Below are 72,089 nucleotides of genomic sequence, written 5' to 3'. Positions count from 1 at the left end.
AATGTCATTCAATGATCTATGCTAAGCTAAGCTAAAATGCTCCTGCCAGACCCAGAGAGATCAGCTGGATTTAAAAATAGTAAAACTCCACTGTTTAACTCTAGGTTACTTGCAAACTAAGCCTGTTTACAAAAAAGTTCCTTATAGCATTGTTTGTTTTGATTTCCTGTCCGCTTGGTCAGGCCCAATTCAGATTTTCACTACATCAGCCATTGTTAATATTTCTTCCAAGAAACCTTTTGTGTTGCCGGTCTTTGGTATCTGAACTTAATGGAAAACATCACTTTTTTGGTAAATGGGATCATGTTGGCAAGCCTTTAAGAGTTAAAATGGTTAAATAGCAGTTTTAGCTTAGCATAAGTCATTGAATTGGATTAGACCATTAGCATCTTGCTCAAATCTCATCTTTGCTGACTCTTTTGAAGTTGCATCATGTACCAATCTGATGGAAAATTAAAAACCTATGTTTTCCAGGCCAACATTTTGAAAGCTTTATTTTTAAAAATTGAGCAAGATGCTAATGGTCTGATCTCATTCAATGATCTATGCTAAGCTAAGCTAAAAGTGGTCCTGCAGACCCAGAGAGATCAGCTGAAGTGGATTTAAAAATAGTCAAACTCCGCTGTTTGACTTTGGCTACTCGCAAAATGAGCCTGCTTACACAATCTAGAGCTCCTTGTAATATTGTTGTTTTTATTTCATGTCAGCTTGGTCAGGCTCAAATTCAGATGTCCACTGCCTACACACCTAATATAAAATATCAGATGATTTTATTCAAGTGATTCTACATTTTCCAGCAAACGAACACAATGTTGAACACAATTTACATGCATTGTCTTATTTGAACATGAAATGATATACTTTTATATAACGGTATGTGTGTAATGTCTTCATATATTTAGTATCTGTCTATTTTAGTTTAAAATTGTCTAACGTTTATTTAAATGTGTAAAGACTGTGCCGATGGCCCTGGTCATACAAAAAAAATCACTAATTTTAATCACCACTGGTTATTTTAAATGGTTTTGCAGTGTGACAAATTAACCGTATAAGTACAAATAGACTATTCCATGTAGACTCTTAATTAATATTAGCTTATTAAAGCTCCATGAATAATTCTAAAAGGTTTAGTGCATGAAAAAAGACTTTAGATGGTGTATATCTTGTGAATATAGCATGTTATGTTACTTCCCAGAAATGTTTTCTTGGTGGCAAACAATCGCTTAAGTTGTTTTCGGCTAATTCGAACACAATCCCGTCATGTTGACATATTCGACAAACCCTATGGCAGTCTCCGATCATTCTGCCGGCATTGTTAAAGTCTTTTTGTGTGCTTTATTCTGAACAGAACATTCTCAGGTTTGAAATGTTTAACATTTATAAACTACAACGTTTCTAAACCCCAGAATCAATATCACAACTAAGACAGAAATAATTCTGCACAGTGAATGAGAGTCTGTAAGCTCTTTGGCCTATTTTCCATCGCAGAAAGGCTGATTTCAGTATAGTGGTCCTCCCCTGTTGCCTTCCATGTATAGTCTTTTTTGTACAGTGGGTTAGTTATCTTGTGTAGATTTAGCCTCTTTCAGGATTGGAATTGCTGCTCTTTAAGCACACAGCTAAAGGAATAGGATCATGCGGGTTTGTAATCTTAAAAAAAAAAAGAGTCTCTGAATGTGATTTATTTTTAGTTTTCGCTCACATTCGGCTTCTTGGAGTTTTTGTAATATCTCAGTGCGTTTGATTTATGTGGCTTATATTTCAGGAAATGTTTTCCTCAACAACAACAGCAGCAGAAAAAAAAAGAAAGAGCAGTGAGCTCCTCGACTGATGCAGTCTTCTCGAGTATCACAGATATATAGGAAAGATCTCTTGGCACGGTGTTATCAGCGATTTGCCTTGTTTCGTGTCCGTGTCCGCAGGGTACAGTTAGAGTCTTCCTGGTTTCATAACAAACAGAAGATATCCTTGGGAGCTTGTGTTATTGTCTAACCCAAAGCCACGTGTTTATCAGCATCTACATTAAATACACCGTTGGGTTGTGTTGGTGTCTACCGCGAGGTGTTTATTGACACAGATCATTGATCTTCGACAGACTCAGCAGCCGCGTCTGTGTTAAACAAGTCAGCGGTTACGTCTTTCAGGCCATCTGTTGCCCCCGTTTTGGGTTGAGGGCAGTACCTTCTGTTTTCGCCACACTGTGTCCTTTCACTGTTTGGAAAACACAGGCTTTGATTGGTTCTTGCCATCAAAGTTGCAGCAAGTTAAAACGGGTTCTTAGCATGGCACCGTACTGCTGTTTGGTCTGAATAAACATTGATCTTTGAAGAGGTCGCGTTTGGTGTGCAACTTACCGCAATTATTCCAAAATCAAGAAGCAGCTTTCTGTTGTCCCTACTGAAAAAAAATCCAGCTTAAAAACCAGCCTAGGCTGATTGACTGGTTTTAGCAGGTCAACCAGGCTGGTTTGAAAAATGACCAGCTAAAACCATCTAAATCCAGCTTGATCAGCCTGGTTTAAGCTGGACATTGCTGGTTTTTGCTGGTCTTCCCAGCCTGACCAGCTAAGACCAGGCTGGAAATGTCTGGAAACCAGCCTGGAAATGGCCAAAACCCCTCTAAAACCAGGCCTGGTCGGACCAGCTTAAACCAGCCACCAGCCTAGGCTGTTTAAGCTGGATTTTTGAGCAGGGGTGTGCTTAAAGGAACACTCCAATTACTTTTAGAAGTATTCTAGAGTTTCTAGAGTCCTAACGCTCCTCTTATCTTAATATCGACTAATATTAGAAGTATTCTAGAGTTGAACTGTTGTTTTTACCATATTTTTAAAATCGATTCAGCAGATATCTGGGTCTAGCGGGAACACTTTTAGCTTAGCTTAGCATTTATCATTGAATTAGATTAGACGGTTAGCATCTTGCTCAAAAAAAAAAAATTTTTTAAATACTGGAACTTCGATGCGATACCTTGAAAATATCGATATCCGATACCATTTTTGATACTGTAGGGAACAAGTTCAAGTATGCAAATTAAGTAAAAAGGGAAATAATTACGAACCAATAAATTACAAAATAATAATAATTAGGGCCTTCTTATTTTAATTTCTCATTAAAACACTTGTTAAATTATTATTATATATTTATATTATTATTATTATTTATTATATTATTTTTTTTTATTATTATTTTATTATTATTATTTTATTTATTATTATTTTATTTATTTATTATTATTATTATTATTGTTATTATTATTATTATCTCCCTGCTGGTGAGAGAGAGTGTGAGAGGGCAAAAACAGTATCGGCACTAACCAAAAGCAAGACTGTATCATTTTAAGTAGTTAGTGTCAGTATTTATTGAACACTATTAGTCACATGATAACTCATAAACACATCTTTTTTTGTGATATGCTAATGGTCTAATTTGATTTAATGATTGATGCTAAGCTAAGATCGGCTGAACAGATCCGGGCTGACTCTTAAGAGGCTGAATAAACTCAAAAATGGTAAAAATCAACAGCTTAAAAGTAGGTCAGTAGTAAAACAAGCCAATCTCCCCTGCAAAAAGTGGACTGTTTCTTTAAAATCAGCTAACCTTTGTGTGTTTTGGTTCAAATGAAACGGTTGAGGATCTCCATCAAAGTAAATATGTCCTGAATCTTCTCTCACAATTGTCTTCATTGTTGCTAGGACACATTCCCTCTGCAAGCAGATGATTGCGTTGGTTATTTTGATTATGTTAGCCAATTATCAGGTGTTGGCTAATATCATTACACCTGCTGCAGTTATGCGAGTATAGTTCCTACTAGCCTTATTGGCCTAGAAAATAGCAACTTTTAATTTTTCATCCATTTTAGTACATGGTGTGACTACAGAAAAGACAAAACCCCCCAAGCAAGATGCTAATGGTCTAATCTGATTCAATGGTTGATGCTAAGCTAAGCTAAAAGTGCTCCTGCCAGACCCGGATATCATCTGAATGCATTCAGAAATGGTACAACTCAGCGGTTTAACTCTGGGGGAGTTGTAAAATGGGTCCATTTCCAAAACAAAAGTGGTTTTTGCTTGAAGAAGGCCCCCTGTGCAGCGTGTTTACGGGCTCAATAGAGAACAGAAATGCTCATTGTTGTGGCACCGAATGCTATCGTTAGTCCCTTGTGAGTTGTCCTTCATTTTCGCACATTAGCAAACTCCCGCACCCCTCCTCCCTCTATATCCCTCACGTCTGCCATCCTGCCCTCCCCGGCCGGCCGTATCAGTCTGCTGAATGTGACAGTCCCAGCATCGCACTGCTCCAGCCCAGCACCTCCAGACCTTGCAGCTCATTCACAGATATTGCAGATTCACTCCTTCCCTTTGCTGCCAAGCGGCGTTACGGCCGGTGTGTGTGTGTGTGTGTGTGTGTGAGGGAGGGCAATCTGGCCATCCTACTGCTTACGGCCATGATATTCTAATATCTGAATGAGATTTCACTGCTGATAAAGTCATATGGATATGTGTGTTGTTGGGGTTTCCTCCATTCCTAAATGAGAGGTGAATCATTCACAGGCTCTTATGTCCCTGACCAGGGTTTTACTGCTGTATCTAATTGAATCTTTCCCCTTTTTTTGGTCAGTTTAGCATATTCCCTTTCATTAGGCCAGGTCATTAGCTCTCCTATAGCTTGTGGTTCATCATCCACTGAGCACTTTTATCTATTTATGTTGTCAGGCTGATAAGGCTTTTTCCCGGTGCTCTTTTGATATGACCTTGTGGAAAGTACTCCTCTATCTGCATTTGTTACCATGCAACTTTCTCTGTGATGAAAAGATTTAAGCAATAATACCTGTTTGGGTGGCCGTAGACTGTGGTGCCATGTGCATTTGGCAGACGTTTCTATTCAAAGCATCTCACGTTTATCAGTTCTTGCTTTCTCTGGGGATCAACCCATGTCCTTGAGGTTGCTTGTGGCCATGCTCTAGTGTTAGATCTACTGTTTATTCACTATATCGGCTATCAGCATTCAAGCAATCTCCCAGAATGCAGCACATCTCTAGTAGGGATCAAGCAGCAGTCAATACCAGTGATACCAGTACAGTTTTCTAAAGTCCTAATACAAGTTATTAGCGGTGCAAATTACACATTGACGATCAGGGTGTTAGCTGTTTTGGTAATGTTATTTTGTGTAATACATGGTTCAGTGAATGAAATGTATGGACTTATTTAAATAACGTCTAGTTATTAATGAAACTTCAGTGTATTTAGAGTATTCTGATCAACAGTAATCTATTTTAGAGATTATGGATCAGACTTTGTACAGTGCTCAGCATATATGAGTACACCCCCCCCCCCACATATCTCTCATTTAAATTAATATTTTCTATAGGATGCTTTACTATATTATATTTGTGCATATGCATTAGTTAGTCAGTACTAAAGCCAAATCTGGAGCTAATCTAACACAATAACTAATGATAATGGTTCAAACAATAGTAGCCCAAATTTATATATTAAAATATTAAATACATTTTTCAAAATAGTAAAAATAAAGAGAAACTAAAAATAAATACAGTTTTGTTTAATGTTGTAGTTTGTAATTTGTTTTTGCAATATTTAGCATTATTTAAATATATTATCTTTAGATTTCTAAAGATGTTCAGTGACTAAAATATTATTTTAATAAATATATCTGTTTAATAAATCTGTCTTGTTCAAATGCATCACAATATATTATTGGATAAATGGAGAGAAATATTTAATTTCATAAAATTCACTTGTGCTGGTAGCCGGATTGAAACACGCCTTTACCTATGTACAGCACATATATGGTCAACTACATGCGACAAACAAAAAAAGTATGTGATTTTAACTGTATTTTTATTTATTATGACACTGTTTTACACCTTTTCTTTTTTTCAATGGGTTGAAGTTATTAAAAAGGCTGTTGAAGAACTGATCTGGAATGAAATACGATATCGAAGCTGATATCAGGGGTCTGGTTTATAACATTTGCATAGAAACCTTACTAACGTGAACGCACACACTAGATCAAATTCAATTATTGTATTATGACGACTCTCATGATGATTTTTTCATGTTTAAGTCAATATGTAAGTTACATTTGTTTATTTGTAGTTGCGTACTTTTTTATTTTAGTTTTTTTAAGATCACAACTGCTGCTTCCAAAATCGAATACTTCTATATTATATAGTGCGCGAACAACAGTATGTGAGCCGAGTAGTATATTCGAATTGGAAGTAGCCGGATAACCTACTACTACCGGTAAGATTCTGAAGTGTGCATCTGATGGCCGATACGCTATCCCATGATGCTTCGCAAGAGAATTCATGAAAGGGAGTGAAGCGACGCAACTGATGCTGGTAGGTCATGTGATCATGACAAAATGGCGGATGCATTATGTCATAGTTCCATTCACACTGCTCACATTCATACTATATGGAACGTACTTACATCCTAGTAGTAAATTCAAATGTAGTACCTACTGAGTAAGTGATTTCCATACTTTGTGTGAGAAGTGTTGCTCTGCACATTTCCGCCCCCCTATTTCTGCGTACACCGTGTTTCAAAATGAGACCCCTGATCCTTCTTGTCAGCTTGCGGGCGATTTGTTAGTTTGTGTTTACCGCTTTAATTTCACAATACACATTCTTGGTCTTGATGTAACCTAATGGTTGAATAGTCCACTTTGTTTGAATGCGAAATAAATGCCTATGTTATCATTTCTGCCCCCAAAATGTTTTTTCTTTGCGTAAGATGTCCATAAAGCTGCTTAAGTTCCAACCAGCAGGTCTTGGCAGTCCTTCAGGAAGGTATTATTCTTCCAGAATTCCTGTAAAAACCTAGTATGTGACATTCTTTTGGTAATCCAATCAAACACTGATGAAGCAAAATCATCGTTCATGCTTTTATCTATTCCTTTCTTATCAACTTGTCTTAGTTATGTCAATGAATATGTAACTACATCGTGGGGGGTCATGAAATCAATTCCTACAGCCACAAACTGTGCCAGCTATTGGAAGGGCTGTCCTTCGAGCAGTTGGGTGCATCTCTGGAGTGTTTTTGGGTCAGGATGGCGTCCTGGTACATGTTAAGAGCCTGGGGGTTCCCAGCTGTCCACTGGTATTCTCTACCAACTGGCCTCAATTGTCTGTCTGCTCAAGTTTTATTTTGAATGTTGGTGGGGGTAACAAGAAGCTGATCTTCCACTAAAACACACCCAATGGAGAAGCAACCCTAGTTTTGGGAATTTACAGAGTGGTTACTTTCTCAAGGCTCATGTTTAAGTGCTCAGCATAGAACCACCTTTGTAGTTAGACATGATTACAAAGGGCTCCTATGAGACACTGATGTTTTTTCTTCTAAAGAAGCAAATTTGGTGGGGGTCTTTAACAAGAATATGACCTTCCGCTTAAACAAGGGGTGCCCAAACTTGGTCCGGTGTCCTGCATAGTTTAGCTCCAACTTCCTTCAACACACCTACCTGGAAGTGTTTGTATATCTAAAAAGAGCTTGATTAGTTAATTCTGACATGTTTAATTGGGGTCGGAAATAAAATATGGCAGGACACTGGCCCTCCAGGATGGAGTTTGGGCACCCCTGGCTTAAACACACCCCAATGGAGAAACAATCCTAGTTGATCCCAGACACTCTCCATAGTTTAATGCTGCTTTTGGGAATTCTACAGAGTGGTATTATTTTCTCAAAAGGCCCATGTTTAAGTGCTCAACATTGAGCCGCCTTTGTAGTAGACATGATTTCACAAGGCTCCTATAGAGACCCTTATTTTTTACTTTTTTAAAATTCAAACAAGCCATTTAGAGGGCGTCTTTAACAAGAATATGACCTTCCGCTTAAACCAGGGGTGCTCAAACTCTGTCCTTGAGGGCTGGTGTCCTGCACAGTTTACCTCCAACTTCCTTCAACACACCTCCCTGTAAGTTTTGTATACCTAGAAAGAGCTTGATTAGTTAATTCTGACTTGTTTAATTGGGGTAAAATTCAATAAAATGAACAGGACTTTGGCCCTCCAGTACGGAGTTTGGGCACCCCTGGCTTAAACATACTCAATGGAGAAACAACCCTAGTTGATCCCAGAACACTCTTCATAGTTTACACTTCTTTTCGGGAATCGTACAGACTGGCTATTTTCTCAAGGCTTGTGTTTTAAGTGCTCAACATAGAAACATCTCTGTAGTTAGACATGATTACAAAGGGCAAGAATGTGTTATTTCTCCTCATGCTCTTGTTTGAAATGCTTAAGGTAGAAACACCTTTGTAGTTTGACATGATTACAAAGGGCTCCTATAGAGACCCTGCTTTTTTTTTCTTTCAAAGAAGCAAGTTTCGCTTACTTCCCAATTTCAAAAGCACACATAAGATTAGCATTCTCGTGCCAGCCGCACTAAATGTCCTAACCAGAGTTTATTAAGAAGATTTAAGCGTAGTGTGTAAAGTTCTGCCTTGAAATGACTGCGTGACTCGCCCAAGGCCGCTCATTAATAGAACCAATCTAATGACTGACTATTAAACTTAAAGAATGCACTCTGTAGTCTGGATGTAGGCTGTCACATTGTCTGAGGAATTGCATCTTGAAGTACAGTGGGTGTTTTTTATTATTTATAGTGTTTTACACTAGGCAGTAGGCAATGTGCTTTAGTCTTCAAACCAAGTGCTTTCTTCTGAAAAGACATTATCCTGCTACCTACACATCCTGAAGATTTAACGAGTACGACCTTTTTTTTTGTAATCTCGTAATTGTTTTGTTGCTGTCACATAATTACATGCATCCAAGGAAGCTCTAAAACCGAGCACAGCCTGACTCTTCACAAAGCGTACTGCCATCTGAGAGAAATAGCTGACGCCTGACTTACCGAGTTTTAATCAAAGTGAACATGCGTTCCTTCTCGTTTGGGAAAGCGGCGCAATTCCCTAAATTGTTTCTCACGATTCATTTTAGCTCGTCATCAAATTAAAAACGCATTAGAGAGGTGTACAGCACCGCTATTCTCACTCCTTGTTTTCATATCTTAAAGCACAGAGGCAGCCAATGCTGCTTTCCATGCAGGATACGAGCAGAAAAATCAAGTTACGTCATTCTGCATGCCTCTATTATCCGATAGCTTTGTTTACGCTGCTTCTAATGCATTCATCGTTTATTAATGCGATAAGGGAAAGCGGGGGTGTACATAATTGCGACGTAATCCGTTTAAGAGCTTGGTTTTTAAAAAACATATTTTGCAGTGGCCTACAGGTGGGCGTTGAAACTCGAGATAGAGTCACGGTAATAAGCCGGAGGGACTAAAGTCCCCCATTGTTGTAGGCATGCATGTGGGGTCAATATGCCTTCCACACCCTTTTCTCGAGTATCGGGATGCTGACGGGTTGCCTGGTTCATGTTTGCTCTACGTTCATGTTTGGACCTGTGTGTTTGCAAGGGCATTCTCCTTTTGAAAGGACTCTGGTGTGAGGGTCCACCCCCGGCTGCAGTAGGCCTGCTGATGGCTTTATTTATGTTTTGTTTAATATGGATTTCCCACATATGTTCTGTCCTGTTGTGCATCTCAAAGGCTCACTCATGCATCTAATAAATTGAATTGTTAAGGGACACAATATGGCTGCTGGTCCTTGTGTGCACACACACTACAGTTTACTTTGCATCAGAAATAAATTGATTTCCTTTTCAGGGGGGTTGAGTTACAAGGACATAGAGGAAAAACACACTACGGCATCATGCAACTTCTGAATTTTACTAGGGATTAGGTGATGCAAAATTCATTCATTCATTTTCTTTCGGCTTTAGTCGCTTTATTCATCTGTGGTCACCACTGGAATGAGGCACCAGCGTATCCAGCATAGGTTCTACACAGCTGCTGCCCTTCCAGCTGCAACCAAGTACTGGGAAACATCCATATACACTCATTCACACACATACACAAAGTAGTTACACCTATTAAGATTACACCTATAGTACATGTGCTTGAACTGTGGGGGAAATTGCAGCACTCGGAGGAAAACCCACGCCAACACGGGCCACAGTGCCAACCACTGAGCCACTGTGTCACCCCAGCGTCCCAAAATTGTCAGCCGAAAAAAATAAATAAGCTGAAGAAATGGTTATGCTAAAACCTATTCATTCGTTGCACCATGCTAATGGCGGATTGTTGCTGCGTTGACTAAAATATGCATGCAGTATGGTCAAAGTTTAAATAGCTCAATATTCCGCTCTGTGGATAGTCTGTTCATGAATCCATAACCTTATCTATGCATGAAATACACATGCTCATCATATAAAAACCACTCAAATAATGGGTTTCATTTCTGCTTGCGGCAATGTAGCGTAACTTTGCTGTCATGACAACACTGGCAAACAGTGCATCTCGCCTTGTCTACTGTCAAAACAATGTCCCGACTTTGTTAGCTTATTTTATTTGGCTTTTTTGTCAGTAAGTTATAGAGTTATACATTTTTAATAGTTTGAATTAATAATTGTTACAAGCAGTTTGGTTGTCAGACAAGTGTATCCAGATTTTCAGTTCTGTTTTCTGCCCAGTGTTCATTTAGTTCCATCCCTAAATTGATTCCTGCGTCTATTTAGTGCAGTGTTCACCAAACTTGTTCCTGGAGGGCCGGTGTCCTGCAGATCTTAGCTCCAACCCTAATCAAACACACCTGAAACAAGCTAATCAAGGTCTTCTAGGTGTATTTGAAACATCCAGGCAGGTGTGTTGAGGCAAGTTGGAGCTAAACCCTGCAGGGACACCGGCCCTCCCAGGACTGAGATCCTTCAGTCGCGGACTCTTTTCATTTAGTTGCATCCAACTGAATTTCTATTTAGTTGCACACTGTAGTTCGCCTTTTCCTATTTGATTTTATACCCCTTTCTTTAGCCTTAATTAACATATTAAACATTAGTTTTAATCCCCCTAATATTGTATTATATTTTTAGAAACTAGCAATTTTATAATAAAGGTCTTTCTAGAGGTATGGCCTAGTGGTTAGCACACATCAAATGCTTCATTTTCAGATATCTCTAGTGTCCAGGAATCAAACTTACGTGGGGTTTTTCAGGCCACTTAACATCTTCGTTATCTGTTAATAACTAAATGTGCAGGATTCCTGAGCATTGTTTTTAAAATGGGTAAACATTTCATCAGTCTTTACAGTAACAGTAATGTAAGGCCATACATTATTTCTTTTTCTATCATTAGCTCAGTAAACTGGTCAGATTCTGGCTGCATTGGCGACTTCCATCCTATTACCAGGGCCAGTTTGCTTTTCTAGTTGTGAATGACTTATTTAGCTAGCGTCTATCTTCTTTTTCCTCATGCCCTGCAGTTGCCATTAATAGAAGGCTCAGCTATGTCAGTGCAGGGTGGGGAAGGAGTATAGTGCGAAGTGGGAGAGGTCAGCTTTGAGCCGACCGGGGCTTAGGCAAAAGCAAGCGTTCTGATTGGCTCCTGGAGGTATTCCAGGGGCTGCGGACATCCAGGCTGACTGCTCACGCATACAGCATGCTATTGATGGCACCGTATCGGAGTCATTAATCACTGCAGTCAGTCTCTTCGGGGAGAGGCCCACTCTCGGTTACTCACTCGCCAAATGAGGAGTGTGGTTATAACCTCTGACCCTGCTGAGGGTGCATACCTCACTATTATGGGAATGACTTCAGGGTACTGCTCAGGGACTCTCTGAACTAATGCTATGACAGCAAGAGCCTTGCAGGTTTTTACTGTTTTGGCAGTACTTTCGGTTGGTAGCTATTTAAAGGCATGGCGTCAAGTGGCTTGCCAACACCAGTGAGGAGAATACAGACATGCAGTATGAATTGACCTAAGTGAGCTGTTGCTGATGGCTTCTAATGTAATTTCTCATCTCCTTTCTCACTCTCTCCCCCTCTCTAATATTTAATGCCTACCTCCTTCCCAGGCGAAGAATTAATAACTTAAATGAACCGAACAAGAAGGTGCTTGGTACCCATTTCTTTGCAGATTCTGTTCCAGTCCTTTTTAAAATTCGGAGAAGCCAACAGTTTAAAGAACGGAGCAAAACAAACAAGCTGGCAACATTGCTTTAAAGGCAGTTTACTCCAAGGCAGTTTACGCTCGCTGCTTGTTTAAGGAAGTCAGGTTTGTTTTGCTTGAATAAAATTCCCTGTCTGAGATCACCTTGCCTGTGGTCATATTCTCAGTTCTCAGCTTGCAGCATATTAATTGTAGTATATTGATAGAGTTTTCGGGATTTGCCAGGTTTAAACTTAGCCACGACTATGTTTTCAATTCCTGATGTTTATTTATATCGTATACTTCAATCTCTCAAGCAGTGCATTTATATTTCAGAGCTTGAGCTTTGGTAAATGTTGTTTTGCGGCATAAACAGTGAATCCTGTATTCAGGGTTGGGAATGAAGGTATACAGGTCTAGTCCATCCAGGTGCAAATGAATGAATCATAAATAATCGTTGTCTTTCTCCTGACATTTTAAAGAAATGCATTATCTATCTGGTAAGGTTTATAAAAGAAGATGGTACAAAAAGAGCTTATCCAGCAAGGCACCTGAGATCATTTTTTTCCAAGTTGAAGGCTGAGTAAACAGGGATGACTTGCTCCAACTGGAATGCGTGACTCGATGCCTTTTATAAGCTTGTCCAATAGCGTGGGCCCCTGGGGGGTGATGGACAAGAGGTGTCACCATGGTACCAGGGCAAAGGGCGCTCTTCCCGCTTTGCCAACTGCACTGTTGTCTGCAAACCTATTACTGCCTGGCCTCTCCCCCAACCTACATACATCCCTGTCAAATCCTAATCTCCCAGAGTGTCCAGTGAACTGTTTCAGGCCTCCAACACAATGGGCTTCTGTAGTAGTCCTGGCATGCAGGGACTAGTCTTCGGGATCCTTATTTTTTTGTTCCCACGCATGAAATGATTTCCATTTTGTCTTTAGAGCAGAATGGTCCATTTCAAAGACTTCACGTTTGACTGCTGAAAGAGTCCGTGTCGACTGCCGGTGAGCCTGGCGGCAGGGTTCCTGCGACCAACACAGCTTCTTGTGCCGTGCTGATCAAGGGAGGAATGCTGTGATAGGCCCCTTTTTTTCCACCTTTTTGAGAGCGGCCCGCCATTCCTGCGAGCTGAAAGGGCGTCTTTATCCGTAACCGGAGATGAGGTTTAAGTTCTTTCATGTACCTGCCAATTCCATCAGGCTCTTTGTGAATGCTCAATGGTGGGACTGTAGTGGAAAAGTGCGGAAAGCTGAAGAGGGTCATGCTACTGACTGTACCTCCAGCCATACCTGTCAGCGTCAGTGATGTGCGATAAGACTTCAGGCATTCTGCAGATGTCTAATCCAAGCCTTGAAAAAAAACTCCTTGTCAAAAGGTAAAAAGGTTTTCAGCTGGAGCTGGAGTTTTAGTTTTTAGTCAACAGTGTAAGATTGACTTAACAAGTCTGAATGGAATCGTAGGCACATGTTTGGAAGGTATTGTACACCAGCTTGGTACATTGCAGTCTGAAGTGTGCAATGTTTAAAGAGTGAGGTTTTTTTGTGTGATTGAGCTTGCTGGAGGAAGTTGTGGGTGCAGGTGTCACAATGGTAACATATTCACGAACAGCAGCACTTTAATCTTCTAATGTCAATATGAGAACGTGTTCTCATCCCAATTGTATTTGTGTAATATGACTTCTATCTAACAAGACCAAAAAGAAACTGGGCTGACGATTGATTGTATGAATAGGAGCGGTTGCACAACATGTCTTGCTGGAAAGTAAAGTGAGTTCAGACAAGCTGTGCTACTGTTTTTTTTTTTCCTTCTAGCAAAATCTGAGTAACAGTTTGGCAGATTTATTTGTAGGTCTGTGTAGGGATACATATCACCAGTTGCAATGAATTCCCTGCTTGCGTAATAAAAGTTACTATCAAGTCGACTACTGTTAGAAGGGTTTCCGTGACTCCTTCCAAATGGTTTTAAACCATCTGGATCAAGCACAGGCACTAAATTCAGTCTGCGGTGGCTTGAAATGAATAGCTTATTGAACTGACCCAATCTGATTTGAGTTTATTTTTATTTGAAAATCTATAGAGGAAGCGTCCCAGCAGATTGTTAGCCATTTGATGATCCACGCTGTTTGCAATAATCCACTGTTTTGTTAAACAGTCTCTGAAATTCCTGCTCATAACCTGCAAACACACCTTATGTTCCATCTCCACATCACCGTGTTATTGCTCTCCGTAGCATTCCTGTTTTTCTGTCAAGCCATATGTCTTTGATTTTTCATTTGGCGTCCTTCTAAACATTCAGAGACTGTGTTTTGTCGGCGTCTGGTTGAGCGAGCAAAACACACCTGACTTTGAAAACGACGGTTGATTTATTTGGACTTGGTTATAGGAGTAAAGTTTCCTGCTGGCTTTCAGAATGAACCTCCAAGGGATAGCTGGGTGAATTGGACCCACGGTGTTGTTGTTCGGGAGTCTTCTTCTGAAGAAGCTCCTCTTGAACCCCTGCTGAACATGGGGAGCGTGAGAGACCGCCCCACCCCTCTTGTATCCGCTTTCCTCGTTCATAGGTTGGCCGCAAGGACTCGAGAGCAGATCTCTGGGGAAATCAGCTGCATTGTATGGAGCTGCTCCCTCTTCAAATGCATAAAATCTGCAGCCCACCCTGCACTAAACCCATCCCTCTTTTCACCGCAGGCTTTTTCGTCTTCTCCCTCAATGAAAGACCTGCATGAATAACAAACCTCTAGAGTGTAGAGCTCCCCCCCCATGGGACAATTCAGACGGTGTGCATTCCTCTGAAGTGTTTGAAGCAGTCGGTCGCTATGGACTGACCCCCTGTCTGTGTCCATTTCTTTCGACACTCACGGAGCGAGTTACTCTTCCAGTGCAGGATGTTTTTTTCCAGGGACATGTTCGGTGACGAATGAGGCAGAGAGCGAATGAAAGGCACAGTGTGAGAGGAGAAAAGGGAGAGAAAGCTGTGAATGGTAATCAGATTAGTCTTGATCCACCTGTGTATGTGTGCGTGGGTAAGCGAACGGTGCAAAACATCAGTGCTGGCATAGACTAAAGATCTGGCTTATACCATTAACCTAAAGTGATTTACGGCGGCGTCGTGATACGTCACTTATTATATGCCTTGGTTGGGTTTTGAAATGTGTCGCAATCTAGTTGGCAGGTCATTTAACAATTAACTAGTGAATTGGTAAGGTCAACAAGTTTATCTTTGGGATATGGTTTTTAAACTGTTGTTAGCTATGAAAATGTCTGTTTTTCATTGAATTTGTCTACAAAGAAGGGGTCAGGTAAGCCGTACTGGCATCATGAACAAATAATGTTATTGTTTTATAGTCTTCGTGAATTGACAAGACTTCAATTTCAATATGTTGATGTATTTAAAAACTAAAATTTTAACATTGAGTACTGGGTGGGGCTTTCTTGTTGCGCTTTATTTCGGTAAGGGTGTATTCTTAAGAATATTGTGACTAAATCCATCAAACTGACGTCAACATGAAAGCAAGTGGTAGGACATTGGAAATTACCAAAACTAGGCATGCGCAATATGTTGTTTCGACATCGATATCGCAATATGCATCAACAATAGTCATCTCAGGATCTGCAATGTTAAATTGCTATTATATTTGACCAGGAGCCAGTCGAAAACACTCATTTATGGAGTCATTGAAAAGTTTATCCATAAAGTTAGCAAAAAGTTGATTATTTATGAGTTTTTAGGGCAGGTAAGGATTTAAAGTAGGGCTGGGCGATATGGCAAAAATGCAATCTCGACAATTATTTTCCATATTGAACGATAATGGTATATATTTCGATATAAGTTTCAGATTTAAAGGTGGACCCAAACCATGACTGATGCCACATAAATTAGAGGGTTTTTTTAAATGGCATAACATTTTCGTCCGATACGTTTCTGTTGGCTGAAAATTCGGTGCATCTGACACACTTTTAGATTCCCATTGTTGCACATTTCTGCCGTGTGATTGGTTCTTAGAGCAATATAGAGTAAAAAAGTTCAGAGCTTATCATTGTTACGCCCAATTCACACAGCTTCAACGCTTGACAGTGGGCGTGTCTGAGATTGGGGCTGACTCGATCATCATAGCAGCGTCAGCCAATGAAATTAATCTGTATTGACTACTGTCTGAGCTGGTTCATTTGCATAAAGCGATCTGATTGGCTGACGCATCTGTTGGCGCTTAAACTTGAAGTTCCCAACTTCTACAACGCCACTAAAGCGGCGCCAAAGGATCCACAATGCAATTCGGCAACACCTAAAGTCACCCATTCAAAGTGAATGGGAAGTGTTGGCGCGCCGTGTGAATGGGGCGTTAAAGACATAAATGTCTTCGCGATTAGATAGAATATCGTTTATCGGCCCAGCTCTAATTTCAAGTCGGTTAAAAAAATTAAGACATTAAATTATGTTTGTAACTTGAAGGATTTAAACGTATTTATGTAAATGATAAAGACAGAGTGTTAATTTAAATGAGATTTGTATGTTTGTGTATCTGCTGGACTCTAAGAAAACCATTAAGCACTGTGTATTTTATTTGTATCTTCGCTCTTCTGTGTCGATGCTTATGATTGGTTTATTATATTCCATGCAGTTTCACTCTTTTACAAAACCATCTCAATGCTTCATAATAAAATTCATAATTTACCCATTCCCCTGATCTGTTCGTTATGCTCAGTATCGCAATATATATTGCAGAAAAACAATACATCGCAATGTCGTTTTTTTTTTTTCCCAATATCGAGCAGCCCTAGCCAAAACAAACTTTTTCCCCAGTGGATTAACTAGCACACATTAATTTCACCTAAATAATAACAATAACATACACTGCTTTCATTTGCACTTGATGTTCTTATTTCACAACATTTCCATCAACATTTATTTAGATAAAGTGCGTCGGTCAGACAAGTCACATCGGCCTTCCCTTTTGAAATGCTTGTTAATAAATTCCCCTATTTCTCTTTCTCAATGCAGGTCTTCGAGGCAGCCCCCTTAACTATGGGATTTCAGAGCTACTGAGGGCACTTTCACAAAAGGAGGGAAAAGGGGCCGGCACGGAGAACAAAAGGAGAGGATTGAGCTTTTGAAAAGAGGATCAGTTCTTTCGGCCCCAGCGGGGTGCATGCTGCCCCCTCAACTGGACGTCCTCTTTTGTACGAGCGAGGGAAAATAAAAGCAGGCATGCGCAATAAACTCAGAGAGTTCCGGGATGGGGGACGCCCCATGCTGGGACTGAGGGACAGGACTCTTGTGGTGCTGCTGATGGCTTTGGCGCTGACAGTAACGGACGTCCGGGCTTCCTGGGATCAGATGGAGGTTCTGGGAGATGTAAAGTTGGAGGCGTCTATGCACTCTGCCGTGCTTTCGGACATCCGGGAGGCGGAAGCAGTGGTTGCGACAGTGTCGCAGCCTAGCGGATTCCCAGACTCCTCTGCGGTGGTGGGCAGGGTGTTTCGATTGAGGGTGCCCATCAAAGCGAAGGACTCCGGGAGCATAGTAAAGGTGAGAGAGGCAGTTCCTTCAAAGCCTAAAATGCATTGCAAATGTATGCAAACAAATTTGTCCCTCCGGTGCTCAGCGGATCGTCCCCGCTATATCAGATAGCAGCACATCAACACTCCCCAGCCAGTGACTCAGTCAGTGCAAAAAAAAAAAGACGTGACTTTGCCCCAAGCACTGCTCAAATCTTATTCTACGCTTTCCTTATGACTGATGGAGCATAAAATATGTTGGTCCCTGTAATAACGTAATACTACTTGCAAACACGTGGTCTGCATCCCTGATGGCACGGACGTCTCGGAGATCTGCGAACAGACATGCGGGGGTGCTTTACATTTAGATCAACGGCATAAACAAATCTGTTTGTTTACCAAAATTCAGTGTTTGTATTCAGCTTTGGAGTAGTTGATGCTACAATTGGTTATTTGTATTCGCTGTTAAAAATGCCTTTCTTACGTTGAGTCTTTGTCCAAATATCTAAAATAGGCATAGACGAGTACAAGATACAGAAAAACAAGTCAATTTTAAGCAGTTTTTTCCTTAAAGCAAGCCTAATAATCTGCCAGTGGGGTAAACAAAGCAACTTTGTTTTTTAACTTCTCTGGCAGATTATTTAGCTTGTTTCTAAAGAGAAATCGATTTAATTTTGATGTGCAGGATTGCAACGGGTCGTCTAATCTTTGACTATCATGGAATATTAAAAGGTCTCTTCCAGACATCGAAAGTCAGGGAATTTGACATTTTCGTTTTTATCCAGGTCATGGAATGACAAGGGTTTATGTTATTAATTAATAATAACATCTTATTTTCATTCATTCATTTTCTCCCGCTTATTCGGGCCTGGATCGCGGGTTAATAAATAATAATAATATATATATACAACTGTGAATATACAGGACAACTGTGACGAAAGGTTTTGATCCACTTCAAAATAAGTTCTCCACTGTATACAGTGGTGTTTTACACATCACGTTCTTAAATGTCTGTTTATTTTATTTATTTCATTTTATTAAACTATTAGAAATGGCATATTTTATCCGTAACCTGCAGAAGTATTTAATAGTTACATAAAAAATTACAAATAAAAAGCCTTATTGTTTGTTTTATTTATTTATTTGTTTGTTTATTTATTTATTTGTTTATTAATTTTATTTATTTATCTATTCAGTTATTTATTTATTCAGTTTAGTTATTTATTTATTATGTCATTTATTTATTCATTCAGTTATTTGTTTGTATTTATTTTTTCAGTTTATTCAGTTGTTTATTTTATTTATTATTTATTTATTTATTCAGTTTAGTCATTTATTTATTCATTCAGTTATTTGTTTATGTATTTTTTTCAGTTTATTCAGTTGTTTATTTTATTATTTATTTATTTATTTATTTATTTATTCAGATTAGTTTATTTCATTCAGTTATTTATTTATTTATTAATTTATTTATTCAGTTTATTTATCTATTCAGTTATTTATTTATTCGGTTTAGTTATTTATTTATTATGTCATTTATTCATTCAGTTATTTGTTTTTTTATTTATTTTTTCAGTTTATTTATTTATTTATTTATTTATTTATTCAGTTTAGTTATTTATTTATTATGTAATTATTCATTCAGTTATTTATTTATTTGGTTTATTTATTTGGTTTATTATTGATTGATTGAGATTGATTGATTGATTGATTGTTTTGTGACCCCCTGGTGTGATTGTTATATTAAAGACACAGCAATAGGTTCAGATGCAGCACATTATACATCACCAGGTTAAACTTTGACACCTTTACGACACTCGCATACATTAAAAATAAATACAGGCCTGAACTGAACATGGTGGATGATCTCCGAGTGGCGTTCTTCAAAATTAACCGATGAATACACTCGTGTTCATCGTTGTGTGCAAGGTTTATAGATTTATAATCACCTCAGGGAAATTGGGGGTCGCGAGTCACTGTTATTTTGGGGGCTGAATAGTTTGTGAACCCCTGTCCTAAACAAGTGTGACGTGACTATTAAAGATATATTATTCTTTATATCTGCTCAGTGCTCATAGACCATGAAAAAATCTGCTTTTTAGCAAGGGAAAGTTGGTGTATTGGACATTTTGCTTGAAGTAGCTGTCTAGAAAATGCGTCCTGATTTAAGAATAACTAGATATTTGGATTAGAAGCAAGACTTAAACTCGTAAGCAAGAAAATAGTTTATTTTTCCATGTACAAAACCCAACAAGGTATGCGCAGCTTTCATCTGTCAGCTTGCATTTCTTGGAAACCAAGTGGTACAAACACAATGAAGCATCTCCTTTTGTTGTTGTTGTTGACCACCCAGCAGTTGATGAGACCTTTTTAAACCATCCAGTCCATGTCAACTGTTGTTAAAAGCATGACCCCGTCCATATCTGCTCATTGTGTTTCTCTGTCCCGTCTGAATGTTGGGCGGCTCTCCCAGGCCTTCAGTGTAATCCTACATTCACTGGATCATTTCTGCCCTGTCAAGCGCATTTTTTAAGTTGAAACCACAAGCCCCTTTGTGCACTTTGGGAAAATCTGTCTTGACAGCTGTGCCGGAGAATCTAACGCCCAACAGTTAAAGCTGCCTACAGCTGTTTCCCTACATAACCATTCAGACCTGTCCAGACCAACAGACACACAGTCGACTTCCTCTTTCATTCCCTTACACCATTAGATTCGGCAAACTATTATTATTATTATTATTATTATTATTGTTATATAAAGTAGAGGGTGAATTACATCTACAGTGGTACATGCACAGACTGAACAACAATAATAACGATAATGCATTCTAGGGCTGCACAGTATATTGCTTTAGCATCGATATTGCAATGTGTGCACCTGCAATAGTCATAACACAGGATCTAATTGGGATTATATAGTTTAGGGTTATATATATATATATATGTGTAGGGATTATATAGTCACACAGTTCAAATGACATGAGATTGGTTGAGTTACTGCAGAATTTAACCGGTAAAAAAGCAAAATGTTATCATTTTGCACATTTGTAAGCACTAAGAGATTAATTCAGACACTTGCAGTAACTTTTATAGAGACATTTTTTAAGTATAAAGTCTTTGTAGTGGTGTTTATGTCAGATTTTTCAATTCTTGTACCTGAATAAGATTTGTTTGCTGAAAACCATAAAGATTATTACATTTCATGCATGATTTATTCCCTACAGAATCATGCCAATCAATAGAATATTAATACAGGGTGTCCGCTGGGTCTTAAAGTCTTAAATTCACTGACATATAGTGTTGTAGGTCTTAAATCATGTTAAACTTGATATGGGACGATAATCGTTTTTAAGGTATACCACAGTATGGAAAACTTTTCTTGTTGTTTTTTAGGACAACAGTATCTACAGCAGAAAAGATCTCCAAAGATTTAGTTTTAAATTGTAAAGAAATCTGTGTTTCTGAAACTAATAAAGACAGCAAGATTGATGTTCAATGATTTATTGAATATTTAGCTGACCAGCAGGCACAAACATCATAAAGACGTTATATTAGGTTAGGTGTGGGTCGTGACTTCAGGTGACCATTTATTGGTATAGGGGAACCAGATAACAAGCGAATAATAATGTGAAATCAATAAAAAAGCTAATTTATTTAATACAAAATCAAGTTTGTGTTGGGATGACTCTGTGCTCGGCTGGTCGCGTCTAGGCTGTTCGATCGATGTGGACGATTCTGGGCTCGGCTGCTCAGGTCTTGAGGCTGGACAGTGAAAGTGTGTATCTATGTGTGTGTGTGTGTGGATTGATTCGTGTAGATGGAGAGAGAAGAGCTGTAGAAGGGCGAGATTTCTTCTCCTCCTTGCGCTCGGATGCGTCTATAAGCTTGACATCCAGATATTATAATAGCTGCGATGTGACGCGCGATCTATTTCCACCGAGGTAAGTCATCGCGCGGAGGGCGTTTGTGGCAGATGGACTGAATTATAGCTGGTATTTTTAGGCTTGGCTGTGTTTGTGCTGCAGAGACTGACGCTCCTAATGCAAACCAAATGCAAACAGGTGTAAGACCCTCGTCTATTACGGCGAGCGAGCGCAGACGCGACGCGATAAACCAGAACGGTTCATTTTTAGTCGAATATGCATCGTGCGACGTTTAGTTTGTCGCGTCGCGTCGATCGCGTCACGTCGTGAGATGGGCTTTAACGTTCCAAAAGGTGTAGCGAATTAAAAGATTCAAATTTTCAAATACGATTCGAGTTAACGGTTTTAACGAACATTATGTTCGAGGTTGATGTAGTTGCGTGTCTATCGGGGTTTTGGAGATGTAAATGAAGGGTTTGATTAACACGTCAAGTTGGTTTATCGTTTAATATCGATGGCCTGAGTTGTGAAATGTGTGTGATGTGGAAAAACGCGATGAAGGTAACTCGTTTCCGGTGTAACATCATTCGTATCACTCGTTATTATCATCATCCGCCGGTTTGTTCGGGTAATTGCCGTTTAAAGGACATTATTGGGTCGTTTTAGATGTTATTGATTGCTGAAAGATGATCAATAATGTCAGTCTAAGCAGAAAAAAGGTTTACATTTGTTATTGTGCGTGTTGAGGTAAATATGCTGCTGGGAATTTAATTTCCCGCGTTCCGCTTTTGGTTTCATACTTTTGTTTTTAGTCTTTGTATCCTTTGAATGGTTTTATTGTTTTAATACACTGAAGATTGCATTGTTCGTGTTTACACGTCAGGCTTTGGCTTTAATCTTCGCTGTGCGATGTAAATAATAATATTGTGGTTTTCGTCAAGAAACCTTGTTGAAGTGTTGGCTTGAAATCCAGCTCTCCAATGCTTTGTGGATTTGTTCGTCTCTTCATCCTTCTAAAGGACATGACAAAGTAACCTCAGTGTGTAGCACTAATGAACCAGGAGGATTTTTTTCTTACTTATTGGCTTGTTTAGCTTTTTAGCATGTTCATCACGTCTGGTTCTCCATGGAGACGTTTTTAAACCTTTCAGCTGTGTGAGGGGTTTTTTCCCTTTTGTCAGGGGACATGAAGACCTCCATGAAGCTCGCCAGACATTTGGTTTCCCACGCTATCCTTCCATATTTGACTTTTTCATTTTAGCTCCTCAGCGAACAGGGAAATGCTCCCCCGAGTGCAGTCGGTTTTAACTAAACACACGATTGACTCCAAAACAAGGCAGTGGTGAAGCTGTACACTAGCTGAAAAGAAAAACCTCATGTATTTTATATATATATATATATATATATATATTATATATATATATATATATATATATATATCTATATATATATAAATAATTAAGTTGTGTAAATACTGTTTTAACAGTGATTACATTAGAGAGTCTTGATCTAGTAACCAAAACACTGTGGTCTCCACATGACTAGTTGTTTTGGATACAAACTGTTTCTTTTTAAAGCAGAACTGGGTTTATAGGCCTAATGGTTTTTATTTCTGCTTAAAGTCTAAATGCATTACATGACGTGGAATTATGAACTTTCTATTGGAATTTTATTTTATATTTCCAGTTTTTATTGGTAACATTTTAACTTAGAAACTAATGTTAGTGTCTGGTGGAAGATATCTAATATCCTGATAATGATATATCCACAATGTAACGCCATTTCTGTCAATACAATCAGTTTAAAGTTTATATATATATATATATATATATATATATAATATATATATATATATATATATATATATGAGCAATTCCAGCGTTTACATTTGCAAGTAAAATCTCAACATAAATACACAGAGTAAGTCTATGTTAATATTATAATGAAACATCTGTTATATTTTCCGAAACAACTAAGCACAAAGTTACGGGATCAGAAAAATATCAATCTGTAAACGTTTTCAATATTTTAAATGAGGAAAATAATCATGCGTTATGGAATGTGACAAAATAAGTTAGCGATGTTTACAGTATACAACATACTTTGTAGAATTTCTGTGGAATTAAACTGCACAACCCAAAAGAAACAATGCTAATCAAAAGGATAAGAGTTGCTCACTATAGACCAAAAACGACTGGTTTTATTTTATTTGGAAAAAGCTCCGTTATGGATGTGACATGTGAAATTGGCACTTGTGGGACTTTGTAAATCAAATATAATATTTTGAAAACATGAACAGAGAAGCACTGTAAAATACTTGGTTGCACAAAAATAAACCGCAGAAATGGTTTTCGCTATTTTGGCAAAAACTTGTCAAGGTTGACTTTAGGCATTGCATGGAATTGCCCAAATATAAACGAGACTACATTTTGATTTAAAGTTTCTACTGTTTGATTTAAATATGCAGAAATGTAAAATAATAGTAACAAAATGTAAAACGCTTTTCAAAAACTAATGATTACAGGTCCAACGGAACAAATAATACAAACATATTTGCTTAAATAAATGTAAACATTGTACTTTCAACATTGCAACTTCATCACAACGCTGTTGTTTATGTTTCTATCTGCATCCTCAATAAGGAAGCGTGATATATGTAAATTATGAAAAAGTATTACCATAAACAATGTATTTTGTTATATAAAAAAATAAACAATAGAAGATAATATGACATTATATACTTTAATTTTGACTGCACTATATACAGTTGATGTCCCCCTGTTTATTTTATTCATAATTTCTGTTTAACGGAGAGCAGATTTCTTCAACACATTTCTAATCATAATAGTTTAATAACTCATCTCTAATAACTGATTTCTTTTCTCTTTGTCATAATGACAGTAAATAATATTAGACTAGATATTCTTCAAGACACTTCTATACAGCTTACAGTGACATTTAAAGGCTTCACTAGGGTAATTAGGTTAACTAGGCAGGTTAGGGTAATTAGGAAAGTTATTGTATAATGATGGTTTGTTCTGGAGACTATCGAAAACAAATACAGCTTAAAGGGGCTAATAATATTGACCTTAAAATGGTGATTAAAAAATTAAAAACTGCTTTTATTCTAGCCAAAATAAAACAAATAAGACTTTCTCCAGAAGAACAAATATTATCAGACATACTGTGAACATTTCCTGAATCTGTTCAACATCATTTGGGAAATATTAAAAAAAGAAAAAACAATCAAAGCGGGGCTATAATTCCAACAGCCCTATGAAAGCATATATCAAATTTTGCACAATTTATCCACTCAGCCATAGTTAGTTACACATTTTATCCATCATGTTACTACATATGAGTGTACTTCTACCAGAAATAGCTTTTTTATGAAATTTGGTCAACCTGTTATGTCTATTCCCATCTGACCCTAGAAGTGAACGTTACACGCAGTACATCCAGTGTTCAATCTCGTCGGTCCAACCCTGATTTAAGAACCAAAAACACCCACAGAGTTGAGTCGGTTGGTCGTTTAGTCACTGAATGTCTCATCTGAACGAGGTTTAAAGTGAGCGCTACTGGAATAAGGCCACATCTCTTGTCTTGGCATGTGGTTGAGTCTATTTTCTGCTACCCCCTCATACCTTCCCAAGGGAAAATCCAGCGAGTAAAGGGGGATAAAATTAGAGGACAGGTTATAGTTTCCTTCCTGCCTTCCCTCTCTTTACTGTAGTGTAAGTTCATCTACGTGTCATATTTCACATCTTAGATGAGTTTCAGTTTCATATTCGCGCTTTATTCCTATTGAGTCTGTTGCGGGACTCATTTTTTCTCTCTCTCTCAGGTGTCCTTAATTTAATTGCGATTGCAGGTATTGCAATACCCTTTGGGCTGATCGTCTTGCAGAAGATGTTCTGGCCTGTTGTACTGTTGCACTTGTCAAGTGTTATTGATTCACTTGCCCCTGAGAAGAACTCTCTTGGCTCTGTAATTGCATGTTCATTTATGCCTTAATTTGTTTGAGCTAACCAGTCCACGGAGATATTTATTCCTGGTGTACCTTGTAAAAACGTCCTTTTACGGTGCAATCCGTGTGGAGAATATGCTAGCAGAGGGTGGCGATATTGATTTATTGCCTGCGCACGTGACTTCGTTGTTGTGGAGGTTTTAAAAATAGAGGAGCTTTTCCTCAACGCACCCCCTCCTCCAGCAGGTGCCTGGAAGTTTATTGTACATGATTGCACGGTTGAGTCCGCTAAAGTACCTATTTGGGCTTTGCACAAATCTCTTCTCACAAATAATGCCTTAAACTTGGATTACGACGCACTGTGAAAAGGCGGGGAAAAAGGCGCACCCACCCACATAAAAAATCCCAATGTAGAGGCACGCTCCGGACCTTTCATAACTCCTGTGCTTTCGTAATCTTGCAGGGCGATTGGATTAGAGATGACGCCGAGTCGGTCACAAGCATGTCTTTTTTTATTTTATTTATTTATTTATTGTACACACACGCACATACTTACACATGCACATGCAGATCGCTTGTTTATTTTCCAGTAAGCCGCTTCAGTCTTCAGAGGCACTGTCTGCTGCAGTGTGCAATAGTTCACACTTCAATTGCAGCCTACCTAGATTTCTGTAGCACTGCTTGTAAATAACCCTGGGGGCTCTGTTCTGAGGGTGGGGGCTTTAAAGGCAGCGGGGAAACGTCTCTAATGCGAGGCTGCATACTATCGGTACTGTGATAAGACTTGCATCATCAGCAGAGGTGTTGAGCTCGGATGAAGAAGAGAAGAGGAGGATCGTTCAGACTAATAGTGTGCACTTCTGGTAACATGCAGTGGTGTTGAGGACTGGTGCGTTTGTTGTTCTGCTGATGTTGATTTGGCCATGTGGACCGAGGGTTGTTTGCAATAGTCTTGTGTGTGTGTGCGTGCCATTATGCGAGAATTGACATGTTCTGGAGGTGAGGTTTAACGGCGACAGGAAATCAAACGTGACCCTGTTTGTTTTCTTGATACAAGCTCTTGGAGTTATTGCCAATGATTTAGTGGAGAGCATCAAGCTGATGTCAGTAACCCATTGTGCTTTTATTATTATTATTATTATTATTATTATTATTATATTCCTGATATATCCCAGGACAATTTTTATTTTTAAGGGTATGTGTTTGGCAATACCCAAAAATGCGTTGTTTAGTTCAAAATTGTAGATTTGTTTTTTAATTGAAAGAGCATGTAATATGAAGATTTGATAGATTATGGTAATTTCCTAGCATAAATATACCAAACTCAATTTTGGGTTAGCAAGTTCACATAGCTAAGAACATAATGTGAACAGTGTGATTTTGGCTAAATATTGTCCTATCCTATCAAAGCCAACACAATCTCACAGCAATTCGTAACCTTTTGATTTAGTAGCTAATTCTTATAAATTCATACAATTTAGTACGATTTGCATATCCCCCAATGATGGGTGGGGTTGGGTGCCACGCCTCTTTTTTTAAACTCCTACATTTTTGTACGACTAAGCTCGCACGAATTTGTACGAATTACTGACAGAATGTAAAATAGTTTGGTTTCCTTGTGAGATCATCAACAGAAAGCAAATTTTTACAAAACTGACACTTTTGTGACTGGTTTTGTGGTCCAGAGACGCATATGTTGATATTTCTGGCATTTTTAAAATTTAATTGTCTGTAAAACGTAGGCCTAGGCGATTAATCAAAGTAATTGAAATCAGCATTCAGAACCTATAATCATTAAATTTTTCAAGGTCAAGACTTTTTTTCCTGCCGAGTGTGGAGTCATGTGACCCCCACTCTGTTAAGGCTGATTTATACTTCTATGTCGAACACATGGATATGGTTCAGGGCCGGCGCAGCCTTTGTGCGGTCGCACACCTGTAAACCTCTCAAATTGTTCACGTCACACGTTTGCATTACATTGACGATGATTGGAAGCTGCACCAGATATTATTCTACTGCAATAAAATTATTTACATTAATATATTTGTTTACAGAAGATTCAAGAAATGCACAGTTTAAAATGTTATTTACTGGATAAACAATGGTATTTTATTTAGTAGAGATCCTGCTGATTTTCTACTTTTGAAAACATTGAAAATAACTAATTTTGTTTCCAAAAGTGCAAGTTATTTATTTTCATTTTTTATAAGAAGAAAGGGACTGTTTATTTCAGGCAATGTGTGTTTTAAATTCAGTTGTTCAACGCTGATGTTTAATAAATAACCATAGTTTCCTACAATTATTTTAAAATCAAGTATTGCACTCTTCATTCAAAAAGCTCCCACTTGTAATATGTGAGCATATTTAATGTACAAAACCTGTCAGTGAACTATGAGGGCAAAAAAGAAATAAAATAATTGCTCATTAATCATAATTGGCTTAAAAGTTCAATTAATCGAGATTTTGATTTTAGGCCAGCCCTAGTAAAACAGAATTTGGTTTAAGTTTTTATACTTTTGAAATCGAACACAATTTAATTAGTTTGTTTAATATAATCTAATGGCAATGGAACATTTCCTCATATTTTGACAACTTATTTTTTTATGAAGCATTAAAGGGACAGATCAGCTAAAAAAATCTAATTTAATAACCCTCAAGTGCTTTCAAACCTTTTTGGGTTTCTTCATTGAACACAAAATCCTGCAAGCACCAACTTCCATAGCAAGTACTAACGGTTACAGGTTTCCAGCATTCTTCAAAATGTGTTGTTTTGCGGTTAGGAAGAGTAAATATCTATGTTTCCATCCAAAGATGCGAATTAACTTTATGCTCAAAATGGGAATATCGCATAAAAGATGTGTGAATGAAGCAGCTTTTCCATCAAATTAGTCAAGGAGAACAAAATCGTCACTGCCTGATAAACCGGCGCCAAATATCAACAGTAATGACAGATTTTTCTGCAGTAGAAGAAGCCGCGTCAATCTTTTCTTCATTTAATAAACGACTTGCGACTCAGGAGACAAATGCAGACATGTAATGAAAGTGTGGTGGCGTTTGAAGGTGTGAATTGCGGAGCGCAGACGCTCTTTAAAGTCCTGGATGTAAGTAATAATATAATATCACTAATACTGAAATGGGTACGGAGTTTTAGAATGACCAAAACAACATTTCAGATGGTTTACAGTGTGCTCAGCCGGCTGGTTTGTCCATTCACACACACTTTCATCATCACATGATCACACGTAACAAGATCACGTGACCTTTCTTAATGCGCATATAGGATTTGTTCAGTAAAAGTGTTTCCATCGTAGTTTATGGGCATCTTTTCTTATCGAATATAAACTTTATCCGACTATTTTTTTATTAATGCGCATATCCAAAATGCTCATAGGTGATGACCGAATTTTCCAATGGGTGAACTGTCCCTTTAAAATGCACCATTGCTTGCTTTAAGTGTCCTTTCTTCCTAAACAGAATGTAATCTGATGCACCAAAAACAATCATAAAGGTAATGTCCTGTAATTGGTAGGTGTGTAATTCGGCAAAGCCAGCATAAGCAGCAACGGGTTAACACTTAAGAGAAGCATGTGGAAATAATAAATAAATAAAATGGGTCTGCTGTAGAAAGAGAAAAAATCAAACATAAAAAACATGTTGTTTCATGTAGCTGCACAACTCGGGTCAAGACTTTCTGCGATGTCAGAGGCCTTTAAACCAAAGCTGCTCTGACATTTTTTTTTTTTGGAGGGAAAACCGCTTTGAGCACATCGCTCGACCTTCTACTTCGTGCACCTCCAACACAAAGCAGCGATTTCTATAAAAAAATCAAATCGCTTTTCATCGGAGCTCCACATGCCGAGTTCTTGTGCACCGACAATCGCAACAGATTTCAATGGGCTCAACGGAGACGTCCTGGCCTGTGGTCTCCGCGCAGGGGAAAAACAGGAGGGAAGATCTGTCTTACAGGGAAAGACGGCGTGATTCACTAGCTCAGCACGCTGTAGAAACGCGAGTTTAATGTAGCATAGGATGTTAACGCGATGGCCTGGAGACTGAGACATGTTGTCTAGCTCTGGATGGGAGAAACTGGGCAGATAAAGGCCACCTCACACACACACACACACACACACACACTTAAATTACCTGCCTACAAATGCAATAATATTGATTTTTAAAGATGTTGTTTACATATTACCATTCCTGATGTTGTGTCTGGTTGATCGATAACAGTTGGGGGTTGCGTCTACAGATTTGAGGGGAAAATGAAACATTGGGTTTGTTTAATGTTCGCAAGCACCAATTTGTGTCCAGCAGCCTTTTGGATGAAGGGAGGCTTCTCTGTTTACCCCTACTGAGCCGCTTGCTTTGAGTTGATCTTTGACTCCCACACAAATTGCCTGCTGTTTACCGAAGTGCGACTGTGTCTGTCGTGATCTTTTTTTTTTTAGTTGCGAGAATGCTTCAGGAGGGTAATTGTAGAGTTGTCTTGAGTGGAGCTTGGAGCCGCTGCTAACTCCAGAAGCAGAGCGCGAGAGGGCGAAGACGCTCATTTGTTAACCGATTAGCCTGGTAAAGCATGAAGAGAGTTGGGTTGCGGACTCGAGTGGCGGTTCGAGTTGAGTCAGAAAAGTGCTCGTCATGTAGGCCTTGAGAATACGTCTAGTTACTGATTTACAGTCTGCTGCTTAAACAATGATGTATTAACCTTTTATGATTTGGTCCTGGAATTTCCGTCCGCTTGCGTTTGAAAGGTATATTTAGGCATCAGTTAAAAGCAGAGGTGTCAAACTCGTATTCACTCAGCGACACTTCAGCATTATTTCTGCTCTTGAAGGAAGAGTTGTGACTGTGAGACTATATAAATGTTACTAATTCTTATTATGCTGTTAAATAATCGTCTCTTTATTTCCTTATAATGTATTTAAGGAACAAAAAATAGATGTACATCCATAAATGTAAACGATGGATTTGTTTACTCCTGTAGTATTTTAGGTATTTTGAACTTTTGCACAATCTAATCGAATTCTCTTCTCTAAACATTCGTCTTTTTTCTCTTGTATTTAAGAAACCAATAAATAGATTACTCTATTAGTTTACTCTAGATTACTCACAGGATGCTTTACTGCACTTGAGTATTTTGAGTACTTGTGTGCGACTGCAATCTAATCAAATTCTCTTTGTTAAATAATCGTTTCTATATTTTCTCAGAGCGTATTTTACGAAGCGAATACATAGATGTAAATCCATAAATGTAAACGATGGATTTGTTTGCTCCGGATTACTGACAGGATGCTTTGCTTCATGCGAGTTTTCTGCTCCTTTTTTGAGTATCTACAATTTTCTCGCAATCTAATCGAGTTCTCTTCATTAAATAATCGTCTCTTTATTTCCTTATATTTTACAGAACAAATAAATAGATGTAAATCCGTTAATGTAAACGATGCATTGGTTTACTCTAGATTACTCACAGGAAGCTTTGTGCAAAAGTTCAAAATACTCAATCTAATCGAGTTCTGCTTTGTTAAATAATCGTCTCTTTATTTCCATATAACATATATAAGCAACATATAAATAGATGTAAATCCGTGAATGTAAACGATGGATTTGTTTACTCCAGATTACTTACAAGATCTATTCCTGTGCTTGTTTGAGTATTTTGAATTTTTGCGCATTCTAATTGAATTGTGATTCGTTAAGTAATCGTCTCTTTATTTCCTTATAACATGTTTACGAAGCAAACAAATAGATTTAAATCCACAATGAATTACTCACTGAAATAATAATACTCACAGTATGCGTTTTGATTCATGTGAATCGAATTCTCTTCGCTAAATATTTAGTCTTTTTTTTTTTCTCTTATATTTACAGAACAAATAGATGTAAATCCATAAATGTAAACGATGTATTTGTTAACTTCATATTACTCACAGGATGCTTTTCTGTGTTTGCTTGAGTATTTTGAACTTTGGCGCAGTCTAATCGAATTCTGCGCATTCACTGCGATTGTGCTTTGACACTTTGCTTTGACTTTGTAATCAACTTGAAAAAATTACTAAATTTGTATTTGGTGTACATCGTATGCTCTCGTGGGCCACATAAAATGGTAAAGTGGGCCGAGTTTTGGTCCATGGTCCTTCATGGGCACAAGTTTGACGCCTGGTTTTAAGGGTAAGTTCACCAAAAAAAAAAAAAAACAATCTGTGATCCTTTACACACCCTTGACTTGTTTTTTTTTGGAAGCCTGTAACCGCTGACATCCATAGTAGAAAAAACAAATACTAAGGAAGTCAATGGTTACAGGTTTCCAGCATTCTTCTAAATATCTTCTTTTGTGTTTAACAAAACAAGCTGATAAAAAAATGTTTAGAACAATTCAAGAGTGTGAAAAGATTTTTTATACCATGCATGTTTTAGATTTTGGATCATCTTGGTGAAATGTGATCAAGGCATGGTTGCCAGGTCTGCGTAACAAAACCTGGCCATGTCAATCAAAATTAGCACAGACCAACTTTTTTTTTTTTGTTGACCCTAACGAAATAGCAAAACATTACTCTTGTACCTAAAATAGCCTTAATAACTTGTTAGATTAGAACATTGCAGATAAAATCACTATCAAATAATCTAGCTGTAAAATGCAGCATGTTACAGAATTAATTCAGTATGTAAACCTGTGCACAACATATATTTAAATGGGTAGAAATTGTAATATCCAATTAATCACAAACAAGTCATGAACAGTGGAGAAGAGGTTAAAATCCTCCATGATAGAGTGGAAACTCTTAGGCCATCGTTTTTCAGTGGGTTGTCTTTATGACGTACAAAAATAGCACCCTTTTCCGCCCTCGTGCAGTCTTAACCTAACACTCGTTTAGCTGGACCCACTCTGGAGTAATCCTCTGTGGGTTTTCGCCTCTTATCGATCACCATTTTAACATTGATATGTCCTTTGTCTAGGTCATCAGCTTTGTTTTTTCTCTTCTTCTCTCATTTAGAGACACGTCCCTCTCTATCTTCTCTCTAACGTCCTTGATTCTAATAAATGAATAAATCTTCAGTATAAAAATGCCACACTTCAAAATGGACCTTTCTAAAAAAACCGCCTTTGATTTCTTTTCCATTTCTCCGTCTTCCGCTACCCCATTTTCAACGCCAAGTGAAATCAGTGTGGGCAATAAGCAGGGGGTCTGATTAGAGTTTAAAATTCAGGGCATGAGCCAGGCCGCGCTCCGTCCACTCCTTGTGAATCTTAAATCCGTCAATTTAATTTTCCTTGAATGGCACTGGTATGGAGGAAGAAGGAGGGGGGGGGGGTGTCCTCGTTGCTGCATCACTTGTCAATTTGTGGAAAAAGCTCTTGTAGGAAATGTACAGAGGATCGTTAGGGTGTTTTACAGTAAACCCACCTATGCGCACATTACAGAACACTGCCTTCTGGGTTATTTTCATGAAATGATTACAATAATACGACACTTATGATTTTAAATCTAAAATGAAGACAATATTTTTTTTTTTACCCAAGTATAATGTGATTCAAACATAATTATTCTTAATGTTTATGGCATTTTCTACTGAGATTGTCATTACCGCAATGTGTGTGTCTATGAATGTGTTGTGTGTTAATTTAACTGAATGCACATACACATTTCAGTGTCATCTACAAGCACATTGTGTAATTTCAACATTATCATTATTTATTCTAAATTTTATGGCATTTTCTACTGAAATTGTCATCACCACAGTGCATCCGTCTATACCTGAATGTGTTTTAATTTAAGCAAGTGTACAAACCTATTTCAGCATTTTCTACCAAGCACAAGGTGTAATTTCAACATGAGATTATAATTATTCAGAATTTAGCGGCATTTTCTACTGAAATTCTCATTACCGCAATATGTCAGTCCATATCTGAATGCGTATTGTTTAATTTAAGCAGGTACACATGCACGTTTCAGTATTATCTACCAAGCACAACGTGTAATTTCAACATTGCTATTATTTATTAATTCTATTCATTTTCCACTGAAATTCTCATTATCGCAATGTGTTCGTCTATTTCCGAATGTGTCGTTTTAATTTAAGCATGTAAATTTCAGCGTCGTCTACCAAGCATATTATGTAATTTCAACATTACCTCATATATATTCTTTATTTCACTACATTTTCTACTGAAATTCTCATTACCGCAATGTGCCTGTCTATGTTGCAATATGTTATCATTTAAACACATTAGCATAACATTTAGCAACAAAAACAATGCTATTGTTCTAATAGATTATTCAACACAACAAATAATTTACTGAATATTAATGTATAATGAAAGAAAGCAGAAAGATTGTGTTCATGACTGATCTTCTCATCTTCACCATTGGTTTTTAAAGGACTATTTAAACACACAGCGTTTATTTAATTTAGTTTTGAGTGAAGGAGCCAGTTATTTCGAGATGGCTGCTAGCTATGAAGATCTCTTGATATTTCTCATATATTATCAAATTGCCTCCTGTCAGCATGTTTACACGACCTTTTGGTCATCATTACCGAAATGGGTAGTTTTCTACATTTTAGATGATTGTTGGATTTATTTTACGAAAATCTGCTTCTACAAAATCTAATTAACTATTCTTGTGAGCGTGCTCAATAAAAAAAACCCAATTGTTTTTCTTCTCTTTTCATGGCTCATTAGAGATGTTTGCCAAGACATGCGTCGCTATTATTGCTCATTATACCACCTAACCCCAAGTATTAAAATTCAGGGGTTAGCGCAGAGGCTAGGCTGTGCCTACACTAACTATTAGTTGAGGCTCATCTAACCCAGCAGTCCTCAAATCATTGAACAACTCGGACGGCAAACATCATGCTGGCTGGAGTGTGCTTTTCACACCGGCTTTGGTGTGGAGATCTTGGCTTCTGATAACGTATACTCTAAAGAGACACATGGATGTGGGGGGAAACAGGCCAGACCAGGTGTGTTTGACACTGACAAACAGTGTAACCTTGCAGCTGGTTCATAACTCGCGCTGCTGACCTAGTAAATACAGCAGGAACGGCCGAGGAACACTTGTGTGTTATTTCTTACAAGTCAACACAACTGCTTGTCTTCGCACTCTACCCGGTGTCTTCGGGTGTCCCCTTATTTGAGACCACCAGGCTCTTGAGTTTGTTCGCATTAGTGCTTGTAAGTGCTCCATCACACAGTGTAAACTAAGAGCAGATTGCGATCCCATGTAGCTTCCATTTTGTATAGAGAGTCTGTCATGCGAGAGGGTGTATCTGTGTTCAGGTTTTCAAATGTGTGTGTGTGTGGGAAGGTGGTTACCTTGGTAAGGTAAGACTGCTTAAGGAATGCATATCTGCAGGGTGAAAGGCAGTATTTGAGAGCGCTCTGCTGTTTTATGAATGAGATGCTGAAAGTGGGTGTTAAGAACGACGAAGTATAAGCAAGAAAATGACTAGGAATGAGTAGTAATGGTCTGTAGCGTCATATTGCGGAAATTATTATTATTTTTTACTCATGCCAGTCATTGGTTTTTCAATCCAGTTCAAGGATTTTAAGATTTCTCAACATCAGCAAATTGTGAAATATTTCTTCCAAGAAACCTTTTGTGCTGCCAGCTATTATTGTGGTTTTAAATGTTTTGAATTTGTCCTTTAGTATCAGGACTTGGTGGAAAAATACATTTTATTTGTAAAAAACTACTATTTATTACTAAATAGGCTGATTTTGTAGAGGTAAAATGGTTAAATAGCAGTTTTAGCTTAGCATAAGTCATTGAATTTGATTAGACCATTAGCATCTCGCTCAATTCTCATTTTGGTTGACTTTCATTTTTTACAAATTGAGGGAGATGCTAATGGGGGTTTTCTTTAATCAAGAATCTAGTCCAATGTTTTTTAGATTTCTCAACATCAGCCATTGTTAAATATTTCTTCCAAGAAACATTTTGTGTTGCCAGTTTTTATTGTGGTTTTAAATGTGGTTTGAATTTGTCCTTTGCAATCAGGACTTGGTGGAAAAACTGCATTTTTATTTGTAAATAGGCTCATTTTGCAAGTCTGCTAGAGTTAAAATAGTTAAATAGCAGTTTTAGCTTAGCATAAGTCATTGAATCAGATTAGACCATTAGCATCTTGCTCAAATCTCATCTTTGTTGACTCTTTAGTAGTTACATTATGTACTAAACCTGACAAAGTGAAAAAAAATGCTATTTATTGGGCCAAAATTTTGAAACTTATTATTTTAAAATTGAGTGAGATGCTAATGGTCTAATGTCATTCAATGATCTATGCTAAGCTAAGCTAAAAATGCTCCTGCCAGACCCAGAGAGATCAGCTGGATTTAAAAATAGTAAAACTCCACTGTTTAACTCTAGGTTACTTGCAAACTAAGCCTGTTTACAAAAAAGTTCCTTATAGCATTGTTTGTTTTTGATTTCCTGTCCGCTTGGTCAGGCCCAAATTCAGATTTTCACTACATCAGCCATTGTTAAATATTTCTTCCAAGAAACCTTTTGTGTTGCCGGTCTTTTGGTATCTGAACTTAATGGAAAACATCACTTTTTTGGTAAATGGGATCATGTTGCAAGCCTTTAAGAGTTAAAATGGTTAAATAGCAGTTTTAGCTTAGCATAAGTCATTGAATTGGATTAGACCATTAGCATCTTGCTCAAATCTCATCTTTGCTGACTCTTTTGAAGTTGCATCATGTACCAAATCTGATGGAAAATTAAAAACCTATGTTTTCCAGGCCAACATTTTGAAAGCTTTATTTTTAAAAATTGAGCAAGATGCTAATGGTCTGATCTCATTCAATGATCTATGCTAAGCTAAGCTAAAAGTGGTCCTGCCAGACCCAGAGAGATCAGCTGAATGGATTTAAAAATAGTCAAACTCCGCTGTTTGACTTTTGGCTACTCGCAAAATGAGCCTGCTTACACAATCTAGAGCTCCTTGTAATATTGTTTGTTTTTATTTCATGTCAGCTTGGTCAGGCTCAAATTCAGATGTCCACTGCCTACACACCTAATATAAAATATCAGATGATTTTATTTCAAGTGATTCTACATTTTCCAGCAAACGAACACAATGTTGAACACAATTTACATGCATTGTCTTATTTGAACATGAAATGATATACTTTTATATAACGGTATGTGTGTAATGTCTTCATATATTTAGTATCTGTCTATTTTAGTTTAAAATTGTCTAACGTTTATTTAAATGTGTAAAGACTGTGCCGATGGCCCTGGTCATACAAAAAAAATCACTAATTTTAATCACCACTGGTTATTTTAAATGGTTTTGCAGTGTGACAAATTAACCGTATAAGTACAAATAGACTATTCCATGTAGACTCTTAATTAATATTAGCTTATTAAAGCTCCATGAATAATTCTAAAAGGTTTAGTGCATGAAAAAAGACTTTAGATGGTGTATATCTTGTGAATATAGCATGTTATGTTACTTCCCAGAAATGTTTTCTTGGTGGCAAACAATCGCTTAAGTTGTTTTCGGCTAATTCGAACACAATCCCGTCATGTTGACATATTCGACAAACCCTATGGCAGTCTCCGATCATTCTGCCGGCATTGTTAAAGTCTTTTTGTGTGCTTTATTCTGAACAGAACATTCTCAGGTTTGAAATGTTTAACATTTATAAACTACAACGTTTCTAAACCCCAGAATCAATATCACAACTAAGACAGAAATAATTCTGCACAGTGAATGAGAGTCTGTAAGCTGTTTGGCCTATTTTCCATCGCAGAAAGGCTATGATTTCAGTATAGTGGTCCTCCCCTGTTGCCTTCCATGTATAGTCTTTTTTGTACAGTGGGTTAGTTATCTTGTGTAGATTTAGCCTCTTTCAGGATTGGAATTGCTGCTCTTTAAGCACACAGCTAAAGGAATAGGATCATGCGGGTTTGTAATCTTAAAAAAAAAAGAGTCTCTGAATGTGATTTATTTTTAGTTTTCGCTCACATTCGGCTTCTTGGAGTTTTTGTAATATCTCAGTGCGTTTGATTTATGTGGCTTATATTTCAGGAAATGTTTTCCTCAACAACAACAGCAGCAGAAAAAAAAAGAAAGAGCAGTGAGCTCCTCGACTGATGCAGTCTTCTCGAGTATCACAGATATATAGGAAAGATCTCTTGGCACGGTGTTATCAGCGATTTGCCTTGTTTCGTGTCCGTGTCCGCAGGGTACAGTTAGAGTCTTCCTGGTTTCATAACAAACAGAAGATATCCTTGGGAGCTTGTGTTATTGTCTAACCCAAAGCCACGTGTTTATCAGCATCTACATTAAATACACCGTTGGGTTGTGTTGGTGTCTACCGCGAGGTGTTTATTGACACAGATCATTGATCTTCGACAGACTCAGCAGCCGCGTCTCTGTTAAACAAGTCAGCGGTTACGTCTTTCAGGCCATCTGTTGCCCCCGTTTTGGGTTGAGGGCAGTACCTTCTGTTTTCGCCACACTGTGTCCTTTCACTGTTTGGAAAACACAGGCTTTGATTAGTTCTTGCCATCAAAGTTGCAGCAAGTTAAAACGGGTTCTTAGCATGGCACCGTACTGCTGTTTGGTCTGAATAAACATTGATCTTTGAAGAGGTCGCGCTTGGTTGCAACTTACCGCAATTATTCCAAAATCAAGAAGCAGCTTTCTGTTGTCCCTACTGAAAAATCCAGCTTAAACCAGCCTAGGCTGATTGACTGGTTTTAGCAGGTCAACCAGGCTGGTTTGAAAATGACCAGCTAAAACCATCTAAATCCAGCTTGATCAGCCTGGTTTAAGCTGGACATTGCTGGTTTTTGCTGGTCATTTTCCAGCCTGACCAGCTAAGACCAGGCTGGAAATGTCTGGAAACCAGCCTGGAAATGGCCAAAACCCCTCTAAAACCAGCCTGGTCGACCAGCTAAAACCAGCCACCCAGCCTAGGCTGGTTTAAGCTGGATTTTTCAGCAGGGGTGTGCTTAAAGGAACACTCCAATTACTTTTAGAAGTATTCTAGAGTTTCTAGAGTCTAACGCTCCTCTTTTATCTTAATATCGACTAATATTAGAAGTATTCTAGAGTTGAACTGTTGAGTTTTACCATATTTTTAAAATCGATTCAGCAGATATCTGGGTCTAGCGGGAACACTTTTAGCTTAGCTTAGCATTTATCATTGAATTAGATTAGACGGTTAGCATCTTGCTCAAAAAAAAAAAAAATTTTTTAAATACTGGAACTTCGATGCGATACCTTGAAAAATATCGATATCCGATACCATTTTGATACTGTAGGGAACAAGTTCAAGTATGCAAATTAAGTAAAAAGGGAAATAATTACGAACCAATAAATTACAAAAATAATAATAATTAGGGCCTTCTTATTTTAATTTCTCATTAAAACACACTTGTTAAATTATTATTATATATTTATTATTATTATTATTATTTATTATTATTATTTTTTTTTATTATTATTTTATTTATTATTATTTTATTTATTATTATTTTATTTATTTATTTATTATTATTATTATTGTTATTATTATTATTATCTCCCTGCTGGTGAGAGGAGAGTGTGAGAGGGCAAAACCAGTATCGGCACTTACCAAAAGCGAGACTGTATAATTTTAAGTAGTTCAGTATCAGTATTTATTGAACACTATTCTGTAGTCACGATAACTCATAAAAAACACATATTTTTTTAGTGATATGCTAATGGTCTAATTTGATTTAATGATTGATGCTAAGCTAAGATCGGCTGAACAGATCCGGGCTGACTCTTAAGAGGCTGAATAAACTCAAAAATGGTAAAAATCAACAGCTTAAATGTAGGTCAGTAGTAAAACAAGCTAATTTCCCCCGCAAAAAGTGGACTGTTTCTTTAAAATCAGCTAACCTTTGTGTGTTTTGGTTCAAAATGAAACGGTTGAGGATCTCCATCAAAGTAAATATGTCCTGAATCTTCTCTCACAATTGTCTTCATTGTTGCTAGGCACATTCCCTCTGCAAGCAGATGATTGCGTTGGTTATTTTGATGATGTTAGCCAATTATCAGGTGTTAGCTAATATCATTACACCTGCTGCAGTCATGCGAGTATAGTTCCTACTAGCCTTATTGGCGTAGAAAATAGCAACTTTTAATTTTTCATCCATTTTAGTACATGGTGTGATTACAGAAAAGACGAAACCCCTCCAAGCAAGATGCTAATGGTCTAATCTGATTCAATGATTGATGCTAAGCTAAGCTAAAAGTGCTCCTGCCAGACCCGGAGATCATCTGAATGCATTCACACATGGTAAAACTCAGCGGTTTAACTCTCGGGGAGTTGTAAAATGGGCCCATTTCCAAAACAAAAGTGGTTTTTGCTTGAAGAAGGCCCCCTGTGCAGCGTGTTTACGGACTCAATAGAGAACAGAAATGCTCATTGTTGTGGGCACCGAATGCTATCGTTACTCCCTTGTGAGTTGTCCTTCATTTTCGCACATTAGCAAACTCCCGCACCCCTCCTCCCTCTATATCCCTCACGTCTGCCATCCTGCCCTCCCCGGCCGGCCGTATCAGTCTGCTGAATGTGACAGTCCCAGCATCGCACTGCTCCAGCCCAGCACCTCCAGACCTTGCAGCTCATTCACAGATATTGCAGATTCACTCCTTCCCTTTGCTGCCAAGCGGCGTTACGGCCGGTGTGTGTGTGTGTGTGTGTGTGTGAGGGAGGGCCATCTGGCCATCCTACTGCTTACGGCCATGATATTCTAATATCTGAATGAGATTTTCACTGCTGATAAAGTCATATGGATATGTGTGTTTTTGGGGTTTCCTCCATTCCTAAATGAGAGGTGAATCATTCACAGGCTCTTATGTCCCTGACCAGGGTTTTACTGCTGTATCTAATTGAATCTTTCCCCTTTTTTTGGTCAGTTTAGCATATTCCCTTTCATTAGGCCAGGTCATTTAGCTCTCCTATAGCTTGTGGTTCATCATCCACTGAGCACTTTTATCTATTTTATGTTGTCAGGCTGATAAGGCTTTTTTTCCGGTGCTCTTTTGATATGACCTTGTGGAAAGTACTCCTCTATCTGCGTTTGTGACCATGCAACTTTCTCTGTGATGAAAAGATTTTAAGCAATAATAACCTGTTTGGGTGGCCGTAGACTGTGTGCCATGTGCATTTGGCAGACGTTTCTATTCAAAGCATCTCACGTTTATCAGTTCTTGCTTTCTCTGGGGATCAAACCCATGTCCTTGAGGTTGCTTGTGTCATGCTCTAGTGTTAGATCTACTGTTTATTCACTATATCGGCTATCAGCATTCAAGCAATCTCCCAGAATGCAGCACATCTCTAGTAGGGATCAAGCAGCAGTCAATACCAGTGATACCAGTACAGTTTTCTAAAGTCCTAATACAAGTTATTAGCGGTGCAAATTACACATTGACGATCAAGGTGTTAGCTGTTTTGGTAATGTTATTTTGTGTAATACATGCTTCAGTGAATGAAATGTATGGACTTATTTAAATAACGTCTAGTTTATTAATCAAACTTCAGTGTATTTAGAGTATTCTGATCAACAGTAATCTATTTTAGAGATTATTAATCAGACTTTGTACAGTGCTCAGCATATATGAGTACACCCCCCAACCCACATATCTCTCATTTAAATTAATATGTTCCATAGGATGCTTTACAATATTAAATTTGTGCGTGTACATCAGTTTAGTCAGTACTAAAGCCGAATCTGGAGCTAATCTAACACAATAACTGATGATAATGGTTCAAACAATAGTAGCCCAAATTTATATATTAAAATATTAAATACATTTTTCAAAAATAGTAAAAATAAAGAGAAACTAAAATATATAACAAAATTGTAATGTTGTAGTTTGTAATTTGTTTTTGCAATATTTAGCATTATTTAAATATATTATCTTTCGATTTCTAAAGATGTTTGGTGATTAAATATTATTTTAATAATTATATCTGTTTAATAAATCTGTTTTGTTCAAATGCATCACAATATATTACCCATATTCACTGAGAAATGGAGAGAAATTTTCATTTTCATAATGGGGTGCAGCGCTTCCCACAGGTTTAAAATTCACTTGTGGTGGTAGCCGGATTGAAATGCACCTTTAACCTATATACAGCGCATAAATGGTCAATTACATGCGACAAAAAAAAATGTATGTAATTTTTACTGTATTTTTATTTATTATGACACTGTTTTACACCTTTTCTTTTCAATGGGTTGAAGATATTAAAAAGGCTGTTGAAGAACTGATCTGGAATGAAATACGATCTCGAAGCTGATATCAGGGGTCTGGTTTATAACATTTTGCATAGAAACCTTACTAAACGTGAACGCACACTAGATCAAATTTCAATTATTGTATTATGACGACTCTCATGATGATTTTTCATGTTTAAGTCAATATGTAAGTTAAATTTGTTTATTTGTAGTTGCGTACTTTTTTTATTTTAGTTTTTTTAAGATCACAACTGCTGCTTCCAAAATCGAATACTTCTACATTATGTAGTGCGCGAACAACAGTATGTGAGCCGAGTAGTATATTCGAATTGGAAGTAGCCGGATAACCTACTACTACCGGTAAGATTCTGAAGTGTGCATCTGATGGCCGATACGCTATCCCATGATGCTTCGCAAGAGAATTCATGAAAGGGAGTGAAGCGACGCAACTGATGCTGGTAGGTCATGTGATCATGACAAAATGGCGGATGCATTATGTCATAGTTCCATTCACACTGCTCACATTCATACTATATGGAACGTACTTAACGGCCTAGTAGTAAATTCTAATGTAGTACCTAATGAGTAAGTGATTTCCATACTTTGTGTAAGAAGTGTTGCTCTGCACATTTCCGCCCCCCGTATTTCTGCGTACACCGTGTTTCGAAATGAGACCCCTGATCCTTCTTGTCAGCTTGCGGGCGATTTGTTAGTTTGTGTTTACCGCTTTAATTTCACAATACACATTCTTGGTCTTGATGTAACCTTATGGTTGAATAGTCCACTGTTTTAAATGCGAAATAAATGCTTATGTTATCATTTCTGCCCCCGAAATGTTTTTTCTTCGCGTAAGATGTCCATAAAGCTGCTTAAGTTCCAACCAGCAGGTCTTGGCAGTCCTTCAGGAAAGTATTATTCTTCCAGAATTCATGTAAAACCTAGTATGTGACATTCTTTTGGTAATCCAATCAAACACTGATGAAGCAAAATCATCGTTCATGCTTTTATCTATTCCTTTCTTATCAACTTGTCTTAGTTATGTCAATGAAATATGTAACTACCATCGTGGGGGGTCATGAAATCAATTCCTACAGCCACAAACTGTGCCAGCTATTGGAAGGGCTGTCCTTCGAGCAGTTGGGTGCATCTCTGGAGTGTTTTTGGGTCAGGATGGTAAGAGCCTGGGGGTTCCCAGCTGTCACTGGTATTCTCTACCAACTGGCCTCAATTGTCTGTCTGCTCAAGTTTTATTTTGAAAGTTGGTGGGGGTAACAAGAATCTGATCATCCGCTAAAACACACCCAATGGAGAAGCAACCCTAGTTTTGGGAATTTTACAGAGTGGTTACTTTCTCACGGCTCATGTTTAAGTGCTCAGCATAGAACCACCTTTGTAGTTAGACATGATTACAAAGGGCTCCTTATGAGACACTGATGTTTTTCTTTCTAAAAAGCAAATTTGGTGGGGGTCTTTAACAAGAATATGACCTTCCGCTTAAACAAGGGGTGCCCAAACTTGGTCCGGTGTCCTGCATAGTTTAGCTCCAACTTCCTTCAACACACCTACCTGGAAGTTTTTGTACATCTAAAAAGAGCTTGATTAGTTAATTCTGACATGTTTAATTGGGGTCGGAAATAAAATATGCAGGACACTGGCCCTCCAGGACGGAGTTTGGGCACCCCTGGCTTAAACACACCCAATGGAGAAACAATCCTAGTTGATCCCAGAACACTCTCCATAGTTTATGCTCCTTTTTGGGAATTCTACAGAGTGGTTATTTTCTCAAGGCCCATGTTTAAGTGCTCAACATTGAGCCGCCTTTGTAGTTAGACATGATTACACAAGGCTCCTATAGAGACCCTTATTTTTTACTTTTTTAAAATTCAAACAAGCCAATTTAGAGGGCGTCTTTAACAAGAATATGACCTTCCGCTTAAACCAGGGGTGCTCAAACTCTGTCCTTGAGGGCTGGTGTCCTGCACAGTTTACCTCCAACTTCCTTCAACACACCTCCCTGTAAGTTTTTGTATACCTAGAAAGAGCTTGATTAGTTAATTCTGACTTGTTTAATTGGGGTAAAATTCAATAAAATGAACAGGACTTTGGCCCTCCAGTACGGAGTTTGGGCACCCCTGGCTTAAACATACTCAATGGAGAAACAACCCTAGTTGATCCCAGAACACTCTTCATAGTTTACACTTCTTTTCGGGAATCGTACAGACTGGCTATTTTCTCAAGGCTTGTGTTTTAAGTGCTCAACATAGAAACATCTCTGTAGTTAGACATGATTACAAAGGGCAAGAATGTGTTATTTCTCCTCATGCTCTTGTTTGAAATGCTTAAGGTAGAAACACCTTTGTAGTTTGACATGATTACAAAGGGCTCCTATAGAGACCCTGCTTTTTTTTTCTTTCAAAGAAGCAAGTTTCGCTTACTTCCCAATTTCAAAAGCACACATAAGATTAGCATTCTCGTGCCAGCCGCACTAAATGTCCTAACCAGAGTTTATTAAGAAGATTTAAGCGTAGTGTGTAAAGTTCTGCCTTGAAATGACTGCGTGACTCGCCCAAGGCCGCTCATTAATAGAACCAATCTAATGACTGACTATTAAACTTAACAGAATGCACTCTGTAGTCTGGATGTAGGCTGTCACATTGTCTGAGGAAATTGCATCTTGAAGTACAGTGGGTGTTTTTTTATTATTTATAGTGTTTTACACTAGGCAGTAGGCAATGTGCTTTAGTCTTCAAACCAAGTGCTTTCTTCTGAAAAGACATTATCCTGCTACCTACACATCCTGAAGATTTAACGAGTACGACCTTTTTTTTTTTTGTAATCTCGTAATTGTTTTGTTGCTGTCACATAATTACATGCATCCAAGGAAGCTCTAAAACCGAGCACAGCCTGACTCTTCACAAAGCGTACTGCCATCTGAGAGAAATAGCTGACGCCTGACTTTACCGAGTTTTAATCAAAGTGAACATGCGTTCCTTCTCGTTTGGGAAAGCGGCGCAATTCCCTAAATTGTTTCTCACGATTCATTTTAGCTCGTCATCAAATTAAAAACGCATTAGAGAGGTGTACAGCACCGCTACCCTCACTCCTTGTTTTCATATCTTAAAGCACAGAGGCATCCAATGCTGCTTTCCATGCAGGATACGAGCAGCAAAATCAAGTTACGTCATTTCTGCATGCCTCTATTATCCGATAGCTTTGTTTACGCTGCTTCTAATGCATTCATCGTTTATTAATGCGATAAGGGAAAGCGGGGGTGTACATAATTGCGACGTAATCCGTTTAAGAGCTTGGTTTTTAAAAACATATTTTGCAGTGGCCTACAGGTGGGCGTTGAAACTCGAGATAGAGTCACGGTAATAAGCCGGAGGGACTAAAGTCCCCCATTGTTGTAGGCATGCATGTGGGGTCAATATGCCTTCCACACCCTTTTCTCGAGTATCGGGATGCTGACGGGTCGCCTGGTTCATGTTTGCTCTACGTTCATGTTTGGACCTGTGTGTTTGCAAGGGCATTCTCCTTTTGAAAGGACTCTGGGTGTGAGGGTCCACCCCCGGCTGCAGTAGGCCTGCTGATGGCTTTATTTATGTTTTGTTTAATATGGATTTCCCACATACTGTTCTTTCCTGTTGTGCATCTCAAAGGCTCACTCATGCATCTAATAAATTGAATTGTTAAGGGACACAATATGGCTGCTGGTCCTTGTGTGCATACACACTACAGTTTACTTTGCATCAGAAATAAATTGATTTCCTTTTCAGGGGGGTTGAGTTACAAGGACATAGAGGAAAAACACAATACGGCATCATGCAACTTCTGAATTTTACTAGGGATTAGGTGATGCAAAATTCATTCATTCATTTTCTTTTTGCTTTAGTCGCTTTATTCATCTGTGGTCACCACTGGAATGAGGCACCAGCGTATCCAGCATAGGTTCTACACAGCTGCTGCCCTTCCAGCTGCAACCAAGTACTGGGAAACATCCATATACACTCATTCACACACATACACAAAGTAGTTACACCTATTAAGATTACACCTATAGTACATGTGCTTGAACTGTGGGGGACATTGCAGCACTCGGAGGAAACCCACGCCAACACGGGCCACAGTGCCAACCACTGAGCCACTGTGTCACCCCAGCGTCCCAAAATTGTCAGCCGAAAAAAATAAATAAGCTGAAGAAATGGTTATGCTAAAACCTATTCATTACGTTGCACCATGCTAATGGCGGATTGTTGCTGCGTTGACTAAAATGTGCATGCAGTATGGTCAAAGTTTAAAATAGCTCAATATTCCGCTCTGTGGATATTCTGTTCATGAATCCATAACCTTATCTATGCATGAAATACACATGCTCATCATATAAAACCACTCAAATAATGGGTTTCATTTCTGCTTCTGGCAATGTAGCGTAACTTTGCTGTCATGACAACACTGGCAAACAGAGTGCATCTCGCCTTGTCTACTGTCAAAACAATGTCCCGACTTTGTTAGCTTATTTTATTTGGCTTCTTTGTCAGTAAGTTATAGAGTTATAAATCTTAAATTGCTTGAATTACTAATTATTACAAGCAGTTTTGGTTGTCAGATAAGTGTATCCAGATTTTCAGTTCTGTTTTCTGCCCAGAGTGTTCATTTAGTTCCATCCCCAAATTGATTCCTGCATCTATTTAGTGCAGTGGTCACCAAACTTGTTCCTGGAGGTCCGGTGTCTTGCAGATCTTGGCTCCAACCCTAATCAAACACACCTAAACAAGCTAATCAAGGTCTTACTTGGTGTATTTGAAACATCAAGGCAGGTGTGTTGTGGCAAGTTGGAGCTAAACCCTGCAGGGACACCGGCCCTCCAGGACCGAGATTGGTGACCCCTGATTTAGTAGGTCCTTTAGTCGCGGACTCTTTTCATTTAGTTGCATCCAACTGAATTTCTATTTAGTTGCACACTGTAGTTCGCCTTTTCCTATTTGATTTTATACCCCTTTCTTTAACCTTAATTAACATATTAAACATTAGTTTAGTCCCCCTAATATTGTATTATATTTTTAGAAACTAGCAATTTTATAATAAAAGGTCTTTCTAGAGGTATGGCCTAGTGGTTGGCACACATCAAATGCTTCATTTTCAGATATCTCTAGTGTCCATGGATCAAGCTTACGTGGGGTTTTTCAGGCCACTTTAACATCTTCGTTATCTGTTAATAACTAAATGTGAAGGATTCCTGAGCATTGTTTTAAAAATGGGTAAACATTTCATCAGTCTTTACTGTGACAGTAATGTAAGGCCATACATTATTTCTTTTTCTATCATTAGCTCATGTAAACTGGTCGGAGTCTGGGCTGCATTGGCGACTTCCATCCTATTACCAGGGCCAGTTTGCTTCTCTAGTTGTGAATGACTTATTTAGCTAGCGTCTATCTTCTTTTCCTCATGCCCTGCAGTTGCCATTAATAGAAGGCTCAGCTATGTCAGTGCAGGGTGGGGAAGGAGTATAGTGCGAAGTGGAGAAGGTCAGCTTTGAGCCGACCGGGGCTTAGGCAAAAGCAAGCGTTCTGATTGGCTCCTGGAGGTATTCCAGGGGCTGCGGACATCCAGGCTGACTGCTCACGCATACAGCATGCTATTGATGGCACCGTATCGGAGTCATTAATCACTGCAGTCAGTCTCTTCGGGGAGAGGCCCACTCTCGGTTACTCACTCGCCAAATGAGGAGTGTGGTTATAACCTCTGACCCTGCTGAGGGTGCATACCTCACTATTATGGGAATGACTTCAGGGTACTGCTCAGGGACTCTCTGAACTAATGCTATGACAGCAAGAGCCTTGCAGGTTTTTACTGTTTTGGCAGTACTTTCGGTTGGTAGCTATTTAAAGGCATGGCGTCAAGTGGCTTGCCAACACCAGTGAGGAGAATACAGACATGCAGTATGAATTGACCTAAGTGAGCTGTTGCTGATGGCTTCTAATGTAATTTCTCATCTCCTTTCTCACTCTCTCCCCCTCTCTAATATTTAATGCCTACCTCCTTCCCAGGCGAAGAATTAATAACTTAAATGAACCGAACAAGAAGGTGCTTGGTACCCATCTTTCTTTGCAGATTCTGTTCCAGTCCTTTTTAAAATTCGGAGAAGCCAACAGTTTAAAGAACGGAGCAAAACAAACAAGCTGGCAACATTGCTTTAAAGGCAGTTTACTCCAAGGCAGTTTACGCTCGCTGCTTGTTTAAGGAAGTCAGGTTTGTTTTGCTTGAATAAAATTCCCTGTCTGAGATCACCTTGCCTGTGGTCATATTCTCAGTTCTCAGCTTGCAGCATATTAATTGTAGTATATTGATAGAGTTTTCGGGATTTGCCAGGTTTAAACTTAGCCACGACTATGTTTTCAATTCCTGATGTTTATTTATATCGTATACTTCAATCTCTCAAGCAGTGCATTTATATTTCAGAGCTTTGAGCTTTGGTAAATGTTGTTTTGCGGCATAAACAGTGAATCCTGTATTCAGGGTTGGGAATGAAGGTATACAGGTCTAGTCCATCCAGGTGCAAATGAATGAATCAATAAATAATCGTTGTCTTTCTCCTGACATTTTAAAGAAATGCATTATCTATCTGGTAAGGTTTATAAAAGAAGATGGTACAAAAAGAGCTTATCCAGCAAGGCACCTGAGATCATTTTTTTCCAAGTTGAAGGCTGAGTAAACAGGGATGACTTGCTCCAACTGGAATGCGTGACTCGATGCCTTTTATAAGCTTGTCCAATAGCGTGGGCCCCTGGGGGGTGATGGACAAGAGGTGTCACCATGGTACCAGGGCAAAGGGCGCTCTTCCCGCTTTGCCAACTGCACTGTTGTCTGCAAACCTATTACTGCCTGGCCTCTCCCCCAACCTACATACATCCCTGTCAAATCCTAATCTCCCAGAGTGTCCAGTGAACTGTTTCAGGCCTCCAACACAATGGGCTTCTGTAGTAGTCCTGGCATGCAGGGACTAGTCTTCGGGATCCTTATTTTTTTGTTCCCACGCATGAAATGATTTCCATTTTGTCTTTAGAGCAGAATGGTCCATTTCAAAGACTTCACGTTTGACTGCTGAAAGAGTCCGTGTCGACTGCCGGTGAGCCTGGCGGCAGGGTTCCTGCGACCAACACAGCTTCTTGTGCCGTGCTGATCAAGGGAGGAATGCTGTGATAGGCCCCTTTTTTTCCACCTTTTTGAGAGCGGCCCGCCATTCCTGCGAGCTGAAAGGGCGTCTTTATCCGTAACCGGAGATGAGGTTTAAGTTCTTTCATGTACCTGCCAATTCCATCAGGCTCTTTGTGAATGCTCAATGGTGGGACTGTAGTGGAAAAGTGCGGAAAGCTGAAGAGGGTCATGCTACTGACTGTACCTCCAGCCATACCTGTCAGCGTCAGTGATGTGCGATAAGACTTCAGGCATTCTGCAGATGTCTAATCCAAGCCTTGAAAAAAAACTCCTTGTCAAAAGGTAAAAAGGTTTTCAGCTGGAGCTGGAGTTTTAGTTTTTAGTCAACAGTGTAAGATTGACTTAACAAGTCTGAATTGGAATCGTAGGCACATGTTTGGAAGGTATTGTACACCAGCTTGGTACATTGCAGTCTGAAGTGTGCAATGTTTAAAGAGTGAGGTTTTTTTTGTGTGATTGAGCTTGCTGGAGGAAGTTGTGGGTGCAGGTGTCACAATGGTAACATATTCACGAACAGCAGCACTTTAATCTTCTAATGTCAATATGAGAACGTGTTCTCATCCCAATTGTATTTGTGTAATATGACTTCTATCTAACAAGACCAAAAAGAAACTGGGCTGACGATTGATTGTATGAATAGGAGCGGTTGCACAACATGTCTTGCTGGAAAGTAAAGTGAGTTCAGACAAGCTGTGCTACTGTTTTTTTTTTTTCCTTCTAGCAAAATCTGAGTAACAGTTTGGCAGATTTATTTGTAGGTCTGTGTAGGGATACATATCACCAGTTGCAATGAATTCCCTGCTTGCGTAATAAAAGTTACTATCAAGTCGACTACTGTTAGAAGGGTTTCCGTGACTCCTTCCAAATGGTTTTAAACCATCTGGATCAAGCACAGGCACTAAATTCAGTCTGCGGTGGCTTGAAATGAATAGCTTATTGAACTGACCCAATCTGATTTGAGTTTATTTTTATTTGAAAATCTATAGAGGAAGCGTCCCAGCAGATTGTTAGCCATTTGATGATCCACGCTGTTTGCAATAATCCACTGTTTTGTTAAACAGTCTCTGAAATTCCTGCTCATAACCTGCAAACACACCTTATGTTCCATCTCCACATCACCGTGTTATTGCTCTCCGTAGCATTCCTGTTTTTCTGTCAAGCCATATGTCTTTGATTTTTCATTTGGCGTCCTTCTAAACATTCAGAGACTGTGTTTTGTCGGCGTCTGGTTGAGCGAGCAAAACACACCTGACTTTGAAAACGACGGTTGATTTATTTGGACTTGGTTATAGGAGTAAAGTTTCCTGCTGGCTTTCAGAATGAACCTCCGAGGGATAGCTGGGTGAATTGGACCCACGGTGTTGTTGTTCGGGAGTCTTCTTCTGAAGAAGCTCCTCTTGAACCCCTGCTGAACACGGGGAGCGTGAGAGACCGCCCCACCCCTCTTGTATCCGCTTTCCTCGTTCATAGGTTGGCCGCAAGGACTCGAGAGCAGATCTCTGGGGAAATCAGCTGCATTGTATGGAGCTGCTCCCTCTTCAAATGCATAAAATCTGCAGCCCACCCTGCACTAAACCCATCCCTCTTTTCACCGCAGGCTTTTTCGTCTTCTTCCCTCAATGAAAGACCTGCATGAATAACAAACCTCTAGAGTGTAGAGCTCTCCCCCCCCATGGGACAATTCAGACGGTGTGCATTCCTCTGAAGTGTTTGAAGCAGTCGGTCGCTATGGACTGACCCCCTGTCTGTGTCCATTTCTTTCGACACTCACGGAGCGAGTTACTCTTCCAGTGCAGGATGTTTTTTTCCAGGGACATGTTCGGTGACGAATGAGGCAGAGAGCGAATGAAAGGCACAGTGTGAGAGGAGAAAAGGGAGAGAAAGCTGTGAATGGTAATCAGATTAGTCTTGATCCACCTGTGTATGTGTGCGTGTGGGTAAGCAAACGGTGCAAAACATCAGTGCTGGCATAGACTAAAGATCTGGCTTATACCATTAACCTAAAGTGATTTACGGCGGCGTCGTGATGCGTCACTTATTATATGCCTTGGTTGGGTTTTGAAATGTGTCGCAATCTAGTTGGCAGGTCATTTAACAATTAACTAGTGAATTGGTAAGGTCAACAAGTTTATCTTTGGGATATGGTTTTTAAACTGTTGTTAGCTATGAAAATGTCTGTTTTTCATTGAATTTGTCTTACAAAGAAGGGGTCAGGTAAGCCTTAACTGCATCATGAACAAATAATGTTATTGTTTTATAGTCTTCGTGAATTGACAAGACTTCAATTTCAATATGTTGATGTATTTAAAAACTAAAATTTTAATATTGAGTACTGGGTGGGGCTTTCTTGTTGCGCTTTATTTCGGTAAGGGTGTATTCTTAAGAATATTGTGACTAAATCCATCAAACTGATGTCAACATGAAAGCAAGTGGTAGGACATTGGAAATTACCAAAACTAGGCATGCGCAATATGTTGTTTCGACATCGATATCGCAATATGTGCATCAACAATAGTCGCATCTCAGGATCTGCAATGTTAAATTGCTATTATATTTGACCAGGAGCCAGTCGAAAACACTCATTTATGGAGTCATTGAAAAGTTTATCCATAAAGTTAGCAAAAAGTTGATTATTTATGAGTTTTTAGGGCAGGTAAGTATTTAAAGTAGGGCTGGGCGATATGGCAAAAATGCAATCTCGACAATTATTTTCCATATTGAACGATAATGGTATATATTTCGATATAAGTTTCAGATTTAAAGGTGGACCCAAACCATGACTGATGCCACATAAATTAGAGGGTTTTTTTAAATGGCATAACATTTTCGTCCGATACATTTCTGTTGGCTGAAAATTCGGTGCATCTGACACACTTTTAGATTCCCATTGTTGCACATTTCTGCCGTGTGATTGGTTCTTAGAGCAATATAGAGTAAAAAAGTTCAGAGCTTATCATTGTTACGCCCAATTCACACAGCTTCAACGCTTGACAGTGGGCGTGTCTGAGATTGGGGCTGACTCGATCATCATAGCAGCGTCAGCCAATGAAATTAATCTGTAATTGACTACTGTCTGAGCTGGTTCATTTGCATAAAGCGATCTGATTGGCTGACGCATCTGTTGGCGCTTAAACTTGAAGTTCCCAACTTCTACAACGCCACTAAAGCGGCGCCAAAGGATCCACAATGCAATTCGGCAACACCTAAAGTCACCCATTCAAAGTGAATGGGAAGTGTTGGCGCGCCGTGTGAATGGGGCGTTAAAGACATAAATGTCTTCGCGATTAGATAGAATATCGTTTATCGGCCCAGCTCTAATTTCAAGTCGGTTAAAAAAATTAAGACATTAAATTATGTTTGTAACTTGAAGGATTTAAACGTATTTATGTAAATGATAAAGACAGAGTGTTAATTTAAATGAGATTTGTATGTTTGTGTATCTGCTGGACTCTAAGAAAACCATTAAGCACTGTGTATTTTATTTGTATCTTCGCTCTTCTGTGTCGATGCTTATGATTGGTTTATTATATTCCATGCAGTTTCACTCTTTTACAAAACCATCTCAATGCTTCATAATAAAATTCATAATTTACCCATTCCCCTGATCTGTTCGTTATGCTCAGTATCGCAATATATATATTGCAGAAAAACAATACATCGCAATGTCGTTTTTTTTTTTTCCCAATATCGAGCAGCCCTAGCCAAAACAAACTTTTTTCCCCAGTGGATTAACTAGCACACATTAATTGTTCACCTAAATAATAACAATAACATACACTGCTTTCATTTGCACTTGATGTTCTTATTTCACAACATTTCCATCAACATTTATTTAGATAAAGTGCGTCGGTCAGACAAGTCACCATCGGCCTTCCCTTTTGAAATGCTTGTTAATAAATTCCCCTATTTCTCTTTCTCAATGCAGGTCTTCGAGGCAGCCCCCTTAACTATGGGATTTCAGAGCTACTGAGGGCACTTTCACAAAAGGAGGGAAAAGGGGCCGGCACGGAGAACAAAAGGAGAGGATTGAGCTTTTGAAAAGAGGATCAGTTCTTTCGGCCCCAGCGGGGTGCATGCTGCCCCCTCAACTGGACGTCCTCTTTTGTACGAGCGAGGGAAAATAAAAGCAGGCATGCGCAATAAACTCAGAGAGTTCCGGGATGGGGGACGCCCCATGCTGGGACTGAGGGACAGGACTCTTGTGGTGCTGCTGATGGCTTTGGCGCTGACAGTAACGGACGTCCGGGCTTCCTGGGATCAGATGGAGGTTCTGGGAGATGTAAAGTTGGAGGCGTCTATGCACTCTGCCGTGCTTTCGGACATCCGGGAGGCGGAAGCAGTGGTTGCGACAGTGTCGCAGCCTAGCGGATTCCCAGACTCCTCTGCGGTGGTGGGCAGGGTGTTTCGATTGAGGGTGCCCATCAAAGCGAAGGACTCCGGGAGCATAGTAAAGGTGAGAGAGGCAGTTCCTTCAAAGCCTAAAATGCATTGCAAATGTATGCAAACAAATTTGTCCCTCCGGTGCTCAGCGGATCGTCCCCGCTATATCAGATAGCAGCACATCAACACTCCCCAGCCAGTGAACTCAGTCAGTGCAAAAAAAAAAAGACGTGACTTTGCCCCAAGCACTGCTCAAATCTTATTCTACGCTTTCCTTATGACTGATGGAGCATAAAATATGTTGGTCCCTGTAATAACGTAATACTACTTGCAAACACGTGGTCTGCATCCCTGATGGCACGGACGTCTCGGAGATCTGCGAACAGACATGCGGGGGTGCTTTACATTTAGATCAACGGCATAAACAAATCTGTTTGTTTACCAAAATTCAGTGTTTGTATTCAGCTTTGGAGTAGTTGATGCTACAATTGGTTATTTGTATTCGCTGTTAAAAATGCCTTTCTTACGTTGAGTCTTTGTCCAAATATCTAAAATAGGCATAGACGAGTACAAGATACAGAAAAACAAGTCAATTTTAAGCAGTTTTTTCCCTTAAAGCAAGCCTAATAATCTGCCAGTGGGGTAAACAAAGCAACTTTGTTTTTTAACTTCTCTGGCAGATTATTTAGCTTGTTTCTAAAGAGAAATCGATTTAATTTTGATGTGCAGGATTGCAACGGGTCGTCTAATCTTTGGACTATCATGGAATATTAAAAGGTCTCTTCCAGACATCGAAAGTCAGGGAATTTGACATTTTCGTTTTTATCCAGGTCATGGAATGACAAGGGTTTATGTTATTAATTAATAATAACATCTTATTTTCATTCATTCATTTTCTCCCGCTTATTCGGGCCTGGATCGCGGGTTAATAAATAATAATAATATATATATACAACTGTGAATATACAGGACAACTGTGACGAAAGGTTTTGATCCACTTCAAAATAAGTTCTCCACTGTATACAGTGGTGTTTTACACATCACGTTCTTAAATGTCTGTTTATTTTATTTATTTCATTTTATTAAACTATTAGAAATGGCATATTTTATCCGTAACCTGCAGAAGTATTTAATAGTTACATAAAAAATTACAAATAAAAAGCCTTATTGTTTGTTTTATTTATTTATTTGTTTGTTTATTTATTTATTTGTTTATTAATTTTATTTATTTATCTATTCAGTTATTTATTTATTCAGTTTAGTTATTTATTTATTATGTCATTTATTTATTCATTCAGTTATTTGTTTATGTATTTATTTTTTTCAGTTTATTCAGTTGTTTATTTTATTTATTATTTATTTATTTATTCAGTTTAGTCATTTATTTATTCATTCAGTTATTTGTTTATGTATTTTTTTCAGTTTATTCAGTTGTTTATTTTATTATTTATTTATTTATTTATTTATTTATTCAGATTAGTTATTTATTCATTCAGTTATTTATTTATTTATTAATTTATTTATTCAGTTTATTTATCTATTCAGTTATTTATTTATTCGGTTTAGTTATTTATTTATTATGTCATTTATTCATTCAGTTATTTGTTTTTTTATTTATTTTTTCAGTTTATTTATTTATTTATTTATTTATTTATTCAGTTTAGTTATTTATTTATTATGTAATTATTCATTCAGTTATTTATTTATTTGGTTTATTTATTTGGTTTATTTATTGATTGATTGATTGATTGATTGATTGATTGATTGTTTTGTGACCCCCTGGTGTGATTGTTATATTAAAGACACAGCAATAGGTTCAGATGCAGCACATTATACATCACCAGGTTAAACTTTGACACCTTTACGACACTCGCATACATTAAAAATAAATACAGGCCTGAACTGAACATGGTGGATGATCTCCGAGTGGCGTTCTTCAAAATTAACCGATGAATACACTCGTGTTCATCGTTGTGTGCAAGGTTTATAGATTTATAATCACCTCAGGGAATATTGGGGGTCGCGAGTCACTGTTATTTTGGGGGCTGAATAGTTTGTGAACCCCTGTCCTAAACAAGTGTGACGTGACTATTAAAGATATATTATTCTTTATATCTGCTCAGTGCTCATAGACCATGAAAAAATCTGCTTTTTAGCAAGGGAAAGTTGGTGTATTGGACATTTTGCTTGAAGTAGCTGTCTAGAAAATGCGTCCTGATTTAAGAATAACTAGATATTTGGATTAGAAGCAAGACTTAAACTCGTAAGCAAGAAAATAGTTTATTTTTCCATGTACAAAACCCAACAAGGTATGCGCAGCTTTCATCTGTCAGCTTGCATTTCTTGGAAACCAAGTGGTACAAACACAATGAAGCATCTCCTTTTGTTGTTGTTGTTGACCACCCAGCAGTTGATGAGACCTTTTTAAACCATCCAGTCCATGTCAACTGTTGTTAAAAGCATGACCCCCGTCCATATCTGCTCATTGTGTTTCTCTGTCCCGTCTGAATGTTGGGCGGCTCTCCCAGGCCTTCAGTGTAATCCTACATTCACTGGATCATTTCTGCCCTGTCAAGCGCATTTTTTAAGTTGAAACCACAAGCCCCTTTGTGCACTTTGGGAAAATCTGTCTTGACAGCTGTGCCGGAGAATCTAACGCCCAACAGTTAAAGCTGCCTACAGCTGTTTCCCTACATAACCATTCAGACCTGTCCAGACCAACAGACACACAGTCGACTTCCTCTTTCATTCCCTTACACCATTAGATTCGGCAAACTATTATTATTATTATTATTATTATTATTGTTATATAAAGTAGAGGGTGAATTACATCTACAGTGGTACATGCACAGACTGAACAACAATAATAACGATAATGCATTCTAGGGCTGCACAGTATATTGCTTTAGCATCGATATTGCAATGTGTGCACCTGCAATAGTCATAACACAGGATCTAATTGGGATTATATAGTTTAGGGTTATATATATATATATATGTGTAGGGATTATATAGTCACACAGTTCAAATGACATGAGATTGGTTGAGTTACTGCAGAATTTAACCGTAAAAAAGCAAAATGTTATCATTTTGCACATTTGTAAGCACTAAGAGATTAATTCAGACACTTGCAGTAACTTTTATAGAGACATTTTTTAAGTATAAAGTCTTTGTAGTGGTGTTTTATGTCAGATTTTTTCAATTCTTGTACCTGAATAAGATTTGTTTGCTGAAAACCATAAAGATTATTACATTTCATGCATGATTTATTCCCTACAGAATCATGCCAATCAATAGAATATTAATACAGGGTGTCCGCTGGGTCTTAAAGTCTTAAATTCACTGACATATAGTGTTGTAGGTCTTAAATCATGTTAAACTTGATATGGGACGATAATCGTTTTTAAGGTATACCACAGTATGGAAAACTTTTCTTGTTGTTTTTTAGGACAACAGTATCTACAGCAGAAAAGATCTCCAAAGATTTAGTTTTAAATTGTAAAGAAATCTGTGTTTCTGAAACTAATAAAGACAGCAGAATGATTGATTCAATGATTTATTTGAATTATTTAGCTTGACCCAGCAGGCACACAACATCATAAGACGTTAATATTAGGTTAGGTGTGGGTCGTGACTTCAGGTGACCATAATTCAATGTCTCGCCAGCATCAAAGGACAACATTAATTTGACTTCCAATAACGACGTTGATTTTAGGTTGTGTTAGAAAGTGACCAAAATCCAACTTCGAGGCAACATCTTAAACGTCATGTTGAGGTCAAGTACTGACATTTATTCGTCAGGTATGCCAACCAAAGGGTTAGGGTTAGGGAGTGCTCGAAAACAGTATATCGCTCAACCTTTTCGAAAATTTGCCCTCGAATTAAGAAAGAAATAGATCTTCGTTTGAAGTACACTATATATAGTGAATGAGTGTGAATGCAAGAGTGTATGGGTGTTTCCCAGTGTTGAGTTGCAGCTGGAAGGGCATCCGCTGCGTAAAACATATGCTGGATGATTTGGCGGTTAGGGTTCTGTTATATAATAAACTATGCAAGTACATGTCAACTTAAACTAACCCTAGCCATAGTGTCTACTAATACTTGCGGATTAGTTAGGAATGTAACTTATAATCAACAATATTAATCAAAGGGACCATCAAAATAAAGTGATACCAATATTACTATCATTTAAGCTTCAGATAACCTATATTTAAAAGAGCAGACCCTCAAATGCTGGGTTATTTTAACCCACTATTGGCTGTAATAGCGACTAACCCAAATCCTGAGTCAATTTTTTAAAATTAAATGAATAGGACCGATTTTAACCCAATGTTAGGGTTAGTCCATAATTCATTTTCATTCATTTTCCTTCAGATTTATACGAGGTCCCCACAGCGGAATGAACCGCCAACTATTCTGGCATTTGTTTTACGCAGCGGATGCCCTTCCAGCTCCAACCCAATACTGGGAAACACCCAAACACACTCAAACACTATATTACTTTAGCTTATTCAATTCCCCTATAGTGCATGTGTTTGGACTGTGGGGAAAACCGGAGCACCCAGAGGAAACCCACGACTAAGAAAAGGACTAAGCCGAAAATAAAATAAGTGAATGACAAGGGTTGAACATAAAGAAATTAAGTTGTGCCTAAAACATGATATGAAATGAGTAGTTTGAACAGACATCATGTTGTGAAGCGCACGAGACATTTCCATGTTAATATATTAGCTCTTCTTACTGCATTGGAATTTTTGAACGCTTAAATTCTTTAGTATCGTGTTTAGCCAGTCAAGTCCTAATCCCTCTGTTCACGCCAAACCCCATCAGTAAGATTTCCACGAAGTACTCCGACCCTCAGATATTCATAAATAACCCACTGTGCTAAAGATCCTTTTGAAGTTACTGACCTACTTCATGCTTTTACATTTCTTGCCTCCATTTTATCAAAAGCAGCCAATGGGAAGCGCTTAAAAGAGAAAAAGCCAACTCATCTTAAACAAACCCCAATCCTGTTGTCCTGTATTGAAGACTAATAAATAAAACTAAACATCCTTAAATGTCAAAGCCAACTGACGAACGCTCTTGGATAAATAGAGCCAGCTGTTTTTACACGCTTTCTGTTTGAGCGAACGACGACTCTCGGAGCTTTTCATTTCTCTGAATTCCTCTCCTCCTTCACACTCGTCCGTGACGGCAGGATTCTTCGTCTTCTCCTCCAACCCCTCCCTTTTTCAGCACAAAGACTGGCACTGAAACCTAATTAGCCTCGGCAGCGAGGCAGTGGAAAAGTTGTATTCCTGCAGCCGATAATACAAAAACGCCATCGGAAAAATGAGTCATTGACAGGGAAAGAGATGCACGTTAAGTTGACAATCGATGCAGTTTTGGGTCTCGTGGATGCTTATTCTCTCTCCTTCATTTGTTATGATACAGTCTGCATGGCAACCAGGGTTGTGCGGTTGCCAGTGGCTAGGCTAGAATTACTCCGCCGCAGTAAACTGCCCTTAAAGGAGGCTTTCATTTCAGAAACAAGGACTTCAGCTTCAGTTTTAGCTGGATTTAGAAACAAAGGCAGCAAAACACAGCCCTCGGCTTGCTTGTGTGAATGAGTCGACTTCCCTGTGGTTCCCTTTACGTCCACTAGAGGGCAGCTAGGGGTTGACTTAAGTGTCCTTGACTGTTCTCCTTGTGATTGTCTCAGGGAAAAAATGGAGCTCTGTGGATTTGCTCCATAAATAAGCTCTTGTTTTAGTATTTGTCCCTTCTTTTTGCTGATCCCGTATTGAATTTAAACGTCTGCATGTATTCATGACACTCATCTCTCATATCTCTCTCTCTCCCTCTCTCTCTCTCTTTCATAACATTTCGATAGCAATCCACGATAGAGAATGCTTCTTGCCATTCCTGACGCTTTCCTTTTCTTCACGTTTGCTGTTTTCTCCTTTGTTCGCGCTTGTACCGCAGCGTGGATCAAAAAGCTGACATTCCCTCCTCACTGAATGGCAATTTAAAGTTGTATAACAAACAAACAGCAGCTCTCCCGGTGAGCCTTTTTATTCTGCTTCCTTTTCTGTCCCTGTCTGAAAAAAAAAACCCATGTCGTTCATTTGATAACTTTCATTCACCTCCATGCCGTCGCCATCGGCCACTTGAAGGCTGTTTTGATTTCTGCAGCTCGGTCGCACATTTGGCAAATCCCCCTCTCTCTGTCTCTCTCTCTGTCTCTCTCTCTTTCTCTCAAGTGACCTGAACACACACACACAAACACACACACACACACACACCGACACGTTTCATTTAGTAATTTTCGTCTGAAAAAAATTGGGTCATGTTCTGCAGTCCTGGCGTTTTTTTCCCTGGGTATGAGTGGGTTATTTTCAAAAGATCACTCTGTCTCGACATTAACAGTGCGAATTCTTCACTCCTTCATATCCCACTGGCCTTTTGGATCTGGGTTGTTGACATGACGTTGCATTTCTGGCTGTCACACGTGACACAATTTAATATAATTAGTACTGACATCATTAAAAATGCTGCAAATTAGGACTGGGCGATGTTGGAAAAAAAAAGTTTCTAAATGGACCAAACTAGCTAAAACAAGTCTCCTCACATTGGTCAGAGTTTCTCGGTTTACCCCGCTTGGCTGTCATGCGTCATTATTTTAGTTTATGACGATGAGCAACAAGACATTGGCTGTTTCTCAATTCCAAGAACGCAGAGAACGGACCTATGTTCTTGTGGAGACCGGTCTGGCCAGGTGTCCTCAGACGAACGAACTTAGGAGACCATGAGAACAGAGAACGCGTCCTGTGAGGAATGAGATGCTGCGTTCTTCATCATGGTCACGTGACCTTCACTCGGTTTTTAATGAAAATGATTTAAACATTACAGCATTCACACAACGATTTATTGCTTTTCCCATTTCAAAATATATATTCTGCGTATTTGTATTTGACATGAAACGCACATTTACCGGTAGGAATGAGGACATCCCGCCGTACTCATAACTCTCTCTTCATATATCCGTGTATATGCCTATTACATACCCATAATACACTGTGATATAGCCGGGCTTGAATCGTATCGCTTTCTCACTACAAGCGATCCGCTCCAGAGTTCGTTTCAATTGAGCCGAGACCTCCTCATTCAGGCGATCACGAACCGATTGTTTTGGCGCAGATCTGAGCATGTTAACTAGGGAAATGAGCCGGGTTCCTAAACAAAAGTCTAGGTGTGACAGCACCCTAATGCAACATTATTGTAAAGTGTTACCTGACTTCCTTTAAACCAAATCTCAGAACTGTCCTATGGTGTGACTTTCTCAAAGATAGTTCAGTAAATTACAGATTTGATTCATTAAAAAGAAAATCGTCAGATCGTTAATAAATACCTCAGGCCTAATGTTAATATTTTAGTGCTCATTTTGATCATTTTTTCATCCACATATTCATAAAAACCGGTGAATCGATCCGTTTAGTCACTGAAAGCCATATAATCTGGTGTGACACTATATGTGCATTTCCATGGGGAACTTTAATTAGTTGAAGGACCCCATTCAGGATCATGCGACTGAAGCCCCCTCCCTGTAAAGCCCATGATGTGCACCTGTTTAATACTTGTGATTTTGGTCACTCTTTGTTTTGATGGTCTGTTTGGTGCATTGCAGCTACATGCCAACTAATTCTCATTAGATTATTAGTAGACTGTTGGGGTTAGGGTTAGTGTAAGTGGACATGCAAAGTTTCTTCAAGTCAGTTAAATGTGTTGAAGGAGCAGAATCAGCAGATATTAAGCAAACAGGCTACTAATACTCAAGTGGACCATCAAAATAAAGGGTTACCCAGATTTTCTTTTAGATATGTAATGTTTTTGGGAACTCCAATACAATGCTGTCTGACACTATTTACTGAAAAGTCAGACAAGTCATGGAGAAAAATATATTATGAATATTTTCAGTCACTATATGAGGACAAGTGTCCAACAATGAAGATAAATTGCTGTCACGTATTATATATGTGTATGTATTATACAGGTTGCTTTTCTTAACTTCTGCTGTCACACCATACATAGGATTAGGGCTGAACAATATTTTATTTTGATATTGTATTGGAGTTCCAAATATAATTCCAGAGTCCCAATGTAAACCTGATTAAACATCTCTGTAAAACCCTTGGTGATAAAGTTATAGCTAAGAAATGTTACAGTCAGTGATCTGTACATTGAACAGCCATTCTTGTCTTGGGACAATTTTGAAAAATGATTTTGATCCTCTTTAAATGTTGACTACTGTATATACCATTATGTAAAGGGATCATTTGATGTGTTCATCCAGTCAAAATCATTTGTAATTATTTTGTAATAACATTTTTTGTTCTTTAAATTGATAATAACATCTTTAAATTGACTGTTTTTCCATCAATCGGACATGAAATAGTTAATTGAAGCTGAAAACATTGAAATAATGAAATGGCCAGACCAGAGTCCTGATGTAAACCTGATTAAAAAAATTCTGAAAAAACCTTTGGTGACAAAGTTATGGTTAAGAAACACTACAGTCAGTGATCTGTGGAGGAGATTAAAGATATAGTCAACATTTGAAGTGGATCATCATCATTTATCAAAGTTTTCCTAAAACAATTGAACAACAGCCATTCTTGTCTTAAGACAATTTTGAAAAAAAGGTTTTGATCCACCTCGAAATGTTGACTACTGTATATTGAAAAAAACAACAACAAGCAAAATATCCCAATGTCAGATTTTTCCAATATCGTGCAGCCCTAGTATGAATTTCACAGAGTGACTTGAGTATCTCTATTTGGATTTATTTATTTATTGATTGATTTATTTATTGATTTATTTATTATTTTAGATAGATTTGGGGTGATTCTGTAGTGAGAGTGCATCTGCATAAAATCTGATAGCCAATCTACAAGCACAGATCAATATAATAAGAAAAAGATACAGCTCTGATAAACAGTGTTTTAAACTGTGTAACTGTGTATTATCAGATACAATAATTGAATTATTTGTTAATAATGTTACAGACGGTCCAGTTTCTTATCTTACCTGAATGCTTTTAAAATCATTAATCGGCCTCAAACACATGCAAATGATGCATCATAATACAAACTCAACATTGCATATCTTGCAGTGTGCCTATTGTGAATGATCATTGCGATTTCGATGCTAAAACAGCGCCCTATATTGCTCCGTTATAATATATTTGCATTATAATGTCGTTTTACATGGGATTTTTACGGTAAAGTTCAATAAAGAGTAAAAACTACATAAATATATATATTTAAAAAAAAAACACGGACGACCCATGTGCAAATGTACTCAGAAGCCAAGATGAGTCGAGTTGCATGAATTTTTAACCAAAGAAAATGGGTTTAGTCATTTGTCGTAAACATCAGCTTGGCCAAACTAAAGGGCTCTCCCTCTTCGAAATTTTCCAAGCCCCACCGCCTCCTTTTGTCTCTGTTTCTCTCTCTAATATCACAAAGACATGCCTGAGCCTACTCCTTCAGAACTATGAATCTTATCTTTTCAGCTGTCTTCATATCCCAACAATGGGATCTTTTCTTCCCGCAGACTCCCCCGCAAGCGTGCCCTAACAATGGACGGCTTTATTCGACCCACAACGAAGGGAGTTTTGATTCATCCATGTAATTTGCTCATTTCATGGGGGGGAAGAGTTTATACTTCTCATCAGGTCTTTTTAGATTTTGTTATTACAACCCTATCGCAGACGTCCCGAGTGCTCATCCAAAATTAAAATTCTGTTATCAATTGCTCGCTCTCAGGTTGTTTTAAACCTGCATGACCCCCCCCCCCCCCTTTAAGTAATGGGTTTAAAAGTTTATCATTTACATTCATTAAATTAAATCTAATTCAGCCATGTTGCTTACCATGGCCTTCGGTTTTAAAGGGGACCTATTACGCCCCTTTTAACCAGATGTAAAATGAGTCTCTTATAAGTCTCTGATGTGCCTAGAGTGTGTATGTAAAGTTTCAGCTCAAAATACATCACTAATAATGTTTTAGAGCTCTTTGAAACTGCCCTTTTTATGCTTTGATCCTAAATGTGCCGTTTTGGTGACTGTCGCTTTAAATTCAAAAGAGATTGTGCTCTTTATCAAAAGAGGGTGGAGCTACAAATAGCTGCGTGTCAGCATAGTGGCAGATTCAAAAACAAGCCTACAGTTCTATGCTAATGAGGTGGTCACTAATGGGCGGAGCTTTCCTCCTCTGATGGCACATACTAAGGGAAAATATCAATCAAAGTGTTTCTACAGATAATATATAAGTTCATATAAAATTAATACACTTTTATCATTAGTAGCTGGTTATATTCACGGACTGTTGCCACACAACTGTGATTAAATACCTTATAAAGTGATTTTTGCATAATAGGTCCCGTTTAAATAGTGTTGTAATGATGATCAATTTCAAGGTAAACCACAGTAAATTGTCTGATGGTTAGCTTTACTCTTTCAAATATTCATTATCATTAAAACTGATTAATTTTTATGATTTTTGGAAAAACTCAATATTAATACTGCGATATTTTTTTTTTTTTTTTTTTTTTTTTTTTTTTTTTTAGCTGATTGCAAAATGTTGCAATGTAAAAAAGGTTGTCGTTAATAAATACTTATTCAGTTATAGTATGTTGTATTTCTATCATTTAAATTGTGTGCTGCACACTATTGAGAATACGGAGCTGGACACAAGGTCAAATCAGTCAGAAAAGTCACAATTAGATATAATCGAATCACAATTTAGTGAAAAACAACAAAAATGTGGATCTCTGTGAGGTAGCTTTCTAAATGCAGATGTTTGTTCATGTTGTTCCAATGTTTGTGCATGTTAAATTCCCAAAATCGTGCGTGTATATGTGTATATGTGTGTGTGTGTGTGTGTGTGTGTATATATATATATATAATCTACTTGAAAGAATACAAACATAAGTAAACAAATCCAAAATACAGGGATCCATGTTCATGTTGTTTTTCACAAAATTTCATAACTTTGGCAATTTAATTTGCTGTTTGCTCATTCTCATATAGAAAACTTAGCAGAACGCCTTTAGTGTGTGTAACATGTTTTTTAATAAAATCTATTCCATGATCACCTTGATATGAAACTTTAACCATTTTAAATTAACCATTACGTTTCTAAACAACATGAGTGAGTAAATCGTAACTTTAATAATTTAGGTCCCTTATTTTTCCCATGATTTATGGCCCTGGCGTTAGTACAAGTACCCCCCAGAAATCTGTCTCTTTGCTTTGCAGCTCTGCTTGTGCCATTCAGAATCATCCCAACAGACTTGCTGCAGCAATTGAAATATGAAAGAAAAAACAACTGTGTAATATTCTTGTTATTGACATTCTCTCTGCACTCATTTCTGCCTTTCCTCACTTAAGTCAAGAGAAACATGCCTTTGGCAGAACTTATACTGTCTTTAGTGTGGGTTGCATGAATCATCACTATGGAAACTATGTGGTTCCCTAAATGTCAGTGTGTGTGCTGCCACTGATGCTCTAGTTTCAGAAGGCGGCATTGAAGACTTGCCTTAAACTTCCGTTTTGCTCTAAATCAAGGTCTGAAAAGGCACCAAAAGTAGACACATGCCATCTGTGCCATATTTTTTGCAGGGGTGGTATAAATTTGACTATATTTAACAGCATGTGTGAGGTATTTTTTGCCAGTTCTATATTTCCATTAGATGCTGCTGTGTTTGTACACATGATGAGGTGAAATGTAAGTATAGGATCAGTGGCTGTCGAATCAATTCTCTAATTGAAGGATGATTCCAGAATCGATCGATAGTTTGACACATTCTGTAATTGATAGCTGTGTCCGGTTTGTTCGTTTTAAAGGGATAGTTCGCCCATATCTGCAGTTCGTTTACTCGTCTAATAATCAAGATTGACAGCAAGATATTAATTTGAAAGTAGTCTATAAAAACAGTCAACTTTGTGGAATTGTTGTTTCACTTTAAGGGTTATGGCCCCTCTTAAGACTCCATATTTAAATCTACATGGTAGCAAATGAAATTTGAGAGCTGCAGCTGTGAAGAAAAGTTGTCATTATTGTATGCGGTAACCCTCTAAATCAGGGGTCACCAATCTCAGTCCTGGAGGGCCGGTGTCCCTGCAGGGGCTTCAACATACCTCAACACACCTGCCTGGGTGTTTCAAGTATGCCTAGTAAGAGCGTGATTAGCTTGTTCAGGTGTGTTTGATTAGAGTTGGAGCTAAAATCTGCATGACACCGACCCTCCAGGAACAAGTTTGGTGACCCCTGCTCTAAATCCTCAAAATGCAACTGATCCACGCAAGCCACACACCATTTGAAGTGCAGCAGTGACGTTTCAAGCCCGCTATCAATCAACAAGACTATAGATCAGCCTATAATTAGACTCCCACCTGAATTATTAATGTCTCTCTTAAGCGATCAAATAGGTTCACAATCAGGCTCGCGCACACGAGCCGGTGGGTTGATGGAAACACTCAAAAACAAGACTGCGATAGGTAAAGAGTTGTGGTGGAGTTTTGTGTTTAAACCTTTGAAGCTTGTCAACTGAAATGAAAAGCCCAGCTGCTGGTGCCCTCGCTCACTCAGTGACTGTTGTGTACTGGTTCCAGTTTTAATAACCCAACCCCTGAGCACTGGCTCTAAATAATGTATGAACCCAGATTATTATCAATCACGTTAAGAGGATGGAAGCAAAGGATGTATTTTTGTATTTGCAAAGAGGCTTGTTTGTGTTAATAGATCTTCTCAATGCCATTGATTCATTTATTGGTTATTTTTGACTTGAGCGCTCATTGAGCAGCTCTCCAGCTGGTGGAGTATCTCATGCCGCAGGGAGCTCTTTGCCACTGTGAGAGCACTCGTTCATTATAGTCTTCACCCCTCCTGTCCTGCTGAATTTAAAGATACTGAATTTGCACTACCAACCAGAAAAGACCGAATACAAAAACTAATAATGATGTATCATTTGAGAAAGACAACTTTGATTGATGCGATTTGGATATTAGTCATGTTACAGAGTGAGATTTACTTGCAGGTTTAAAGTGTTTGACTTGGCAGTGCATATCTGGCATCAGTGTAAGCTCGTTTGTCTTGTTAAATTTCCAACGCGAGCCATTCAGTTGCAGTAATCGTTATTTCTTCTCTCGTTTTTACAGATCACAGAAGCAAGCAAGGATGTGCTCCCAGCGTGGCTGCATTGGGATGCAGAGAGCGGCACACTTCAAGGCCTTCCACTAGAGACAGACAAGGGCGTTCACTACATATCCGTTTCAGTTTCCAACGAGAGCAAAGTCTCCCAAAGCCCAGATGTGTTCTCCATTGAGGTGCACCCAGAGGAGCACGCTGAGACGGACCCTTTTCAGCTTGCAATCCAGCAATCGGCAAGCAATGATGCCCAGCCTTTCATCTGTGGCAACGAGGAGCCTGTTACTGTGCTCACTGTCATCCTTGACGCTGACCTCACAAAGATGAGCTCGAAGCAGAGGGTGGAACTACTTGCCAAAATGAAAAAGTTTTCTGGCATGGGGCTTCAGCACATGAAGATTTTGCCTGTGGTCAACAACCGCTTGTTTGACATGTCTGCTTTCATGGCAGGACCAGGAAATGCCAAGAAAGTGGTTGAAAACGGAGCCCTTTTGTCCTGGAAGCTCGGCTGCAGCCTGGATCAAAGCAGCATTCCTGACATCAGCAGTGTTCAGGTTCCAGCAAAAGAGGGGACTATGTCAGCGCAGTTGGGGTATCCGGTTGTTGGATGGCATATAGCTAATAAAAAGCCCCACGTGCCCAAAAGGGTGCGAAGACAGCTCAACAACACCCCCACTCCCATTCCCTCATTACTCCCTCCAACAACTTACCCTGAGCCTCCCATCCGTATCGTTCCAACTCCAACCTCTCCATCTATTGCTCCTACCTCAGAGAGTTCTGCCCCACCTGTTCGTGGTCCCGTGCCCCTTCCTGTGAAACCTACCATTCGAAACAGGGATTCAGCTCCCTCCACTCCAACCTTAGGCCCCCCTCTACCAACGCGAGTAATGGTCACCACCAGCACCATCGCCATCCAGCCAACAATGACCAGGCCTGTGTATGTTGGAGCCTCTGTTACCCCAGCAACACCCACCACCAGGAAACCTACAAAGAGACCTCCAAAGAGACCCAAGACAACACCCATACCAAGAGAACCCAAGACCACGACAACCAAGCCACCAAGGCGCAGCACCCCTGCAGTTATTGTAGTCGATGGCAATATAAAGCCTGAGCTGCGTAACCCAATTGATCAGGTGAATGCGTATGTCGGCACCTATTTTGAGGTGAAGGTTCCATCGGATACATTTTTCGACAAAGAAGATGGAACTACTGATAAGTTGAGGCTCACTTTGCGCAAGGGCAATGATGTGGTCGGGGATGATTCCTGGATACAGTTCAATAGCACAAGCCAGTTACTGTATGGATTACCAGACCCAGAGCATGCAGGGAAACATGAGTATTTCATGCAAGCAACTGACAAAGGAGGTCTCTATGCAATGGATGCCTTTGAGGTCCGTGTCAACGCGTGGGGAAACAATGTTAAGTCACCTGTATTATTTACCGCTGTGTTTGATGGGGATGCACGTACGGTCACCAATGACATTCACAAGAAGATCCTTCTCGTCAAGAAACTGTCCCAGTCTTTTGGTGATCGCAACAGCAGCACCATTACGCTCAAGAGCATCACCAAGGGTTCCATCATAGTGGAATGGACCAACAACAGCCTTCAGCAAAGCCCGTGCCCAAAAGAGCAAATACAGCAGTTGAGCAGAAAAATCTCCGACCCAGAGGGCAAACCCTCATCGATGTTCAGATATGCCATGGAACCAGACTTCAGGCCCTCAAATATCACCGTCAGAGGCACAGCAAGCTGTCGGAACTACATGTTTGTCCCGTTGGGTGAGATCCCAGATCCGACCCCCTCTCCTGTTACTCCCGCTGTGGGTGCGGGAAGACAGAGCACTGATGATGTGTATCTTCACACTGTCATACCAGCGGTGGTGGTTGCAGCCATTTTGCTGATAGCTGGAATCATCGCCATGATTTGCTACCGCAAGAAGCGCAAGGGCAAGCTAACAATCGAAGACCAAGCGACTTTCATCAAGAAAGGAGTACCCATCATTTTTGCAGATGAGCTCGATGACTCTAAACCACCCCCATCTTCCAGCATGCCCCTTATCCTTCAGGAGGAAAAGCCTCCGCTTCCTCCGCCGGAGTATCCCAACATGGCTAGTCCAGAGACAACACCTCTGAACCAGGACCTTTTGGGAGAGTACACGCCTCTACATGATGAGGATCCCAACGCCCCTCCCTACCAGCCACCACCACCCTTCTCCACCCCAATGGAGGGGAAAGGATCCCGCCCCAAGAACATGACCCCCTACAGATCGCCACCCCCTTACGTGCCACCCTAATGTTTGCCAAAACCTCCGGAGCAGGAGGATGGGGAACTTTTTTTAGTTCCACACCAGTGTGTTGTTTCTTTGCATTATGGGATTTTTAGAAGTGGGGATGCTGCAAACTGGGGTTCGGGGTTTGAATGTAATGGGATGTTTTTTGTTAAACAGGACTCTTGAGGAGATTTTGGGAGGGTGGGGTAAGTGGATAGTCTGCAAAAGGACAGCAAGAACAACCTCAGCCTCTGACTACTCTGGTTATTGCTAAACTGTTGGGGACAGGACTGTACCCTCCAGTCGTGGCGCTTTTGTGTCTAGATGGGCTTTTTGACTAATTATGGGTTTTGTTTGAATTCATTTTGTTTTCTGTTTTGTTTGACTCAGAATCAAAACTCCTTGCCTAACAGCACTCTTTCTATCTTCTGAATTCGTTAATCACGAATAACATAAGCGGACAATAAAGCTGACTGCAGGTGCAAAAGGTTTCATACAGAAATTCAGTAACACAAGGGGAATAAAAGAATGGCCTTGAGGGACTTGGACGGCGAATGCGGAGAGTTTTGTGGGATGTCGATTCATTATGGTTTTGCCTTTTAACATGAAATTAAACTGTTTTTATTGTTATTCACTTGTCTAGTTAAATCACTACAAAGAAGAGGTAGCCAAATTGACTTTCCGTTTCTTTAATCCACTGTACAATTGAAAGTTATGCTTAATCATCTTTAATTTTTGATCATATATATTTTTATTATGTATTTTTTTTAAGTATTACACTGAGATCAACACTATTTTCCACCCCTCGATTCTGAAAAAAGCTAAAAAAATGATAATTAAATCACTGAGGAAGGTATCACAGTGTGTTCTGACTTGAGATTTGTGCTATGTAGATTCTCGCCAGCAATGTGAAACTTTTGGAGGAGGTAATCTCCTGAGTGAGTCCTCTATGCAGATTCTGCCTTCGACCTGACAGGCCCGGAGCCCAGTATTGATCTCACTTAATCATATTTCCCATAGGCTACGAAGAAATCTTGTGATTTAATTGGACGTACAGGTTGACGGTGTCTTTGCATCCTTAATTCTCTCGTAAGGCGACAGCAACGGTGTCGAGCACCCTCAAGTCAAAACAACCAATGTACGATTCCACCCAAGCTACTGACAGTCATCCAGACAGATTACTCAATCTCAGACTTGATTTAATCAGAACAAGCTCGGGTTTCGACGATTTGTAGTTTCTTTATTTTGTTTTTCTTTGTTTTTTAATCTTAAATATCTATCTATATATCTATATCTATATATTTCAGTGATGATTATGGAGTATATGCCTTGGATTCACTCAAAATAACTCAAAATAAAGATTGAAGATTTTGATAACGGTGACCCATCCTCTACACAACGGCATTGTTTATTAAATGTCATGTCATATATATATTTGCAGTTGAATGCCATATTTTGCCTTGGTGGTTTCGCAGCAAGTGTCTTCTGTACATAATAATCTGCCTGTGGATATAACTGTATTTATAGTCCAAACGTGTGTAAATCAGATATCGTAACAAAAGAAATAGAGAACAAAAAATTCTGTTTGTTTTAGATGAGGGGTGATTATTTTTTATATATATATATAGTTATGGCTATAAACAAATCTCTAAGCAAGACCTGCGATTAAGAGGAGTGAATATAAATGGTTTAATTTACAAAATCGTTAGAAAACTAGAAAAAAAAGGAGAGAGAGAGCGAGATTGATAAAATCACGATCTAATTTTTTACGGGAATTTTTGATACAGCCTCAAACTGTTTATGAAGAACAATAAATCTATAGTGTACTGCGATTTGTAAATCTTTAGTCTTGGTAATTGATTCATATAGCTTTTCCTCATGGGTCTTTCGGTTTACTTTTACGTTTGCATTCGGCAGATATGGAGCAGTTGGACTGTGGTGTCGGGGAAAATGATCGCTCTTTTCTTTCTGATGGTTTATGCTCACTTGTTTTTTGCGGTTTGAATTCAGAAGTGACATTTGCAATAATAAAGGTGTGGGATAGTCACGGCTGGTCGACAGGAGTAGTGTGTGCAAGATCTGTGTGAAACACTGATGTCCGAGTTGTAGGTTTTTTCATTTGCCATGTAGGAGGTTATGTATGGATGTACTTTTGGCTGTAATCGTAACTCGTTTTAATGCTTCCATTCAGCCTTATTATTATTATTATTATTATTATTATTATTGTTCATGTACTTGCAGTTTTAAAGGGATATCCCATCCTCCAAAAAGGTACATTTGCTGTTGATTTATCATTCAAGACTCATGTGACTTTATTTTTCTTCTTCAGTAAATGTTAATTCTGATTAAAGATGTCTTTATTTTACCTGAAATTGATCTTTGGTGATTATTAAAATGCAAGTCAATAGTTACCATGCTGCAAAAAAATATTTAAATTGTGCATATATATATTATATATATATATATATATATATATATATATATATATATATATTATATATATATATATATATATTATATATATATATATTACTGCTTTTTTGTCTTGTCTCCAAATGTCCAAAAAAAATAAATCTTCAATTAGATCAAGAAATAAGTCATCAAAAGTATGTGAATTGTCTCCAGTAAAATCTTACTTTTGGTTTGAAATAAGATTGATTTATTTAAAATAAGTGATTATATCTGAAACAAAACTATATATATACATGAATTTATATAAAATAAAAGTTGAAATTAAGAGTTAAAATTAAAAATAAAATCTATATTATATATATATATATATTTAAATAATTTTTTACTTGTCTAAAAAATGCTTCTTGATTTAAGAATTTTTAGGTATGTGGACTGAAAACGAGACAAAAAGTACATAAGAAATATATTTTTTTGCAGTGCTGAACTTGCAGAATCCAAAAATATACAGGCAAAATAAAATGGAGACCTGTGACCATGCATTGATGTCATAAACAAGCATAATTACATTGAATCCTCATCATTTTGTATTAATCTTGTGTTTCCTGCATTTGTTTTTTGACTTTCAAAGTGCCAACTGTGTGTTTCAAAAGTGCCATTGACTTGCATTTTATCAAATCACCAAATACTGCAGTTTCAGCTAAAACGTATTTGATGTTCTGCTGAGGAAGAAGAAAAGGTGAGTAAAGTAAAAGCTCATTTTAATTTGGGGACAAATTAAGCCCTTAAAATATATCTTTTTCAAAGATCGGTTATGACTGTAATTGTACAGATGACAGTGGCAAACGTCAGAGAACATATGCAAACATATATATATATATATATATATATAGGGCTGCACGATATTGGAAAAAACTGATACTGCAATATTTGAATAATTTTTCTGTGATCAATATTGCGATATGAATACAGTTTCTCTAGATACTTTGAATGGCTCTATTTGGTGGTTTTAACAATATTTAGTAATCCCAATGCAAAAAATGCTTTTCTTTGTCTCATTTCTAGTCCAAATAT

General features: G+C 38.5%; 1 protein-coding gene across 1 annotated transcript; it reads left to right on the top strand.

The window, feature by feature from the left end:
- Positions 1 to 21,284: 21,284 nt before the first annotated feature.
- Positions 21,285 to 69,989, top strand: dag1 (dystroglycan 1). Its single transcript, XM_056447321.1, has 3 exons — positions 21,285 to 21,432; positions 52,691 to 53,218; positions 66,348 to 69,989. The coding sequence occupies exons 2-3, from the start codon at positions 52,898 to 52,900 to the stop codon at positions 68,628 to 68,630; spliced, it is 2,604 nt and encodes an 867-aa protein (XP_056303296.1). The 5' UTR covers positions 21,285 to 21,432; positions 52,691 to 52,897; the 3' UTR covers positions 68,631 to 69,989.
- Positions 69,990 to 72,089: the final 2,100 nt, after the last annotated feature.

The sequence above is a fragment of the Danio aesculapii genome, chromosome 22 (genome assembly GCF_903798145.1).
Source record: "Danio aesculapii chromosome 22, fDanAes4.1, whole genome shotgun sequence".
Taxonomy (NCBI): domain Eukaryota; kingdom Metazoa; phylum Chordata; class Actinopteri; order Cypriniformes; family Danionidae; genus Danio; species Danio aesculapii.
The sequence above is the reverse complement of the archived record's forward strand: the minus strand, read 5'-3'. Positions and strand labels throughout refer to the sequence as shown.

What these genes read in the sequence shown, in the direction of transcription:
- dag1 (XM_056447321.1), top strand. Translation starts at nt 52,898, where the DNA reads ATGCGCAATAAACTCAGAGAGTTCCGGGATGGGGGACGCCCCATGCTG. An exon ending in ACTCCGGGAGCATAGTAAAG is followed by an intron (nt 53,219 to 66,347) that starts GTGAGAGAGGCA and finishes TCGTTTTTACAG; the next exon opens with ATCACAGAAGCAAGCAAGGA.